Source organism: Geotrypetes seraphini, chromosome 2 (genome assembly GCF_902459505.1).
Source record: "Geotrypetes seraphini chromosome 2, aGeoSer1.1, whole genome shotgun sequence".
NCBI classification, from domain to species: Eukaryota; Metazoa; Chordata; class Amphibia; order Gymnophiona; family Dermophiidae; genus Geotrypetes; species Geotrypetes seraphini.
Window position 1 is genome coordinate 293,996,405 of NC_047085.1, and position 72,089 is coordinate 294,068,493.

Here is a 72,089-nt window from a genome sequence, read left to right on the forward strand (position 1 = left end):
GAACCACCATGTTACAGAACCCTGGGGAGGGGAAGATGAGTGGGAGAACAGCCTGGAGCAGCAGGAGGTGCCTTACAAAAAAGGACAGCCTAAGAGGCAGGCTCAAAGCTCAGGTAATTCACAGCTGCTGGGTCTAATTAAAGCTCAAAGGAAAACCCAGCAGAAGCAACAAGCTGCCCTTCCCCCTTTCAGGTCAGGGCGTGGTCAGCTGAACGCTTTAGAAGCTGAACTGAGAAAGGCTAAGGCAGTCTACCCTGGGCCAGCCCAGGAAGGAGGCTCGTGGGACTGCGTTCCTGAGTCTACACAAAGCCAGGACGTTGAAATGTTGGATGTAGCTCCTGCCCCTGAAGCCAGCCAAACAGCTAGCCCGGATGCCACAGAGTTTATGGACACTGCCATGGAACCGGAAGAAATATTCATGGATGAAAGCTAAGTGAAATTGCTTGACCTTTTTGTATGCTTTGAATCTTTAAGTTTTTTGGGGGGGACTGTCTGGAAGCACAAGTCTGGGGCCAAGTGAGCCGTGCTAGGCTCCCCGCTGCAGGGGTGCCTGATTTTGGGACATTGAATGTAGTGTGGTTTTTTTCTTGGCATTTTTACTTTTTTGCTGTTTGCTTGGGGACTTGGTTGCTGAAGGTGTGAAGGGATAGTGGTGGGGAGAATCCACACAAGATCCTCGGGTTGGGATTGTGGGGCCAATTGTGGCAAGTTTAGTTAAAGTGGATTCAGCTACTCCCTTCCCCCACCAGCTTGTTAGGTTGGTTGGGCAAGACCTGTTACAAGCCAGGCCTGGACAACCCATTCTACAAGTGTTTAAGCAGCACTTGAATGACTCTGATAAAGCTGGCAAGTTTTGGTAGCCTTATTTTTGCTCTCCTTGGACTGTGGGACTGATAGGGCAGTGCTACTATGAACTATTTGATGACTTACCTGCAAGGAAGGTTTGGGCTAGGTGTTAGAAGCCCGGATTTTTATGTTCATGTTTTCTTTTTGGAGTTCAAAGACTTAACTCTGGCAAATTGCTACTTAGGCAATAAAGTGAGACTCAAATGTGGTAAAACTTTATTGTTTCTGACAACTTGTTTTTGTTTCTTTATTATACTGATAAAAACCAGCAGGACCTCCAACTTCTTCTGGAGGCATGTCGAGGTCGGTCGTTGCTGAGCGTTGACCGGGGGCCAGCGTTAAACCCGACACCGGCACGCTCACACAAAGGAGAAATTATTAAAAATCAACTAGTGCTGTTACACAGAAGTGTAAATGCTGGGTCCTTTTACATACATCCTTTTCTCAGGGTGAAATAACTTTATTTTGAAACCGTTTTGATAAATCTAAGTTCAGCAGACCTGAGAGGGCCCAAGATTTCAAGGCTAAAGGGGAAGAATATACAAACGCTGATGAGGATAAATCAGAATTGCTTAAATATTTTTGTTATCTGTTCACAGCAAAAAGATCAGGAGCAAATTATAAAAAATAAACACTAACAAGAATGAGAGTGAGGTCAACCTTGAGCCATTTTTCAGAAGTCTGATTCATTTAGCTAGGGAATTGCAATTCCCCAGCTAAATGAATCAGAATCTCTTTTAATATATCTAGAAGAGGAAAAAAACAATCTGACTGCTCATGGTATACCGAGGACCTCATAACACATTATCTTTGCAAGAACTCAAAAAAGATATAGTGGAATTAGTAAAGGTACAGAGAAGGACGACAAAAATGATAAAGGGATGGGATGAGTGTTAGGAATTATCAGGAAAGGAATGAAAAACAAAGATGAAAATGTTATAATGCCTTTATATTGCTCTGTACTAGTATGGCTGAACCTCAAATACTGTATGTAATTCTGGTCACTGTATCTCAAAAAAGATGTAGCGTAATTAGAAAAGGTATAGAGAAGGGTGATGAAAATGATAAAAGTGATAGGAAGACTCCCTATGAGGAAAAGCTAAAGCAGCTAAGGTTCTTCAGCTTGGAGAAGAGATAGCTCAGAGGAGATATGATAGAAGTCTGTAAAATACTTGTTTACCCTTTCCAAAAATACTAGGACTAGGGAGTATGTGTTGAAGCTATTATTTAGTAGATTTAAAACAAACTGGAAAAAATATTTCTTTACTCAACCTGTAATTAAACTCTGGAATTTGTTGCTGGAGAATGTGGTGAAATCAGTTAGCATAGCAGGGTTTAAAAAAAAGGTTTGAATAATTTCCTAAAAGAGAAGTCCATAAACCATTATTGAGATGGCTTGGGGAAATCCATGGCTTATTCCTAGGATAAGCAGCATAAAATCTGTTTTAGTCCTTGGGACCTTGCCAATGATTGTGACCTGGGTTGGCCACTGTTGGAAATAGGATACTAGGCTTGATGGACCTTTGGTCTGTCCCAGTATGGCAATTCTTATGCTCTTATGCAATTGATACTGAATTACCCTAGGATAGTAATCATGGGAGGTTTCAGTCTATACATCAAAACCCCAGGTACTACCTCAGCTGTCTTCCCGGACACAATGACAGCAGTAGGATTCACACAGGTGATCAGTTCTCTAGCTCACGAAAAGGGTCACCTACTATACTTGATATTCTACAAAGGGGTTGACATCACAGAATACTGAGATAACAATATTGAAAGAACACCCCTACCGTGGAAAGACCATTATCTAAAGAAGTTTTCTCTAAGTGACCATATGCTAGCTTCTCCAGAGAATCCCAGACAGATAAACTCATTAAATCTGTAGTCAGTATTATTACCAGGCTGTACTCTGTGGTTTCTTGAACAAGTTTCTTTAATATCAGACTAAAACAAATTTACAGTTCATTTGTTCTTAAGGATTTCTTCTTCCACAGACTCTACACTCAACCAGCACCTCCTATACTAGAGCAAGCTGGGAATGTATATCACACACTTTATGACGTAGTAATACTGTGCTGAAGCTTCTCTCACTATGCTGTGTTTAGCCTAGCAGATATGCCTAATAATTGCAATGTTAGCAGATTCAAAGGTGTATCTAGATAGGAACAGTGCTTTACATATGCCCCTTTGCTAGCTAAGATAGAGTCTGCTAACAGATTACACAAGAGAACAAGCAAGAAGGGGGACTTCGCCCACCCGGTGAACAGCATAGCATTCTGAGAACTTATCTTAAAGAAATGCACTCTGTTTACATATTTTATTTACTTATTTTAGTATGTATATACCACTTAAGTACCGTATTTTCACACAGATAACGCGCACCCGTGTAAAACGCGCACACAGGTATAGCGCGCAGAAAGCACAATTTTATGTACTAAAACTTTTGTATACCGCGCTCACGGGTATACCGCGCATGCAGCCCGACTGTCCTTTCGCCCGCCCCGACTCTCCTCTGGCCACCCCGACTCTCCTTTCGCCCTCCCCGACTCTCCGTGTGCTGTCCCGACTCTCCGTTCACCCTCCCTGACTTTCCGTGCACTGCCCCGACGTCCGATACATCCCCCCCCCGGCAGGACCACTCGCACCCCCACCCCGAAGGACCGCCGACTCCCCGACAATATCGGGCCAGAAGGGAGCCCAAACCCTCCTGGCCACGGCGACCCCCTACCCCCACCCCGCACTACATTACGGGCAGGAGGGATCCCAGGCCTTCCTGCCCTCGACGCAAACCCCCCTCCCTCCAATGACCGCCCCCCCCCAAGAACCTCCGACCGCCCCACCAGCCGACCCGCGACCCCCCTGGCCGACCCCCACGACACCCCCACCCCCCTTCCCCGTACCTTTGGTAGTTGGCCGGACAGACGGGAGCCAAACTCGCCTGTCCGGCAGGCAGCCAACGACGGAATGAGGCCGGATTGGCCCATCCGTCCCAAAGCTCCGCCTACTGGTGGGGCCTAAGGCGCGTGGGCCAATCAGAATAGGCCCTGGAGCCTTAGGTCCCACCTGGGGGCGCGGCCTGAGGCACATGGTCGGGTTGGGCCCATGTGCCTCAGGCCGCGCCCCCAGGTGGGACCTAAGGCTCCAGGGCCTATTCTGATTGGCCCACGCGCCTTAGGCCCCACCAGTAGGCAGAGCTTTGGGACGGATGGGCCAATCCGGCCTCATTCCGTCGTTGGCTGCCTGCCGGACAGGCGGGTTTGGCTCCCGTCTGTCCGGCCAACTACCAAAGGTACAGGGAAGGGGGGTGGGGGTGTCGTGGGGGTCGGCCAGGGGGGTCGCGGGTCGGCTAGGGGGGCGGTCGGAGGTGCTTGGGGGGGGCGGTCATTGGAGGGAGGGGGGGTTGCGTCGAGGGCAGGAGGGCCTGGGATCCCTCCTGCCCGTAATGTAGTGCGGGGTGGGGGTAGGGGGTCGCCGTGGCCAGGAGGGTTTGGGCTCCCTCCTGGCCCTATATTGTCGGGGAGTTGGGGAGTCGGCCGGGCAAGAGGGTTTGGGCTCCCTCTTGTTCCGATCGTGGATGCGGGTGCGGGTGGGAGCGCGTGCGAGCGGTCGTTCGGGGTGGGGGTGCGAGCGGTCCTGCTGGGGGGGTGAATCGGGCGTCGGGCGGGGTGGGAACTATGTAAAAAAATTTTTGTATAACGCGCTCACGCGTATAACGCGCGAGGGGTATGCGCGGTAGGTAAAAACGCGTATAACGCGCGCGTTATATGCGTGAAAATACGGTACTCTATTCTCATGAATATTAGGACAGAACAGACCCCCTGAAACAAATGGCACCTCCTAGACTAGAGCATGGAAGATCAGAGACAAGAAAAATTTAACTGCTGAGAATTTCCTAGAGGCCTTGAACTAAATACATGTGGATGAAAAGACAACTACAATGTCAAAGCATGTTGATATTTGGAATTCACACTTCGCTAAGACCTTATAGAAAATGACACCACTAAACAAGGTCTTATGCCCTACTCACACACACTCCCATTATTGTTCTCCAGGATTTCAGACCCTTATGCCTAAAGATGGTATAATTCTTGCCTGGATGCGAATAGGCTAAACTAGGAAATACATGACAGAGTACTGCCAAATCTTAATAGCAGCCAAAAACAGGCTGCAAATTCAACCAAGTAGCCTACTTCAACCCCCACAATATAACCAGCCTGCCCAGTCACAACTGAATTGCAATGATTTTGCTGCATATTTTGCCCATAAAATTAAAAGTTTCCTTCAGGATTCACAAGCAGTCCTACTCAGGGTCCAATTAAGCTATCCAGGAATGCAAAAACTTGCCCTCTCCTGAAACAAATATTGGGGGAGGGCTGACTGAGACATAGCCAGCTAGGTCCTAGTGGCCAAAGTTAGACCTTCTTTTTAGGTGGGTCTATCTTGCTGCTGAACTTAGTTGGTGAGCCAATGGATATTGGCAGTGACCAACATAGCCATTCACTGGCCAATCTGCCAACCAGGATATTCAGTGAGAGATACTGTAAATGTCAATGTACTATTAGGCCAGCCAGAAGCTGATGCACAATCTTGATATCATTATGATGTCATCAATATGCACCTAGATGGCAGATTGTCACTAAAAAAAATAGGAATATGTAGTGAGGTTCCTTACCATACTAAGAATTTGAACTCACCATAAGCACATAAGCACATAAGCATGGCCTCTGCCGAGTCAGACCATAGGTCCATCATGCCCAGCAGTCTGCTCCCGCGGCGGCCCCCCAGGTCAATGACCTGTAGTGATCTATTACTCAAGAGCATTTTGTCTTGTATAGTAACCCTCTAATTGTACCCCTGGATTCCCTTACCCCTCAGGAATTCGTCCAATCCCTTTTTGAAACCCAAAACCGTACTCTGCTCAACCACCCCGTCTGGAAGCGCATTCCAGGTGTCCACCACCCTCTGGGTAAAGAAGAACTTCCTAGCATTTGTTCTAAAACTATCTCCCTTCAATATTTTTGAGTGTCCTCTAGTTCTTGTTGCCCCCGCCAGTCTGAAAAATCTGTCTCTCTCTACCTTCACTATACCCTTCATGATCTTATGTTTCTATCATATCCCCTCTAAGTCTCCTCTTTTCTAGGGAAAAGAGCCCCAACTTCTCCATCCTCTCAGCATACGAGAGGTTTTCCATGCCCTTTATCATCTTTGTCGCTCTTCTCTGGACCCTCTCGAGTATCGCCATATCTTTCTTTAGGTACGGCGACCAGTACTGGACGCAGTACTCCAGATGCGGTCGCACCATTGCCCTGTACAGCGGGAGGATAACTTCCTTGGTTCTGGTAGTGATACCTTTTTTGATAATGCCCAACATTCTGTTCGCCTTTTTTGAGGCCGCTGCGCATTATGCTGCCGGTTTCATTGTTTTATCCACCAAAACCCCCAAGTCCTTTTCTAGGTTGCCTTTTCCCAATGTCATCCCCCCCATCATGTAGTTGTACATCAGGTTCCCTTTCCCTATGTGCATAACTTTACATTTCTCCACATTAAAACTCATCTGCCATTTATCTGCCCACTCACTCAGTTTGTCCAGATCCCTTTGGAGTTTTTTACATTCCTCTACAGATCTAACCTTACCGGAGAGTTTTGTGTCATCCGCAAATTTTATAACTTCACACTTTGTCCCTGTTTCCAAGTCATTAATAAATATATTGAATAGCAGCGGTCCCAGCACTGACCCTTGTGGGACGCCACTTGTGACCCCTTTCCAGTCAGAATAGTGTCCCTTTACTCCTACCCTCTGTTTCCTGTTTGCCAACCAGTTTTTGATCCATCTGTGTATGTCCCCTTCCACCCCGTGGTTCCACAGTTTCCTTAGAAGGCGCTCATGAGGTACCTTGTCGAAGGCTTCCTGGAAGTCTAGGTATACTATATCTATGGGGTCACCTTTGTCCAAATGTCCGCTTATCCCCTCGAAGAAGTGCAGTAGGTTTGTTTGGCAGGATCTTCCAGTACAGAAACCATGCTGGCTTGTTCTCATCAGCTTATTTTTTTCTATGTGCTCACTGATACTGTTCTTGATCAATGATTCGGCCATCTTCCCCGGAACTGAGGTCAAGCTGACCGGTCTATAATTCCCCGGGTCGCCTCTGGTTCCTTTCTTGAAGATAGGTGTAACATTTGCTATCCTCCAGTCTTCCGGTATTACCCCTGTTTTCAGGGATAGGTTACAAATCTGTTGCAGTAACTCCGCTATTTCGTTTCTAAGTTCTCTTAGTATTCTTGGGTGAATTCCATCCGGGCCTGGCGATTTGTCAGTTTTTAGCCTATCTATCTGTTTGAGTACGTCTTCGAGGCTTACCTCCATGCACGATAATTTTTCCTCTTGGTCCCCCTTGAAGAATTTTTCCGGTTCCGGAACATTGGATGTGTCCTCTTTTGTGAAGACCGACGAGAAGAACGTGTTTAGTCTGTCCGCCACTTCCTTTTCCTCCTTTACCACTCCTTTCCTATCCCCCTCATCCAGGGGTCCCACTTCCTCCCTCGCCGGCTGTTTCCCTTTCACATATCGAAAGAAAGGTTTAAAGTTCCGTGCCTCCTTTGCAAGTTTCTCTTCATATTCTCTCTTTGCTGTTCTGACTACGCGGTGGCATTCTTTTTGGTGCTTCCTGTGCTTTTTCCAATTTTCCTCAGTTTTATCCTTTTTCCATGTCCTGAAGGATTTTTTCTTATCTCCTACCACCTTCTTAACTTCTCTTGTTAACCATGCTGGGTCCTTTGCTTGATTCTTTCTGCCCCCTTTTCTAAATCTGGGTATATATCGGCTTTGCGTCTCGTTCACTGTGTCCTTAAAAAGGGTCCAGGCTTGGTCCACCGTCAGTGCCTTTCTGGTGCTGTTCTTGAGTTTTCTCTTTACCATGTGTCTCATGGCATCATAGTTCCCTTTCTTGAAGTTGAACGTTGTTACAGTGGTTCTCTTCCCCTTTGGCATACTTAGTTCCACTTTGAATTGGATCGTGTTGTGGTCACTGTTCCCTAAAGGTCCCGCTACTTCCACTTCTTGGGCAGGTCCTCTCAGCCCATTAAGGATTAAATCCAGAATAGCTGCCTCTCTCGTTGGTTCTTTGACGAGCTGTTCCAAGTAACAGTCCCCTACAGCCTCTAGGAACTCCAATTCCTTTGAACAATTGGAAACTCCATGGCTCCAGTCTATCCCTGGGTAGTTGAAATCTCCCATAACTATGGTGTTAGCGTTTTTACATTCTCGCCTCAACTCAGCTTTCAGTTCTTCATCTATTGCTTCTGTTTGTCCGGGCGGGCGGTAGTACAGCCCCATCTTTATCTCGGTTCCCTTTCTTCCTGGTATTTTAACCCATATTGATTCCAGTTGTTCATTAATTGTTGGTGTGTCCACTCTGATCGATTGAATTGTATCCGTTACATAAAGTGCTATTCCTCCTCCTTTCTGATGTGTCCTGTCTCTTCGGTAGAGCTTGTACCCTGGTAGTGCTGTGTCCCATTTGTTGTCCTCGTTCCACCATGTTTCCGTGATTGCTATGATGTTGAGAAGATGGAAGAAGTGCCCATAACCACTGAGCTACAGGAGGTTTCTTTTAGGCAGGGGTTCCTGCCATGTGAGATGATGCCTTAGTAGATCATAGCCATCTCAGGCAAAAATAAGTTTCCCTCTGGATCTTGAAAACGACAGAGTGCAAATGTAAATGGCAACGTCCACAACCCATACTCTCTTATAAGACAAAAAAGAAATTATTAAGGTACTGGGGGGGGGGGGGGAATTTGAACGCATGACTTGTAGAAGATAGAAAAAGTGCCTTTAACCACAGAACTACAGGAAATTTCATTTAGGCAGGGGTTCCTATTATTTTTTAGTGACATTCTTCCATCTAGGTTTATATTGATGATGTCACAATGATATCAAGATTGTGAATCACACATGTCCACTTGCTCTGAACTACAGCCGTTGTGAGTAGGGATTCTCTTCTTATTTTCTTATCTTTATGGGAATGAGGTTTAGTATACTATATATATATTTAATGTGCTTTGCTTGAGTAATGCATTATTAAACATCTTTTTCTATTATTATCAATGAAGAATCCTCTTTACCCTCCAAAACAGAAGGTTTACTATGCAATATATATATTTTTTTCATGTGCTTTGCTTAAGTAATTAATTATTAAACATCCTTTGACCTTAATATCAAACTGGAATCCTCTATACCCCCAAAATAGAAGCCCTGTTCACCTATATGCAGATGCCTCCAGCATGTCTAAGTCGCTTCCACCTAACTCGCGCCTACCTAGCACCCAACTCGTGCTCAAAGAGGAGACCTGCTTTTTCAATGCCTACATTTTAGGCGTTAGTTAGATGTGTTAGGACACTGAGTGGCATGCGATTCTGTAAATGGACATCTATATAGAAGCCAAGCCCACGCCATCCCATTAGGCACAGAGTTTTCCAATTGGCATCCATGAAATTGTGGACACCTATTTTGTTAATCACGCACAGCCTGTGGTCATCTAACTTTCAATTATTACTTGTTACAGTCGTTAATTGGGCTTATTATTCACTTTATTTGGACGCCTAAGCTTATAGATATCCACATAGTGGATGCCTAAAGTAAGATGTATGTCCTTTACAGAATCTGCCCCTTTATTCCTACTAGGGGATTTACTTTGGTAGTACTTCCAGGTTTCTCAGCAGCTTTTGATACTGTGGATCATGATATCACGCTAGCACAAATGGCAGATATCAATGGAAAAGTACTTGCCTAGTTCAGACAGGCAACAGTCCCTATTCTGCAGTACCTAATTGCTACCAAGGGTATCACAAGGATTGAGTGTGTCACCTATCCTGTTTAATATCTACCTCGTCACTAGCTGAGGTGGATATTGCTTGTGTCGATGGGCATTCAGTTCTACCTCTGTGCAGATGACGTATAGCTAAACATGCCTATTGAACCTTACTCACAATCCTGAATAAACTGTCTACCTGTCTAACATCAATTCAAGAATGGGCTAAAAACAGTAAACTTTGCCTGAATACAAAATTTTCCTTAACTCATGTGGGCATATATAAGAACATAAGAATTGCCATTCTGGGACAGGCTGAAGGTCCATCAAGCCCAGTATCATGTTTCCAACAGTGGCCAACCCAGGTCCCAAGTACCTATATAGATCCCAAGTAGTAAAACATATATTATGTTGCTTATCCTAGGAATAAGCAGTGGAATTCCCAGGCCATCTCAATAATGACATATGGTCTTCTCTTTTAGGAAATTAGCCAAGCCTTTTTTAAACCCCGCTAAGCTAACTGATTTCACCACATTCTCCAGCAACGAATTCCAGAGCTTAATTACACGTTGTGTGAAAAAATATTTTCTCTGGTTTGTTTTAAATCTGTAGCTTCATCGCATGCCCCCCTAGTCCTAGTATTTTTGGAAAGAGTGAAGAAGTGATTCACATCTACCCTTTCCACTCCACTCAGTATTTTATAGACCTCTATCATATCACCCGTGAGCCAACTCTTCTCCAAGCTGAAGAGCACTAGCCACTTTAGCCTTTTCTCATGGGGAAGTTGTTCCAAACCTTTTATCATTTTCGTTGCCCTTCTCTGTACCTTTAGCAATTCCGCTATAAATAATATCCAAATCTCTTTTGGGAAATATGCACTCCTCCTCAAATCAAAAGTCAGGAAACGTGGAATACAGCTAGAGTCAACACTTATTCTGATCTCCCAAATCCAAGTTTCCAAGTTTTCACCATTCACTGGCATCAATGTTGTTGGAGGACACCCACACAGCTGAGAAGCAACAATTCTCACCTCTAAGGTAAGTAAATTAATGGAAATGTGCCTTAAACAGAGGATAGCATGGTTACTTGAACCAACAGATTATATCATCTGAGGAAGTATAGTTTTACTATTAATTTACAAAATTAATTTGATTAAATTTTTTAAAAAGTGACCAGAGACTTGGATAAAAAACAACATACTACCTACTATATCTATAGTACGTATAGGACACACTTGGCTTGAAGGCCATTGTAGTGGAGTACATTTAGTTCCAGTACAGGTTTTTTTCTGTTCCTGGAGGGCTCACAATACAAAATAAAAAAGTTAAGGTAGGATTTGTAACTGGGTGTATTTTTTTTTTTTTTTTTAATCCACTGCCTCTCTACTCTGCTGGGACTTCTGTTTGGCATTTTAGTACAAATGTTACCAGAAAGATGTGGTCTCTGATTTTTATTTTGTTCATAAGTTTGACATTTCATTTTGGAAAATGATTATTCACTTTGAGTGTTCTCAGTGCAAACGTGTCCTCACAGGAAATTTTGATGCATTTCATATTCAAAAAAAGGTATGAGATGGACTTTTTTTTTTTTTTTTTTTTTACGAACCAAGCTGGACTTTTTTTTTGTTTTATCTTGGACATCCTTTCAAAAATGCCCCTCCACATGACCTAATAATCTCCATGTCTAAAAGCTAGTCTAAAAATGTGAGATTCAAAATTTTCTTCAATTTTTTTCAATGAAGTTTCCTTCCTCAACTCTTCTGGAAGCCTATTCCAAGACAAATATACTCTATACAGTGTTCCCCTGCGAATTTGCAGTTCGCGAATCGCAGAATCGCTCATTCGTGGTCTGCTCTGAGCACCTCATCCTCTAGTAAAGTCGGGCTACACCAATCAGGAGCTGCATATCAAAGCAGCTTCTGATTGGTGTAGTCCGACTTTACTACAGGAAGAAGAGATCAGAGCAGACCGCGAGTGATTTTCATCACCTGCCGGTGCTCCAGCTGCCCTCTCCTGCCTCCCCTGCCTTTTGACAGGTGAAAAACTGCATTTGCGTTTTTTCAAAATTTGTGGGGGTTCCTGGAACGGATTTTGGCAATCTCCAAAAACGGATTTTGTCTCCGCTTTTCCAGGGAAAAGAGCCCCAGCTTCTCTATCCTTTCAGCATATGAAAGGTTTTCCATGCCTTTTATTATCCTTGTTGCTCTTCTCTGGACCCTCTCGAGTATCGCCATATCTTTCTTAAGGTACGGCAACCAGTATTGAACGCAGTACTCCAGATGCAGGCGCACCATCGCCCGATACAGTGGCAGGATAACTTCCTTCTTTCTGGTAGTGATACCTTTTTTGATAATGTACTTTTTTGATAATGTACTTCTAAACAACAGCATTTCATCTTTAGTAAAACCATCTTTCTTAAGGAGAACTAAGTATTAAAAATACATACATCCCCAACTTTAGAGGTACTGTAGGTCAGGCCATATTAGTTTATAGTCAGTCACATGCAAGACATCAGTGCGCTGACAATAGAGGGCAGACAATTCAGCGCAAGACACCAGCGCGCTGTGGGAAAACTTAGTTTTAAAGAGCTCCAAAGCGGGGTGTGAGTGGGGACCCCCCCCCCCACTTTACTGCATAGTGTTTGTGCTGCTGTAGGGGGGGGGGTTGGGGGGTTGGAACCCTCCATTATAGAGAAAATGGAACTTTTTCCAATTTTTTTCAGGAAAAGTTCCGTTTTCTCTATAATGTGGGGGTTGCACACCCCACACCCCCCAACAGCAGCGTGAACAGTATGCAGTAAAGTGGGGGTTCCCCTCACACCTCCCATCAGAGCTCTTTAAAACTAAGTTTTCCCGCGGCGCACTTGTGTCTTGTCACCGCTCGATTGTCGGCGCACTCGTGTCTGGTGCGCGATTGTCCCTTCATCGGCCATATTCATCCTAGAGAATGACACAAGAACAAATTTGTCCCCGTCCCCACAGGAACTCAATTTCCCCGTCCTGTCCCCACGAGTTTTGTCACTGTCCCTGTCCCTGCCCCATTCCTGTGAGCTCTGCCTTAACCGCACAAACCTCAAACACTTATGATTATAAAGTGTTTGAGGTTTGTGCAGATGAGGACGGAGCTTGCAGAAATGGGGCAGGGACAGGAAAAGAACTTGCGGGGACAGAATGGGAAAATGAGTTCCCGTGGGGCTGGGGAAAAAATTGTCCCTGTGTCATTCTCTAATTCACCCCTCAAACCTCTGCCGATCAATGCTGAAATCCAGGCTTATAACTGAAAGCAGAACTATTTCTAATACACTTTAGGATTTGTTAGACAGGACTAACACAAAACTTTAATAAAAATTAACAGAAGTAAAATCAAATACATAGAAGTCCCCCGGGAAGAGGAGAGAGGAGCAACCTCCTACCAGAGCAGAAACAGTATGGAGCACCATCAGGCATCATAAGAACACAAGAGCATAAGAACATAAGCATGGCCTCTGTCGAGTCAGACCATGGATCCATCACGCCCAGCAGTCCGCTCCCATGGTGGCCCCCCAGGTTCACGACCTGTAAGTGATCTTATACCTAAAACATTCTATTCCCTAATCATTTAATATCATGTAGGTAACCCTCTAACTATACCGTTCAATCCCCTTTTCCTTCAGGAAATCATCCAATCCCATTTTGAAACCCAAAATCGTACTCTGCCCTACCACCTCCTCTGGAAGCGCATTCCAGGTGTCCACCACGCTCTGAGTGAAGAAGAACTTCCTAGCATTTGTTTTGAATCTGTCTCCTTTCAATTTTTGCAAATGCCCTCTTGTTTTTGTTTCCCCTACTAGTCTGAAGAATCTGTCCCTCTCTACCTTCTCCATACCCTTCATGATCTTATAAGTTTCTATCATGTCTCCGCTTTTCCAGGGAAAAGAGCCCCAGCTTCTCTATCCTTTCAGCATATGAAAGGTTTTCCATGCCTTTTATCATCCTTGTTGCTCTTCTCTGGACCCTCTCGAGTATCGCCATATCTTTCTTAAGGTACGGCGACCAGTACTGAACGCAGTACTCCAGATGCAGGCGCACCATCGCCCGATACAGTGGCAGGATAACTTCCTTCTTTCTGGTAGTGATACCTTTTTTGATAATGCCCAGCATTCTATTCACCTTCTCTGAGGCCGCTGTGCATTGTGCCGCTGCCTTCATTGTGTTATCCACTAAAAACCCCAAGTCCTTTTCCAATTTGCCTTCTCCCAGCACCATACCCCCCATCGTGTAGTTATATATCGGGTTTCCTTTCCCTATGTGCAAGACTTTACATTTCTCTACATTGAAGCTCATCTGCCATTTGTTTGCCCACTCACTCAGTTTGTTCAGGTCCCTTTGTAGTTCTTTGCATTCCTCCACCGTTTTAACCCTACTGGAGAGTTTCGTGTTGTCCGCGAATTTTATAACTTCACACTTCGTCCCTGACTCCAGGTCATTTATGAATATACTAGCTGATGCCCCGGCGTTGCACGGGTATTTAATTATAGCAATAACACTGTAAATGGATTCAAATAAAGATACTTTATAGTGGTGAATGAAATTATTTTTTTACAGCTTAATAAAAAGTACAATATTCAAATTATAATGTAAAATATTTGACAAAATGAATACAATACAACTAACGCAAAACGTGATTATAAACAACAATTTTAGTTTCACCTCCTGGAGCAAGAACATATAAATTATTGGGTGAACCCACCCTTGAGCAAGCAACATAGAGTTGTGGGCCGCGAGACCCCCAGAACATATCACCCCAGGTAGTGAGGGATCTGCATACCAAGTTTCGTTCAAATTGGTCAAGCCGTTTTTGAATTACAGTGAGAATGGCAGCTTTTTACATTTTTTCCATTGACATGAATGGGTGAAATCTGATTTTCTGTTTGTAGCTCCGCCCATGTGTGCAGGTGGGCCGTGAGACCCCCAGAACATATCACCCCAGGTAGTGAGGGATCTGCATACCAATTTTCGTTCAAATCGGTCAAGCCGTTTTTGAATTACAGTGAGAATGGCAGCTTTTTACATTTTTTCCATTGACATGAATGGGTGAAATCTGATTTTCTGTTTGTAGCTCCGCCCACGTGTGCAGGTGGACCGCGAGACCCCCAGAACATATCATCCCAGGTAGTGAGGGATCTGCATACCAAGTTTCGTTCAAATCGGTCAAGCCGTTTTTGCGTGATCGCGGCACATACACACATACATACACACATACATACCTCCGATTTTATATATATAGATTGAACAGCAGTGGTCCCAGTACTGACCCCTGCGGGACGCCACTCGTGACCCCTTTCCAGCTGGATTAGTGTCCCTTTACTCATACCCTCTGCTTCCTGTCTGCCAGCCAATTTTTGATCCATCTGTGCACTTCCCCTTCCACCCCGTGTTTCCACAGTTTCCTTAGTAGGCGCTCATGGGGTACCTTGTCGAAGGCTTTCTGGAAGTCCAGATATATGATGTCTATGGGGTCACCTTCGTCTAATTGTTCGCTTACCCCCTCAAAGAAGTGCAGTAGGCTCGTTTAGCATGATCTTCCTTTACAGAAACCATGCTGGCTTGTTCTCATCAGATTATTTCTTTCTATATGTTCACTTACTGTCTTTGATCAATGATTCGGCCATCTTCCCCGGAACTGAGGTTAAGCTCACTGGTCTGTAGTTCCCCGGGTTGCCTCTTGATCCTTTTTTAAAGATAGGTGTAACATTCGCTATCCTCCAGTCCTCCGGAATTACCCCTGTTTTCAAGAATAGGTTGCAAATCTGCTGCATCAACTCCGCCGTTTCGTCTCTGAGCTCTTTCAGTATTCTCAGGTGGATTCCGTCTGGGCCCGGAGATTTGTCAATTTTTAATTTATCTATCTGTTTGGGTACATCATCAAGGCTTGCCTCCATGCATGATAATTTTTCCCTCCTGATCCCCCTTGAAGATTTTTTCCGGTTCTGGCACGTTAGATGGGTCCTCCTTTGTGAAGACCGACGAAAAGAACATGTTTAGGTGGTCTGCCACCTCTTCTTCCTCCTTCACCACTCCCTTCCTGTCTCCCTCATCCAGCGGTCCCACCTCTCCCTCGCCGGCTGTTTTCCTTTCACATATCGGAAGAATGGTTTAAAATGCCGTGCTTCCCTGGCAAGTCTCTCTTAATCAGAACCAGCTTTAAACAGAAATGAGGATCAAAAAGAATATCAGCAACCAAAAACCTGTCAAACACCAAAAAGATCCCAAAACTCTCAGAGTGGAGGAAATGAAAGTCCTTCACGTGAAGGAGCCAAGATTCAGCAGCGCTATCATAAACCACTAGGCCCCCCTCCCCCATTGCAGGCCGGCCCAGAAGCCACAGCCTCTATCTTGTTCTTGACCTCAGCCAAAAGAGCATAAAACAGTCTCTTGTTGGAGTGAATCATGATCTGGGCAGGGAAGCAATGCCAGAATAGCAGCCACTTCTTCTTGAACCCTGCATATTCCATATCTGCACTGAAGTGCTCTCCCCCAGTGCTCCAGAAAGGTCTAGTCCATTCTGAAAATGGCTACTGTGTCAGCGTCGGTGTGTGAGTACTACTGCTGGCTGTGTATGCCCCTGAAACAGGAAGTTACATCAGAGCTTGATGTTACTTCCTGTTTCTGGGTCAGACACAGCCAGCAGTAGTACTCACATGCCACACTGACACAGCCACTTTCAGAATGAAGAAGCAGTAGCATCTAACACATAATCAGATGATCACATTAAGCACAAATAATTTTTTTCAAGCATTTTAAATTTTTAGCACATTAATTAACATTACTAGCACACTAAATATGCAGCCCTAATATAAACATAGAAAAATGAAGGCAGACAAGGACCATAGGGCCTATCCAGTCTGCCCTTTCATGCCATCTACTAGCTCTTCTTCTCCTTTAGTGATCCTATGTACAAGACCCGTTTGGCTGAACATAAGTCCAATATAAGAAGACAACAAATCAAAGAACCACTTGTTCAGCATTGTATAGAAGAAACCCACACTTTTGAACATCTTAAAGCATTTGTCATAGAGGTCATCAAAAAAAGCAATAGAGGAGGTGACAGAACAGCACATTTAAAACGTCGAGAAACATTTTGGATTTTCACACTTCAAACTCTTTACCCTAAAGGGCTCAATGACAAGATCGATTGGTCCTGTTATTATTAAAACATTTACCTTGATCCTTTTCAAAAAAATCTTTGTGTTTTGTTTTGTTCTGTTCCATAGTTCTTTGGCCAATTTTAGGCTGAAGACAAAAATTTTTTTTTGGTTTTCCTGATCACATGCTTTCGTTCAAGCATGATGTCAGATACGTCTCGGCACGCTCCAATGCAAGCACAGGGATTGGTGCTGGATTGATTTAAAAATTCAGAGCGTTCCGCCGGCCCGCCGCCATTTTCAAACTTTCAAATCCACGGAGGATATGTAAGAATTTGGTCCCGTAAGTTGCTCTTTAAATTTCAATGCAATTCTTAATCAAATTTTGTTTAAATGTTGAAGAATTCTATTAAGTCATGCTGTAGTCAATCTGTAATGAAAACAATTTTACATTTCAGGCACTGCTAATTTTTTCCCCTGAGGAAGCCACATCGGGTGAAACGGTGGCCCCGTTGGGAACCAGTGCAGACTACTGAAAGATAAGTGCCTTTAAAATTGTGCACTGTCTTCTTAAAGAAATGCCTATATTTATTTCTTAAAATAAGAAAATACAAAAAAACTTTAAAAAATTGTTTAAAATCAAGCCATTTGCCAATGAATGAGAACTGTGGCTGATGAGATGCAACACATAAAAGTGTGCTAGATGATTCAGTCTCTGAGGCATGGCCAGGTTTATTTAGAAATTGTTAGGAAGTAATTTTGCACTCCTGTATTTACTAGATACTTCCTCAGTATTTGCAATTTCATCCTATGTACTTGTCCCAAGCTTGCTTGAATTCAGATGCAGTCTTTGTCTCCATCTCCTCCACTGGGAGACCATTCCACAAATTTATCACCCTTTCTGTGAAGAAGTATTTCCTCAGATTACTACTCAGGCTCCAATTAGAGAAGAGGCATAATTAAAGTTACCATTTATTTTTTTCATCAAAACGGGACATCTACTGATTTTCAGTCCCGCCCCTAATCCTGCCCTAGCCCCGCTCCCAATTTCTTCCATCCATTTTTCATGTACACACAATATCTTATTAATTCATAATGGTAACCATAAATTTTTTTTAAAAAACACACTGTATGCAGAAAAAATGTTAATTATCATTTAAGTAAACTCGGGGTTTTTTTCAAAGAGGTCAAGACAGATGACTTTAAAATATGCAATATCACCTCAGTAACAACTATAGAAAAATAGACAAATATAGTGCAAAATATAGACAGCAGATATAAATTCTCAAAACTTACACATTTCGATCACTAAAATGAAAATAAAATCATTTTTCTATCTTTGTTGTCTGGTGAGTCTCTGGTTGCACTTCCTTATTACTGTGCATCCTTTCTTTCTTTCTCCCTGCCCCCCTTTCTTTCTTTCTCTCTCCCTGCCCCTCCCCCCCATTTCTTTCTCTTTCATTTGTGATTGATGCTGTCATTCGATATCCAGTAGAAGTTATTTCATACCAGCCAGGTTTCTGGGAGATGATTAAGGGCTCCTTTTATGAAGCTGTGCTAGCGTTTTTAGCACACGCAAGCCGAAAAACTACCCCCTGCTCAAGAGGAGGCGGTAGCGGTTAGCGCGTGTGGTATTTTAGTGTATACTATTTCATGCATTAAGGCCCTAACGCGCCTTCATAAAAAGAGCCCCAAGTTTGCCTGGATTCAATATGTCAGCATTCTACTTGTTTTCCTCTGGGTGTTTGAAAGAATAAAAATCTTTGTTTCAAAAGCATTCTGGAAACAATATATGACTGAGGCTAGAGAATGGCAATGAGACAAGAAAATTAGAACCCACTGCATTTTCCCTAAAACCACAATAACAGAACCCCTTATTAAAATTTAAACACACAGTCAATAAGGCATCTTCTTTTAGTATCAGTCACTACTAAATCTTTGTAAGCTTGTTTAACACTGGTGCTGTTTGTACAAAGGCATTAGTGGAACTGGTAATACTGGCATTGGATTTCCTCCTGCCCTGATGGTTGTCGAGGGGAGGGGAGGGAAGGGTGGATCACGGCAGGGGAGGTGAGCCATCTCTCCTGCTGCAATCATTGCTCTAGGGGGTAGGCAGGTTGCTGGTGCCACTGAGATGATCGCAGCAGCCACGATCAGCTCAGCGGCCCCTTTTCGGCACTTATACCTGTATTGACTTGGTCTAAGTCAAAACGTATAAGTGCTGACTAGGCAACCTGCCTAAAGTTTTGGTTATACCTGCTGCATGCCAAGGTCTAGGTTGGCCCACCTCCCGCCCTTTTCCCTCTTCTAAAAACGCCTCTTTTCTCTCTGTGCGTTTAGAGGCAGGGGAAAGGCCTAAGCTGGTTTTAGATACGTCTAAATCCAGCTTTGATTATGGGTACTTGGACGATCAGGCTTTTTGATCGTCCAAGTACCCATTTAGGCCACTTTTTTGACTTTTTTTTTTTTTTTTATTATGAGCCCCTTAGGCTATAAGTGATATATAAATACTTAAATTTAAAAAAAATCTGCTTATAAAAATGAATTTGTTTCTATTTTACTTCTATTTGAATTTATAATCTTCAAAAGGGAAGCATAAAGAAACAGATTATGGGTATACTGAAGCACAGAACATGAGAAGTCTTGGACAAAAGAAATTGAATTAATAAAAGCACTTGAAGAAAAATAGATTAATTTAGTAGTAATTAGAGTGATTAAAGAAAAACTCAAAGTAGGAGATTATATAATATTATACAGCAACATGAATCAAAATAAAATCATAAGATCCTAATTAGAGACATGCTGGGTATGACAATTGGTCTATCAAGCCCTAAATCTTGTTTCTCACAGTACCACATTCTGCTTCTAGAAACATCCAGTAGATTCTGAAAGGGGAGAACATGTGGTGGAGAAGCTGTCTTAGTAGAAAAGAAATGAACTTTAGAATACAATGTTATGTTTCTATAAACCATGGAATTGTTATAAGAATAAAAATCACTAGATGCCATTTCTTTGTAATTGGAATATATGTTCTAGGAAAAGATTAAAAAACTGAAAAGTTTTAGGAAGCATTACAGGAGCATTACAGTGAATAAATATAATAAAAACTATTAATTGTTACTGGAGATCTTCATGCTAGGATTGGTGTAATACGTAGGAAATACTAGTGAAGATATGAATAAAGAGATTAGGTTCTTATATTGCTAATATCTTTACTAGTAGATACGTGTGTCATTCTGGACAGTAGGGCATTCTCCCCATTCTTGCAAGCCATGCAGAAGGAATCCATTCCAGGTTTTCAACTACACCTCTTTCTCCAGAGGGCTCTGCAGTCCCCTTCGGTTTGTACCAAAGTAGGCGATAGCTCTATATAGTAACACATAAGGAGGGGTATGGTGAGACTCCCCCAAACTACAAATCTGTTCTGCTTTGAAAGTATAACAAACATGTTAAACATTGTAATTGAACAAGCAAAACATCAAAATAACTATACCAATTAGAAATATTTATGAAGCTCAAACATTCTCACAATGTGTTATAGCAATAGATTATTCTTCATACCCTTAAGGTCTGACTGACATCAAAACTCAGTTTTGATTCAAACTTACTGATTGAGACAGTAGGCAGGCAGACTACATACTGACAGGGCAGGGTTCCAGAATGATACAGTAGACTCTCTGTTAACCGGAACTCAAGCAACCAGAACTCTCAAGAATCCAGAAAAAAATTAATTTCTGGTGGAAATTTAAGTGCAAACTTGGCACGTCACACCTGAGTACACTCACACTTTGCCTACCACATCTCAGTAGTTTGGATCAGTTTATGGTATGGCATATTATGGAGCATAGTAATAGGCCTATTTTTAATAGTAACTATCAAGCAACCAGAAACTATATTTATCCAGCATCTATCAATCTCCACTGTACTAGAAAAGATATTAGCAAGGTAAGAATCTAATCTCGTTTTCTAGTGCAATAGTTGTATCATTCTGGACAGTGGAGACGTATAAAAGCAGTCCCAGAAATCTCAGGTAGGTCCTCTGTGCCTGCTTGTAATGCTGAGGACCTAAAGATGATGTCCTCCTGTGCTGTCATATCCACTTTATAGAATTTGGAAAACGTATGTAGAGTGGACCAAGTCTACCTTACAAATCTCTCCAGGTGAAATCACCTGAGCTTTCTCCTATAAAGAAGCCATGCTTCTTGCGGAATGTGTTTTCAAGGAGACTGGCGATTACTTGCCACTGGCAATATACTGTATGCTGACAAGGTGGCCATCCATATTCGTCTAGCCCAGGGGTGGGCAACTCCGGTCCTCGAGGGCCAGAATCCAGTTGGGTTTTCAGGATTTCCCCAATGAATATGCATGAGATCTATTTGCATGCACTGCTTTCAATGCATCTTTATTGTGGAAATCCTGAAAACCTGACTGGATTCCGGCCCTCGAGGACCGGAGTTGCCCACCCCTGGTCTAACCTGATGGGTGAGCACAAATAGATGATCCAACATCAGGACTCATTGGTGGCCTCTAGATAATATAGGAGGACTCTCCTCACATCCAGCTTCCTCGGAATCTAGTAATTTTCTTTGACCCTGCGGTCTGGAACGCTGATAATCTTACCTCTTGATTGACGCCAAAACGACCTTCATCAATAAGGATGAGACCAAGTGCAAGGAAACTCCCATGATCCTTGATCTCGAGGAAGGGCTCCCTGCATGATAAGGTCTGTAGCTCCAAGACTCATCTTGCTTTCTTAATGGCCATGAGGAAAACAATCTTGACAGTAAAATCCAACAAGGACACCTCCTGAATATGCTCATACAAAGCCTGACTGAAGCTTTGCAAAACCATGTTAAGGTACAATGACAGAAGGATCTGGAGAACTTTAGAAAAAAAATTGGAAAATCCAAGATGGCCACCGTGGCAGAATTTGGGCACAAAAATGGCTCAAAAATTACTTTACTAAAAGTAAAAACTCAGAAAACAGGATTTTAGAGGTGGAGACCCTATAGAATGTGGCAAAAACCTTCATAAAATTTTTTAAAGACAATCCCCCTCCCAATTTTGCCCATAGGCTATAATAGCCTTTCTTATTGTGTGATATGTGCTCTGAAAGTACTGCAGTCTGCCTCAGCTCTAAGCAGTAGCTAGATCTGGGAGAAGAATCCCTGACTTAATCAGCTAGTCTCCAAATGCTGAGATTGTAGGGCCCCAGTTGGACCGAAGTCTGACTGATCCTCAACCCCTGCAAAACCATACACGTGAAAGGATAAGGCAAAATTGCAGCCAGCACCCTGAAGAGCCCTGCTGAGCCCCCTGTGGATGCCTAACAGCCTATGTTCAAGCTCCTGCGATTTAGTAAGCAAACTAAGCTAGTAGGGATATGGTCCCGAGCTCCACAAAGCTTTCTGCAGGCTGGCCAAACAGGAAGAGCTTTCCTCCACACTGGAATAGTGGTATGTTCAATTGCTCAACGTTACTTCTATTAAAGTCGTGAAATGTATTTTGCCTTTACTTTTTGATTTACTCTCGTACAATGTAATCTAATCTTGAGTATATGCCATGGGCTCTGCAGAGGTGTGTATAGTTTCTTTCACCAAAGTGGAGGGAGTACAAGGTGTACACTAAGTTCAAAGTGGTTACAAAGGCTTATAAACCCCCCACTCCCACCCTACTCTCTTTACTATGGGACACGGATCTATCAAGCAGTTTATTCATGACCATGTTCAAGTCCCCTACTACTACCAAATTCTGAGATATGTAGGCATGACATATACATATTAATTTCCTGTAAAAAGCCAGATCACCCTGTACCATACCAGACATAACTAGTAATAAATATCAGCTCTCTCCCCTGCAACCAAAGTCAGTCCTCAGTACTCTGTCATTCAGGGATTTTCTAATTAACACCACCACACCTCCCCACCTACCATCTGAAGATGCATAATGTACTGCTCCTACTCACTGTGTTTGCGATTTCTGGTGTTTTACATTATATACCGGTAATATGTCCACTCTTATCAGCACTAACTCTATACACTGAAATCTTATTCTATCTCTTTATGTAAAACTATGTAATGCTCTCTCATTGACAGCGGCTCCACATATGTAAATAAGATATTTTCCTTAAATATATTTTTTTGTATGAACCTTCAGAATGTAGCTAGGCATTTCATACTACTAGCTACAAAAAGTCTTCATCAGTCCAATCTTTCATTAATTTTCATTAAAAAAAAAGCTCTTGGCTTCACTATTTCTTGCTTCATTATGGATTTCATTTCAGCTGACAGCCCCCTCAACCGTTTTCCCTCGACCCTGAAGAAAAGTTTCTCTTGAAACATGCATGTTTGGAGAGGTGAAGGAAAGTCGAGGGATAATCCACTATAAGTTAAGTGGCTCTCTTCTTGTTAAAGTACAAGTTAAATTACAACATTGAAGAAAATAGAAATGAATATATAAAAAAATCAATAAAAATTGGACCGATGAAAATGATAGTAGCCGGAAGCCAGTAGTATCCGGTCTCACTCCGAAGGTCTAGACAAAAATTTGGTTTCATTAACTATGTATATTCTACCTATCTCTAAAAATAGGTGTTTATGAATGGATCTCAGGACTCCAGAGCTGGATTAAATCATTGGAATTACGATGATAACCAATTGTATACTAATGGAAACATTAGTTTATGGCCATTAAATTGGAAAATGGTAAATTGACCAAAAGTGATCTTAGCATGCTAATGGCCTCTTTATGCCACAGCTTTATGAAAGGACCCCTAAATATTTTAAATAATGTCAGATTGTTTAAGATATGTTTAAATATGTTAGTAAGGTTAGGGGATGAGGAGTTGGATGTGGATTGTTAATGGTGAAAAGGGTTGGGGTGAGTGTTTTATGATTTGCCATTATCAGCTCTGTATAGTTATTTTTAACTGAAAGCTGCAAACTATAAGACTACTGTATATGTTAACCTGCATTAAATTAAATTAACTTGATTTTAATCAGGTCTTTGCAGTTCTCTTTGTTTCTCATCAACCCCTATCTTCCGATATGATTATATAAACTGAATACTCAGGAGATTGGCTCATACAATGACTGGCTTTGCCTGGAAAGGAAAAATAAGGAATTAATTTAGATCAATTGTTGTTCATCTATGTAAACAGACCACTTAAGTAAATTTCATGGAGAGCTTAATAATATCTTATTAGATATTTGAATCAATTTATTTGTAATTGTTCCTGTCTTTGTTGTATCCTAGGTAACATAATTCTGCACAGCAACGTCACTAGACTACATTCATCATGGATCATTTTATAGTCTGAAAGAATATATTAAGATAAACAACCTCATTCTTCTTAATATCATGTGAGCAAGCACACAGGACTACTCTTGGAGGCACATTTGTGATAGGTAACCTGTCCCAAAAATATATTTTTACCATCATTTTAGAAATGTATATGTGCAGGTATAGCTCCCATCAAACTGACATATATCTACCCCAGGAATATTTGTATAGGTTAGGTGCTGTACTTGTATGTTAAAGTGCTGGCTTTGTGTAAGGGAAAATTAATTTTACAGACTTAAATGCAAGAAAAATACATGAGAAAGCACTAAGTCTTATATATGTGTGTGTGTACCACCACTTATACATGTAGAATGTAAAATAGCAGCCTATACCTAGATGTGACTGTAATGGTATGGACATGGAAGGCAGCCATTTTGTAAACCTACATGCATATCTCCCATGAACACATAGCTATTTCAATCGTCTCCTATCAGAACTCTCTTGCTGGCATGAAATTCCTCCTCAATCGAAACCCTCCTTTGCATCAGACCCCCTCTGATAAGAACCACACTACTGGAACAGACCCCTTACCAATCAAAATCCCCTAGAATATATCCCTCTAATCCACCCCCTGCCCTGGGACTTTTCCCTCAATCTAATTCTCCTCTTGAAACAGAACATCCCATTTCCTCTTGAAGCCCATCTAAATTGTATGCTCCTCCTAGCAGTCATGAACCACCTCCCACTGCATGGGCAGCCCCAAATCCCCTAACCAGAACCAGGGCCTACTCAGAGGAAGTCCTAGTAGTCTGGGGACAGAGGTTAGGATGGGCCCCCTCCACTTCTGTCCCATCTATCTCCAGAAACAAAAATAGCACCCACAACTACTTGTGGTAGTCTTGTCATACTACCACTAGGGGTAAACCTTCAACAAAGTAAAGAACCCTTATATGGTAGGTTGGCCATCTAACAGTAGGCTGTTTGGAAAGGAGGATATTGATATACTAATGAACTAAGAGGCAATTTTACTAAAGCTTAGTGCATACTAATATTCATTAGTATACCATAGGTTTTAGTACGAGAAGTGCCCCTACATGATTTGGGAGTAGGAGATTTTTGTATGAACCAATTGGAATAGAGAGAAGGAAAGGGACAGAGACTGGCATAATCATGGGAATTCATCTGCATACCTCAATTGCATTTCTAAGCAGGAGCTCAATCATTCTATTTTTTTTAAAGCTCTCTCTCAACAACTAAAGTGGCATGTTGAACAAGGAGACAGTTATGCTTGTGGGCAAGGTCTCTTGTCCTTTTGATAAGACCTTAGCTACTGATCCACTCAGTGTGAAATACGTATAAAACAATGAAGTAAGAGTAAACAAGGACCACCAGAGAATCTAAACAAAGTTTTACATATATCCCTCTCATTCCAGGTAGAATGGAGTCTTTTCCTGGATCATCTAAGGGACATTATCCAGTGTATATCCTAGCTAGAGGCAGCAGAAGTGGGTGGGCCATAGAGGCCATGGACACTCCCTCTAAACTGAGCCTAAGTCCTCAAACTGCATTGCTGCTAATAGAAGGTAGAGCTTCAACATTGTGCTTTTAATCTCTAGGGACAGGCAGGTTCCCTGGAGTCCTGTAGAATGTGTCTGTTCTTCACTACTATGTCCTTCACTACTAAAATAGTTGATAGTGAAACAGTGCCATACACTGGTGGGACTGTAGCTGGAGGACTCCCGCTCAACTTCAAGGGAAGAGTGGTCATGGATCCATCAATATTTTGCCCAACATATCATCAAGTTTCAAGTTTATTTAAAAATTTGATTTGATTACAAAATCATAATCCAATGTGATTTACAAATAACGATAAAATCGGGTTAAAAAAGAAAAACATATTGATTAAACCAGACAGTTAATACAACTTTTGACCAACCAAGCACAACAGGGAAAAAAAAAAAAGGATTAAACACAATTTGTAAACAAAATAAAAAGGGCATAGGTAATGAAACAATAGGATGGGAAAAGGTTACCCACTCAATTTTCACTTAGCATTATTAATCCGCTAAAGAGTATCCTAATTAATATAGAATTCAAATAACTCAGTTAAAGGTGCCCTTAAAAAGCCAGCTTTTCAGGAGACCTTTGAACTTACTAAGTAATTTTTCTTCCCTTATATTGATTGGGAGTGAATTCCAAATTTGAGGGGCCGTGACAGAAAAAATCGTGCCCCTCCTTGAATAAATGTGTCTTAGGGCCTGTTTTTACAAAGCTACGCTAGCGGCTGCAGCGCGGTAATGGCCACAAAGCTCATAGAGATTTAAAGGGCTTCGGGGTTGTTGCTTCGTGGCTTTGTAAAACAGGCCCTTAGTGAAGGGACTAAGAGGAGAGATTTTTCTTCAGATCTTAAAGATTTTGTGGGATAAGGGATTAAAAGCTTTTCTGAGAATGTAAGAGCTTTGTTCGTTAAAGTTTTGTGTGTAAGTAATGCTATTTTATATGTAATTCTATGATTTACAGTTAACCAATGCTTTTCCTGTAGGAGTGGAGTCACATGATCAAATTTTTTCCTTTTCGTAATTATTTTTATTGCAGTGTTTTGAAGGATTTGCAATCTACATATTTCTTTTAAGGTTATTCCCTTGTACAAAGCATTGCAGTAGTAAATTTTTGATATGACTAACGAGTATTAAAATATTTAGTGATGATTCGTCCAAAAATGTGGATAATGATCTAATCAACCTTAAATTATAGAAACAGTTTCTAACATATGAACTTGTTTGATCATGATAATTCAATTTCTGGTCCAAAATGACTCCGAGTATCTTTACCTTGGTGACATCTTTAAGCATAATTTTATTTATGTTTATGCAGGCTCCTAACTTCTGTCCCTCCCTGCATGGGAATAGCATAACCTCTATTTTAGATGTAAGAGCCAGCTTATTATCATGTAACCATTTGGATATTTTCAACAATTTCGCATTGACTGCTGAAATTTCTTTGGCTGAGCTTGGATCTAAGGGATACAAAAGTTGGACGTCATCAGCATAGGCAAATGGTGTGAACCCAATTGATTGACTAAGAGTTAACAGAGGAACCAAAAATACATTAAACAATAAGGGAGATAACATTGATCCTTGAGGGATCCCAAAACTAGTTGCAATTGTATTCGAGGATGAATTATTAAATGTTACATTTGATGATCGCTCAACAAGAGAGTTTTTGGACGGGGCTAGAGATTGGTTTGTATGGACCCTCCAAACAAAAAGATCTTCCACTGTTCCTGAATTGAACTATACCCTGACTAAAAGTCACTTAGTGACAGGGAGACGAGCCCTCTTGCCCCGGGCACCCACGGCACCCCCGACAACATCGGGGCAAGAGGGAGCCCAATCCCTCTTGCCCTGGGCACACGCGGCAACATCGGGGCAAGAGGGAGCCCAAGCCCTCTTGCCCCACCTATCATGCCCCCCCCGACTCGATCGGGCCAGGAGGGAGCCCAAGCCCTCCTGGCCCAGGCGACCCCCTACCCCCACCCCCCACTACATTACGGGCAGGAGGGATCCTAGGCCCTCCTGCCCTTGATGAACCCCCCTCCCCCCAATGTCTGCCCCCACAGAATCCCCGATCGGCCCCCCATCTGACCTGCAACCCCCCGCAGACCCCACGACACCCCCATCCCTCTTCCCCATACCTTTTTAACGTTGGCCGGACAGACGGGTGCCAAACCCGTCCGTCTGGCAGGCAGCCCACAGCAGAATGGGGCCGGATTGGCCCAGCCGTCCCAAAGCCCCGCCTATTCTGATTGGCCCAGGCACCTTAGGCCCCACCAGTAGGCAGGGCTTTGGGACGGCTGGGTCAATCCGGCCCCATTCTGCTGTGGGCTGCCTGCCGGACGGACAGGTTTGGCATCCGTCTGTCTGGCCAACGTTAAAAAGGTATGGGGAAGGGGGGGGTCGTGGGGTCAGCCGGGGGGTTGCGGGTTGGCTGGGGGGGGGGCTGATCGGGGGTTCTGTGGGGGGGCAGACATTGGGGGGAGGGGGGTTCATCAAGGGCAGGAGGGTCTGGGATCCCTCCTGCCCGTAATGTAATGGGGGGTGGGGGTAGAGGGGTCACCTGGGCCAGGAGGGCTTGGGCTCCCTCCTGGCCCGATCGAGTTGGGGGGGTAGGGGGTCACCTGGGCCAGGAGGGTTTGGGCTCCCTCCTGGCCCGATCGAGTCAGGGGGGGCACGAACGGCGGGGCAAGAGGGCTTGGGATCCCTCTTGCCCCGATGTTGTCGGGGGTGCTGTGGGTGCCCGGGGCAAGAGGGCTTGGGATCCCTCTTGCCCCGATGTTGTCGGGGGTGCTGTGGGTGCCCGGTGCAAGAGAGCTTGGGCTCCCTCTTGCCCCGAGGTTGTCGGGGGGGGGGGGGGTCGTGGTTGCCGCGGGGCAAGAGGGCTTGGGCTCCCTCTTGCCCCGATGTTGTCAGGGGGGTTGGTGGTTTGACATAAGAACATAAGAACATAAGAACTGCCATCTCCGGATCAGACCTTCGGTCCATCAAGTCCGGCGATCCGCACACGCGGAGGCCCCGCCAGGTGTACACCTGGCGTAATTTATAGTCCACCATATCTTTATATGCCTCTCTTAAGGAGATATGCATCTAGTTTGCTCTTGAAGCCTAGGACGGTCGATTCCGCAATAATCTCCTCTGGGAGGGCATTCCAGGTGTCAACCACTCTCTGAGTGAAGCAGAACTTCCTGACATTAGTCCTGAACCTGTCCCCCCTTAGCTTCATTCCATGTCCTCTAGTCCGTGTCAAATTGGACAGTGTAAATAATCTTCTCTGCTCTATTTTGTCGATTCCTTTCAGTATTTTGAAGGTCTCGATCATATCCCCACGCATTCTCCTTTTCTCAAGGGAGAACAATCCTAGTGTTATAAGTCTATCCTCATATTCCAGTCTCTCCATACCCTTCACCAGTTTTGTTGCTCGTCTCTGCACCCTCTCCAGCAGTTTTATATCCTTCTTTAGGTAGGGAGACCAATGTTGGACGCAAGGGAAGGTCGTGCCTCACGAACTTGCTGTACTTCTTTGAGGGAATAAACAGTCAGATGGATAAGGGTGAATCCATAGACATCATTTACCTTGACTTCCAAAAAGCCTTCGACAAGGTACCTCACGAACGGCTACTTAAAAAACTGTGGAACCACGGGGTGCAAGGGGATATCTACCGATGGATCAAACACTGGCTAGCGGGCAGGAAACAGAGGGTTGGAGTCAAGGGCCAATACTCAGATTGGCAATGGGTCACGAGCGGAGTTCCGCAGGGGTCGGTGCTGGGACCTCTACTATTCAATATATTTATTAACGATCTGGAGACGGGGACAAAATGTGAGGTTATCAAATTTGCTGATGACACCAAACTCTGCAGCAGGGTTAGAAACACGGAAGACTGCGAAGACCTACAAAGGGACCTAACGAGACTGGAAGACTGGGCAAAAAAGTGGCAAATGAGTTTTAACGTAGAGAAATGCAAGGTCATGCATGTAGGGAAAAAGAACCCGATGTTCAACTACAAAATGGGGGGAACACTGCTAGGGGTGAGTAACCTGGAAAGGGACCTGGGGGTGATGGTCGACTCATCACTGAAACCATCGGTGCAATGTGCGACAGCCTCAAAGAAAGCAAACAGAATGCTGGGCATCATCAAGAAGGGTATCACGACCCGGACGAAGGAAGTCATCATGCCGCTGTATCGCGCAATGGTGCGCCCGCACCTGGAGTACTGTGTTCAATACTGGTCGCCGTACCTCAAGAAGGACATGGCGGTACTCTAGGGAGTGCAGAGGAGGGCGACTAAGCTGATAAAAGGTATGGAAAATTTTCCATACGCTGACAGGTTAAAAATGCTGGGGATGTTCTCCCTGGAGAAGAGGAGACTTAGAGGGGACATGATAGAAACCTTCAAAATCCTTAGGGGCATAGAGAGAGTAAATAAGGACAGATTCTTCAAACTGAGAGGAGCCACAAGCACTAGGGGTCACTCGGAGAAAATGAAAGGGGACAGGTTTAGATCAAATGCTAGAAAATTCTTTTTTACACAGAGGGTGGTAGACACATGGAACGCGCTTCCGGAGGAAGTGATAGGCCAGAACTCTGTACAAGGATTCAAGAAGGGTTTGGATAGGTTCCTGGAGGATAAGGGGATAGAGGGGTACAGATAGAACTTGAGGTAGGTTATAGAAGTGGTCAGAAACCACTTCACAGGTCGCAGACCTGATGGGCCGCCGCGGGAGTGGACCGCTGGGCGAGATGGACCTCGGTCTGACCCAGTGGAGGCAACTTCTTATGTTCTTATGGTCTGACCATTGCCCTATAAAGCGGCATTATAACTTTCTCCGATCTACTCGAGATTCCTTTCTTTATCATGCCCAACATTCTATTTGCCTTCTTTGCCGCTGCCGCACATTGTGCCGACGGCTTCAGGGTCCTATCTATCAGTACACCCAGGTCCCTTTCTTGTTCACTCTTCCCCAGAGTTGCACCTGACATTGTATACTCGTATTCCTTATTTTTATTGCCTAAATGCATTACCTTGCATTTCTCCACATTGAACTTCATCTGCCATTTCTCCGCCCATGTTTCTAACCGACACAAGTCGCTCTGGAGTTTCTCTCTATCCTCCTGCGATCTGATTGCCCGGCATAGTTTTGTATCGTCTGCAAACTTGATGATCTCACTGGATGTTCCTTCCTCCAGGTCATTGATATAAATATTAAAAAGGATCGGCCCAAGTACCGAGCCCTGGGGTACACCACTAGTCACTTTCTCCCAGTCGGAGAACTTCCCATTTATGCCCACTCTCTGCTTTCGGTTTTCCAGCCATTTGCCTATCCATCTTTGTATATCTCCCTCTATGCCATGGCTTTGTAGTTTCCTGAGAAGTCTTTCGTGTGGAACTTTGTCGAACGCTTTCTGGAAGTCCAAGTATATTATGTCCACAGGCTTCCCACTATCAATTTGCTCGTTTACGGTCTCAAAAAATTGGAGTAAATTCGTCAAACATGATTTCCCTTTCCTGAATCCATGTTGACTGGGTTTCATCAAGTCGTGTGCGTCCAAGTGCCGGACTATGCTATCCTTGATCAGTGCTTCAACCATCTTGCCGGGGACCGACGTAAGACTCACAGGCCTATAGTTGCCCGGTTCCCCTCTCGATCCTTTTTTGAAAATTGGCGTGACGTTCGCTATCCTCCAGTCGTCCGGTATCTGTCCAGTTCTGATTGTCAGGTTTGCAAGTTTGTGCAATAACTCTCCGATTTCAACCTTCAATTCCTTTAAGACTCTTGGGTGAATTCCATCCGGTCCAGGGGATTTGTCACTTTTAAGTTTGTCGATCTGATAGTATATCTGGTCTAAGTCCACTTCAACTGTGGTGAGGCTGTCCTCTATTTCTCCTGGAAACACTTTCTCTGCTTCAGGTATTGTTGAGGTGTCTTCCTTCGTAAAGACAGACGCAAAGAAGGAATTTAGTTTGTCTGCGATTTGTTTATCTTCCTTGATGTACCCTTTTCTTCCCTTGTCGTCCAGGGGTCCCACTGCCTCTTTTGCAGGTTTTTTCCCTTTCACGTATCTAAAGAAGGGCTTGAAGTTTTTGGCCTCCTGGGCTATTTTTTCCTCATAATCCTGTTTGGCATCCCTCACCGCCTTGTGACATTTCTTCTGATCATCTTTATGTTTGTTCCAGGCTTCGGTTGTCTTTATGCATTTCCATTTTTTGAAAGAGTCTTTCTTTTCTTTTATGGCTTCCTTCACCTGTATGGTAAGCCATGCCGGTTCTCTTTTGCTCTTTGTTCTCCGATCTTTGGAAATCCTCGGAATGTAGAGATCTTGTGCTTCTGTGATAGTATTTTTCAGTAGGGACCATGCCTGATCTACCGTTTCAAGTTTGTCCACCATCTTCTCTAGTCGTTTTTCTACCATGGCCCTCATGCGATCGTATTTACCCTTTTTAAAGTTTAAGGTGGTGGTTAAGGTTTTGGCATGTTTCCCTTTCCCGATGTCAAGTTTAAAGTTGATTACATTGTGATCACTCGTTCCCAGTGGAACCACGACTTCCACTTCTGTTATCGGTCCCGTGAGGCCATTTAGGACCAAGTCCAAGGTGGCGTTGCCTCTTGTCGGCTCTTTTACCATTTGTTCCAGGAAGCAATCCCCTAGCACCTCCAGGAACTTGGCCTCCTTGCCGCAGTTGGAGGTTGCTAGTTTCCAGTCTATCCCTGGGAAATTGAAGTCTCCCAATATAATTACATTGCCCGTCTTGCATTCTTGTTTGATTTCCTCCATCATTTCTGAGTCAGTTTCCTCCGCCTTTCCTGGGGGACGATAGTAAAGGCCAATTTTCATATCTGCACCATATTGACCAGGAATTTTGATCCAGAGTGACTCAAGCTTCTCTTTCATTTCTGTTGTAACCATTTCAACAGAATCTATTCCCTCCTTAACATATAGAGCAATACCTCCACCTTTCTGCCCTACTCGATCTCTTCTATACAGTTTGTATCCCTGTAGTACTGTGTCCCATTTGTTTTCTTCATTCCACCATGTTTCTGTTATGCCAATGATATCCAATATGTCATGTCTCGCTATTGTCTCTAGTTCCCCCATTTTGTTACCTAGACTTCTAGCATTCGTATACATACATCTAAATTCCCTTTGTGTTACCTTTTTGGACCTTCTACTCTTGGCCGTCCCTATAGTTTCAAACATGGCAAGAGGGCTTGGGCACCCTCCTGCCTGGATCGTTGTGGGAGGGGATTTTGTAACCGGTGTTGTTTTTGACAGACACCGGTTACAGAATCCAGCTTTTAGGCGAAGGACTGGCTCCTCCTTTGCCTAAAAGCCCTTCTGTTGGACGTTTGGGGCTTAGGCATTTTTTTGTTTCATTATGGCTAAAAAGTGTACACATGGTGTGGATGCACTTTTAGACGTAGTGGAGATTGGGTGTTTAGGCAGAGGAAGGCCATAATCAAAACATGGACGTTTGTTTTGGTTATGGACACTTTCCCTGCTTCTGGGTTGAACGTTTAGGGACTTAGGCCAAAAGGGGACTTAGACACTTTTTTTGATTATGCCCCTCCACATGTTTAAAACAATGTTGGCCACCGCTGGCTGAATATCGACCAGATATTCAGATGTTTCTTGCCTCAAATTAAAGAATTATCCACAATTAGGATAACTAATGAACTGCCTAGGGGAGAACTAAAATCCATCAAATCTCACAGTATTTCCCCACCCCCCATCCCACCCCTCTTACTATGCCACTGCCTTGATGATAACCTGAAGGAAAGGGGCAGTTTATTTGTTACTCTGAGTAGCAAATCAGATGGAAAAGATTTTCAGTAGTTGCTGTTGCAGTTCACCAAGGACTGTGAAAGAGTGGATGGTATAAGGCTGGGTTTCCTTAAGGACACTTCCTCACTGAGACTAATACTGAGCTACTTGAAGGGAGGGAGAGCTAGCCTGCTGAGTCAGGAGAGCAGGGCTCAAGCAGAGAGGAAATTAAAAGCCTTATGGGAGAACAGAACAGGAGGCCCCGAGCAAAGAAACTTCTAAGGGAGTTGGCACATGGTGTTGGACTGTAGTACCTGAGGAGAATTCCAGAAAAGGAAGAGAGGCCTTCCAACATGTTCTGGATGGGCTGCAGTACCTGAGGGGAGTCCATTGAAGAGACGTTACCTTAGCTCAGTTGTTTTCCTCATGATGAGAAATAGTCTTCAAGTCTCTACCTCCATGCGTTATACATATCAGTACCAAGGAAATTGTCAAGGTAGGAAGTTTCCTTGACATATATCTTGGAGAAACTGATTCTGTGTGTGCCCAGATGGGAGTCAAGGCTGTGTTAGTTATTGGGTTACCATATGACTCCAGAAAAAGAGAGCCTTCATTGGCGCAATATTATGCCTATGAAGCAACAGGTTTCTGTACATCTGATAGCACAAATAAACCAATTTTGTTTAATTTGCAAACCCATGTGTACCCATTCTTTTGAGGCCCTGCAGTCAGCCACCACCCACGCTATCACAAGGACTTACATGGCAGCTGTGAGAACTTGTGATGAGCTACAAGAAAATGTGAAACTACCCTTTAGCTATGAGAGACACATAATTAAGCAGGTTGAAAAGAGGAATTGTTTTTAATGAAATCTTACAGATGTACTGTATATGTCATTATGAAAACTTTGCTGGGTGAAAACAAATATTTTAATGGCCTAATAAGTCTATTACTATAGATATATATAAAATAATTATACTCAGAATAATATCTGATCCACAATCAGCTCCAGGGCCCATTCTGGGCTGGGATGTCTTTCCCTTCTCCCTATCCCGTTCCAAAGCCCCTTCACCTTTTAAAATGCAAGGAGAACATAAGAATAGCCTTACTGGGTCAGACCAATGGTTCATTTAGCCCACATGTGGCCCGCCAGGTACTATTTTGAGGCCCTCAGTATGTTTATCATAATCACAAAAGTAAAATAAAAGTTTCTTGATCATATGTCTCTTTAGTTATAAATTACAATATTATTATTAGCCAAAAGGAAAGATTTATAAACTATAAAGAGTTTTACCTCATGCAAAATTGTCATTTCTTTAATAAGACATTAACTATTTTTTTCTGAGGCCCTCCAAGTACCTACAAATCCAAAATGTGACCCTACAAAGGGTTTGAGTTTATTTATTTTTTTTTATAAATTCTTTATTCATTTTCAATATTTTCAATAAGTGCAATACAAATTAAATACATTTTATATTTAAGACATCACTTAATATTCTTTTAAGAAACAAATCAGTCTATATCCCTCCCTATAACCCTATCCCATAACTATTATAAATTTTTTATTTAATAATCAAATCTTCAAAAAGCTCATTATGATATACATTTCATATCCATAAGAGATAATAAGCACTAATAAATAATCCAGTACATTAATTTTACAAGAATTCAGAGAATCATTTAAAAATAAATCCACCCTCCCTCTCCCTGGATGTGCACATAATATATCAGTAAAAATCAAATCTACAATAGATCAACAAAATACGTCAATGGACCCCATATTAGCTTGAAAATTTTTATATTCCCTAACGATTCTGCAATCATTTTTTCATATCTGTATATCAAGCATAAATTTGCCCACCAGAATGTAAAGTTAAGACGGTCCCAATTTTTCCAGTTATTCATGACAGCAGTACCTGTCATAATTAGGAACAGTCGACCTTTAAAACCGCTAACATCAGGAAAAGTTTTTTACAGTTACAACCTCAATTGAAACAATTGGGGGCTAAATATGGACTTTTTTTTATCCCTCTGTTATGAAGATAACATATCAAAATAAAGGGTTTGAGTTTGAGACCACTGATTTAGCCCAAAAGCCCACCTTCATGGTGGCCAATCCAAGTCACCAGTACCTGGCAACCCCCCCAAAAGTAGCAATGTTCCATGCTGCCAATCCAGGGCAAGCAGTGGCTTCCCCCTTGTCTGTTTCAATAACAGGAAATTGTCCAAACCTTTCTTAAAGCCAGCTGGGTTAACCACTCTTACCACAACCTCTGGCAATGCATTCCAGAGCTTAACTATTCTCTAAATGAAAAAATATTTCCTCCTATTGGTTTTAAAAGTATTTCCTTGTAAACTGATGTCAGTATGGCCGTGATTCTCTAGTGCTGCTCGTGGCTCCCCTGGTGCTGTTTCTCTGCTGCAGTCTGGCCAAGCGAAAACAGGAATTTGCATCAGAGGGGACAGACCATGGCACATGAGCAGCAGCTGATTTTTAAATGAAAAGAGGTATGCTGGATGGGAGTGCAGTGGTAGATCCAGAGGTGGTTGTAGGAGGGGAGGAAGGGATAGGTGCTAGATAGGAGGGCATTTGGTGGATGGGGATATCAGGGGAGGGTACAGGGAGAAGAGGAATTGGGGGGTCTCCTCCTTAATTTGTGCCCTGGGTCCCAGCATGTCTAACACCAATCCTATCTACAAAGATAAAGATAATAGGTGAGCCAATGAGAAACCAGGCAGGCTGGTTTAAAATAACAATTCAGGGAACAGTAAACTATCCACCTAGAACCAGACAAGGGAACAAATATGAATCAACAAATCACCTATCAAAAAATAAGCCAATCAAAATTTGCAAAATGGCCAGAAGGAAAAACCACACAATGATACACCTCTAAAGGCTGCTTCTTTGGCAACATGCCTAAACATAGGTAAAAAAGAATTCACCAGGCAAGGTCAAAGGCTGGATAATGTTTCCACAAGGAAGACTTTTGAAGGCCTGTTTTCAGAAATAGTGATAATTCTGTCATTGGATAAACACCCTCTAAACATCCTAAATATCTACTGGCTAGAGTCATTGGCGAAACCACTACCCACTGTATCAAGGAAGAAGTTCTCTGATCCTCACATAGAAAATGAATTAAGACCAAAGACATCTGTTAGATGCCCTGAGAAGGCAAAGCACTATAAAAAATGCTGAGTGGCCACCATGGTTTTGTATTGTAGTTAGACCAGGGAAGATATGATAAAGATTTAAGTACCTAAAAAGAACTTAGATATGGTTGAATATTCAGCTGGGATTTTCAAACATTTCCACTGTCTCCATGTGACTATAGTTTGTAGTTAGTGGGATTACAGGTCTGGTTGTTTTCATGTTTCTTATAGGGCAACCATCGTGGCCTGCTTCCTTGTTTTTGATGCCCTCCTATTTTATTGGACAATGTAGTGCATAGTGGGTATGATGGGAGAGAACGTAGAGTTAGAATAAAGAGATGTGAATTCTGCATAGATGATAAAGATCTGTATGGTCCATCCACTCTGCCCAAAAAAGATAAACTCAAAGCAGAAGGTATGATGCGATACTACTAAACTAAACTAAACTAAACTAAACCTTGGGTTTATATACCGCACCATCTCCACGAATGTGGAGCTTGGCACGGTTTACAGGAAGAAAGATGAGAGAGGAACTACAGTGGAGAGATTAAAGAGTTAGGTGTAAAGGGGGAAGGTGAGAGGCCTAAGAGGGGGGAAGTGTTACAGTTTTGAGAATAGCCAGGTTTTTAGGTGTTTGAGGAAGAATTGGAGGGAGCTTGAGGTTCGGAGAGGGGAGGTGAGGTTATTCCAGATCTCAGTGATTCTAAAGGGGAGGGATGACCCAAGTTTGCCTACATGGGAAATACCTTTTATGGAAGGGAAGGATAGTTTAAAAATTTGGGAGGATCTGGAGGAAGTAGGGGTTGGGGAGTTCCAGGATAGAGGGATAACGGCAGGAAGGATGCCATGTAGGATCTTGTAGGCCAGACACGCACATTTGAAGTGGATCCTGGGATTACTGGGAGCCAATGGAGCTTAGACAGGAGTGGTGAGACGTGATCAAATTTGCTTTTCGCGAAAACAAGCTTAGCTGCGGCGTTCTGAATCCGCTGAAGTCTGTGGAGGCTTTTCTTGGTTAGGCTGAGGTAGATAGAATTGCATGTGCCATTTTCAGGGAACACACATGAGGGCGAGCCAGCACGGCTTCTGCAAGGGAAGGTCGTGCCTCACGAACTTACTGTACTTCTTTGAGGGAATAAACAGCCAGATGGATAAAGGGGAATCCATAGACATCATTTACCTTGACTTTCAGAAAGCCTTCGACAAGGTACCCCACGAACGGCTGCTTAAGAAGCTGTGGAACCACGGGGTGCAAGGGGATGTCCACCGATGGATCAAACACTGGCTGGCAGGCAGGAAACAGAGAGTTGGAGTAAAGGGCCATTACTCAGACTGGCAATGGGTCACTGTCAGTTTTGTTATTGGCCCCCCCCAATGTATGGTGGTAGGGGTTAAGTGAAAGGCGTACTGACAAACGCTGGTCCCAGGTTCAGTTCCCTCACTGACGTTTCACCAGGGAGTAGAATCAAATAATAGGCACAGCCAGAGGTGATTGCATAAAGAATATATTATAGAAATAGGCTTACAGAAAAGCAATATTTATAAGCATTACAATTAAGCAGAGAGCAAAGCAGTTTCCCTGCCTTACATAGTCCAGAAACAAAGAGAGACATAGAAGCTTGCAGTTCTAGGAAGAGCCAGAGAGAGAGAAAAGGGGGATGGTAATGTAATGTAATGTAATTTATTTCTTATATACCGCTACATCCGTTAGGTTCTAAGCGGTTTGAAGAAAATATACATTAAGATTATAAATGAGAAGTAAGAAGGTACTTAAAAAAATTCCCTTACTGTCCCGAAGGCTCACAATCTATCTAAAGTACCTGGAAATTAATAAAGAAGAGAAAATAAAGATGGTTGAAAAAAGAAAAATTCTATGTGAACTTATAGGATGGAAATTAAACTGACAGTGAAGAACTGTATGAAAAATACATATGGAATGCAGTTAGAGAGGGTAGGTTACAATCTATTTATGGTATTTGTTTAATTGGAAGGTGTTAGGGTGGGTAATTTGGGGGAAGGTTATCTGAAGGTAGGTGAATCTTCTGGAGGTAAAAGAGGAGGGGTTAAGATATTTGGATGAATTTTTTGAAAAGCAGGGTTTTGATTTCTTTTCTGAATGTTTTGAAGTTGTCTGATATTGTTATAAGATTGGAGATGGAATGGTTGATTTTTGCTGCTTGTGTTGCCAGAAGGTTGTCAAACATTTTCTTGCGTTGTGTGCCTTTGAGTGGGGGGAAGGCGAAAGGGTTCGAGGTCTAAGCTTCGTGTTCCATAGATAAAGGGAAGGATAGACAGAGAGAGGGAGAGAGCTCAAGAGAGAACCAGAGTGCCAAGCCAAGAGCCAAGAGATAGCTAGATAGAAAGAGATAGAAGTGTGTTGCAGAGAGGAGGCTTTTATACCTTGGAATCTTATTCTGAATAGAAAACTATTGAGCTTCAATAGAAGTTAAATCTTCCCCTCCTTAGTAAACAGCCGAAGAATAGGCTATGGGCATATATGTATTTCCAGTCTGTCTCTGACAATAGTTTCTGATTAAGTTATCTGTGCACCTGGACCCATTGTCCTAAGCACCCTCTTAATCAGACATTAACACCTTTTAGCTAGTCATGATTCAATCAGGGCTACTTAAAACAGTTTCCCTGCTCTCAGGGTCTATCTGCATTCCCATGCCAGAGTCAGATTGATATAATTTCCCATAGGCCTTCGCTGACATAAGTAATGCCAACTGAAAATGCTGAATGGTAGCGATAGCTAGGCTGACAGTCACGAGCGGAGTTCCACAGGGGTCGGTGCTGGGACCGCTCCTGTTCAATATATTTATTAACGACCTGGAGGTGGGAACAAAATGTGAGGTTATTAAATTTGTGGATGACACCAAACTCTGCAGCAGGGTTAGAACCGCGGAAGACTGCGAAGACCTGCAAAGGGACCTAACGAGGCTGGAAGAGTGGGCAAAAAAGTGGCAAATGAGCTTTAACATAGAGAAATGCAAGGTCATGCATGTAGGGAAAAAGAACCCGATGTTCAGCTACAAAATGGGGGGATCATTGCTAGGGGTAAGCAACCTTGAAAGAGACCTGGGGGTGATGGTGGACACAACATTGAAAGCATCAGCACAGTGTGCGACAGCCTCAAAGAAAGCGAACAGAATGTTGGGTATCATTAAAAAGGGTATCACGACCAGGACGAAGGAAGTCATCATGCCGCTGTATCGTGCAATGGTGCGCCCACATCTGGAGTACTGTGTCCAGTACTGGTCGCCGTACCTCAAGAACGACATGGCAGTACTTGAGGGAGTTCAGAGAAGAGCGACTAAACTGATAAAAGGTATGGAAAACTTTTCATACACTGACAGGTTGGAAATACTGGGGCTATTCTCCCTGGAAAAGCGGAGACTTAGAGGAGACATGATAGAAACCTTCAAAATCCTGAAGGGCATAGAGAAGGTAGACAGGGACAGATTCTTCAGACTGTGGGGAACCACAAGTACAAGGGGGCACTCAGAGAAATTGAAAGGGGACAGGTTTAGAACAAACGCTAGGAAGTTCTTTTTTACCCAGAGGGTGGTGGACACATGGAACGCGCTTCCGGAGGTTGTGATAGGCCAGAGCATGCTACAGGGGTTCAAGGAAGGTTTAGATGGGTTCCTATAGGATAAGAGGATTGAGGGGTACAGATAGAAGTAGAGGTAGGTTATAGGAATAGTCAGGGACCACTTCACAGGTCATAGGCCTGATGGGCCGCCGTGGGAGTGGACCGCTGGGCGCAATGGACCTCTGGTCTGACCCATTGTAGGCAACTTCTTATGTTCTTATGATTTGGTGATATAACAAACTTTTAATAAACTTGAAATCTTCCCTGATCTAGCCTGGTTCACCATCTACTAAAGCTATCATCGAAGCCCCACTCCAGCGCTTACAAATCTCTCCAGTCAAAGGGCAATATAAGCGTGAAGTTTATATAATTTACTCTTCCAATATATATATATTTTTTAAATGAATGCTGTCATCTTCTTGGGAGTTGGGGGGTGGGGGATAGAGGTAAGAGAAAGAGGTTGCACTGATCATTTTGAAACAGTTTCTGCAAAGAGGGCTCTTTGACTATTGTTATTTTTGTTCAAAAGATGAGAAAACTGTTACATATATTAAATCATTCCTATATCAAGTAATGGAAGCTATATGCTAGTGGCAGGACTAATGCATGAGCTTATGACAATAACTGTCATAGACACAGATAGTGGGATGGGATTGCCCACTGGGGCCATAACCTGCTTGATATTTTGTCCAACACATCATCAGCAACTAGACAGCTTGAGGGCAGGGCCAGAGACTAGTTTCTTTGGCTTCTTCAGTTAAGTGTTCCACTGCCCTAGTCATAGATAGTCTGGTCAGAGATTTCCTAACAGAGGATAAAGTTATTGTGTGCATTCCGTAGCATACTATGGGGGATGGGGGGGTGAGGGGGGGAGGGGTGAGGACCGCCCCAGGTGCAGGGAGTTCAGAGGTGCTGACATCAACTTCATGTTCCAGGGCGGGGAACCAGCAGAGTCGACGGCTGCATGAAGGCAGCCTGCAACCCTACAACTGATTCATGTACATTCTCACTACCTGCAGGAAGGGGTGCTCCTCTCAGTGTTCCCACCCTGCCAGGTATGCTGCTGTGTGCACTTGGATAAATAAATGTTTATGAAACTCTATGGACTCTGTGTATGATACGAGTTGTAATGTTTCACTTAGTTGCCTTGAATACCTTTTCTCAGATCATGAGGAATATTTTCATTTTAATTATGAACTGGTCAATATTAGCCGGCAGTAGTTAGTAATGTATTTTTGAAAACTCACTGACAGCTGCGGGCAGGTTTAACCCTGGATACTACTACTACTTATTATTTATATAGTGCTACCGGATACACACGGCAATGTACATTAAACATGCAAGAGATGATCCCTACTCGAAAGAGTTTACAATTTAAATATCTGGTGCCCAATATAATACAACTGGGTAATTGAATAAATTGAATATTGTTCCAAAGGAAATGTAGCACAAACAGCAAACAAGGAACAATAATAGTTATTAATACAGTTTTAAAAATGGCGTTTAGAATCCAAAAGTAGAGTAAAATAACTCAGCATAGGGAAAAACCCTTTTATAAACTTTCATAGAATCAATCATTGCACCATCTTGTTAGAATAAATGATTTTTAAATAACTTCATAGATTCATAAGTAATTCTTAAATCTCCATAATGTGAAAATAAAGTCCAAAGTTTGGACTTTGGACTTTATTTTCACATTATGGAGATTTAAGAATTACTTATGAATCTATGAAGTTATTTAAAAATCATTTATTCTAACAAGATGGTGCAATGATTGATTCTATGAAAGTTTATAAAAGGGTTTTTCCCTATGCTGAGTTATTTTACTCTACTTTTGGATTCTAAACGCCATTTTTAAAACTGTATTAATAACTATTATTGTTCCTTGTTTGCTGTTTGTGCTACAATTTAAATATGACAAATAGGACAAAAAGGGTGAATTTATACACACTGCTCAGGTAGGGAAATTGTAGAAAAAGATGAGGTGGATAGGGTAAAGACTATAGAGGGGATGACAAACAGATATGGATGCTTTACAAGTGGGTTGGGTTAGGACTTAATTGCAGTTTCAAAAAAGTGGGCTTTCAGCATGGATTTGAATATCACTAGAGAAAAAGCCTGACATACCAAGTAAGGTAGCTCATTCCAGGCATAAAGTGCAGCAAAGTAGAAGGAACAGAATCAGGAGTTGGCAGTAGAGGAGAAGGGTACAGATTAGAGAATAATACGGGGACAAATTTTTCCCTATCTTCGCGGGAACTCATGTTTCCATCCCATCCCAGTAAGTTCTTTTCCTGTCCCTGCCCTGTTCCTCATCTTCACACAGGGCAGGATTAATTCTTCGAGGGTCCCTAGTCACACAAGTACACTGGCCACCCAGGCCCTGCGATGCCCCGCTCCTCTGCCCCACTATGCCTCACCCCCATTTATCTGTTTTCTTTTTTTTTTTAATTCAAATTTTACATTTTAATCAAGCACTTCAACTTGAATATTGATTAGAATTACAATATAATAAACCATGGATGGTAACCCCCACCCAAAGAAAAATTAATAGGAAAATAATATTCATTATTTTGTTCACAATGATCCAAGACCTAAGAAAATTCAACAAAGAAATACAATAAATCATTAATCATTACATAATAAAAGTACTTCCGGCAGCCGGTTCACTAAACTGTAGGAGTCACCATTGAACATGAACTTAGACTATGAGAACAAGGTGAAAAAATACAGCAACATGATGACCAGATGAACTCACTTAAATCACTAGAATTGGGAACTATTAAAGAGCGATCCTTTATTTATAGAAAATTAGAATTTATAGAAAATAAACAGAGGAGGATTAATTTGAGGTTTTTGAATTTTCCCAAGTCTTCAGTGATTTCTGGTCTGGAAATGGCCCGGAAATACTTAAAAGAAGTTCTTTTAATACCAGAAGAAAGCTTACCGCCTATTGTCAGAGTGCAATATATTACCTTGGAGAAGAAACGGGAAAGCTCTACTCCTACAGACCCAGCAGTACCAGAAGCAAGTGGATTGAACTTAACAAATTTCCTGGAAAGTTCCCTTGAAGTAATAACTGAAAGAACTACTCTCATTGTTTCATTCGCTATAGAGTTTGACAGGGATTTGATTTTTTGAACATATTTTTGGCATATGAATAATACTTTTTTGGGCTCAACAATTCATATATTTCCTGATATATCTCGTGAGACGCAGAAGAGAAGAAAGACTTTTTGGTTCACAGACCTAGAGTTATAGCTTTGGGTGGTTCCTTTGTTTTAAAATTTCCTGCTAAATGCTGTATCTCATTGGAAGGAAAATATTTTCTTTTTTTTAACCCAAACAGTTATTACAATTTGTTGTGGCCAAGGAGGGAGGGAGTAACCATTGGATCAATGGTGATTCCATTTATCTGTTTTCTTATTTACTTATTTCCACTTGTAATATTTTTTTTTTTAATTCAAAACAAAGTTAGCATACGAGTGCACAGTTTTTCTTCTATGCAACCCCCAAACATCTCTGAATAAATCCCCCTTCCTTCCCTTCCCACCTACTTACTCAGGACTTTAACTCTGAATCCTTTCCATACGTATTGTGACAGAGAAGCTCCTATCACAGTTAAAAAGACTGCTAGCCCAGTCAAAAGTACTGCCCTTAAACCTGCAATCCCTAAAATAAATCCTGCTAAAACCACTAGTTCAATATAGCCAGAGAGATGGAATAAAAGGCAGGTGATGTCAGAGCCAGGAATTCAGGCAGGGAGGGCACAGAAAACAAAGCCTATCCCCTATTACTCCTTTCCCAGAGCTAGTGAGAAACATGAGATCAACCCAGAAAGGGGTGGATCAGCCACCGTGGTCTGCAGGCTCCTAAGCCTCAAGTAGCAAGACTGGAGAGATATCAGGGGGACACAGCTGATCTCAATTGGGAAAGCAGAGCACCACACTGGGAGAGCAGTTGCCAAACCTCTCCCATCCACCAGAAATGAGGGTTTTCACGAGGCCAGCCAGCAAGGAAAGAAAGTCTAACTCCAGGAAGGTACAGTAATTTTCCAACTAAGCCTTGGAGTGAAGGGCTGGAAGTTTATGATGATGATGATGAAGAAAACTGTTCAGAAAAGCTCCCAAGCACTCAGAGAGGGGGATGGGAGGTAAAGCAGGAAGTGGAGAACTTAATGGAAACCTCCAGTCCCAGGGATACAAAATGGGACATGTACAGTGAAGCTGACCCAGAAGAAAGTGTGTTGGAGGAGGACAAGGACATATGATTGAGTGGTGTGTGGATGTTTTCTTCCTCCCAGTAATGAGACAAGTTCAACCAAAGAAACCTGAGCTAGAGTAAGGCTGCAGGTAGTGGTAAGGCAGCAGTTCCTAATTAAGACAGTGGTTCTTTAAACCTTATTTCACCAAGTCTCCAAGGGACTAAAGCTAAAGGACGATAGGGGGCATATCAGGTGGGTCTTAAGACCTTGGTAAAGGGAGGCTTGAACCACACAGCCTGCAAGGCAGGGCTGTGAGCATCCTTAAAAGGGGACAAAGGGTTAGAGAGGGAAACAGAGGCAGAGAAAACGTTTTGGTTTTTTTTTCTCTGACTGGAAAGACATTTGAAAGGATGGCTGGCACTTGCAGTGCTCAGCCGTGCTGTCAAGAACTGTGGCTAATAGAAGCCAGCTACCCTGAGAAGGGAGAATATTGGACATTGAAAGGACTGAAAAGCATATTTGATTTTGATTTATCCTTTTTGTGGACAAGGACTGTCCAGTCCCTGAACTGAGGCACAGAGAAAGTGTACTGGACTTAATTGAGAAGGAACTGCATAATCAATGCCTAGGAGAAGCAATTGTTTATTTTGGGACTTTTTTCTTTTGCCTTAATAAACCCGGTTAAGTTTTGGTTAAGAAATCCAGTGCACAAATAAATTTTACCTGCGGTCCGAGCCGGGACTGCCCACTCACCTGGGGCCTGGCCCGGCCACAGTATATAAAAGTGTTCAAATACAGTGGAACCTCAGTTTGCGAGTAACCCGATTTGCAAGTGTTTTGCAAGTCGAGCAAAACACTCAGCAAACTTTTGACTCACAAACCGAGCACTGCCCTGATAAACGAGCACTTACAGTCCAGGAAGCGCCGCTTCGGGGGATTCCTCTTCCGTCTTCCAGCCAGCCTTCCACGTCGGGTGCCTTTCGCAGGTTGGAGGACCTCTGTCTGGGTCTGTGCGGCTGGGTGCCATCCCGCCTGCGCGTTGCGTGTGATGCGCACAGCATCAATCATCGGCGTTGTGCGCGGCATGCGGGTGGGGTGGTGCTCAGCTGCATGGGCTCAGGTGGGTGCTCTCCAGCATGCAAGGGGCATCCGAAGTGGAGGGCTGGCCGGTGGATGGAGGAGGCATTCCTCTGAAGCGGCACTGCGGGGTTCTCCGGCGGCTGGCGGACATTAGAGGCATCCCCCGAAGCGGCACTGTGGGGTTCTTCTTTGGATGACGGATGGAGGAGAAGGTGCTGCAGCACCCGGCACCCGACAGGTACAGACCCCGGGTTCTGGAACGAATCGTTGCTGTTGCCACTATTTTCTATGGGGAACTTTGCTTTGATAAACGAGCATTTTGGATTACGAGCATGCTCCTGGACAGATTATGCTCATAATCCAAGGTACCACTGTATATTGTAAAGCAGTACATAATACTATCTGAAATATAAGTCTATATTAATAACCAAGTTTACAATGCCTCTCAACTGCCTCACTCTGTCGACCAACTGTAACCCATATATATGTATAAACAACTAAAACTGTAACTCCTCTAGTAAATTCCACTCCATGTATGTTAACTTGTAATGAAGCAACAAGGCAAGCAGTCCACCAAAGAATCCAACATGAAACAAAAGAAGATCGGCAGACAATAAGGAGATTCAAATCAGGTTTATTCAAGGTTTTTCCCAAGAACCTTGCCCGATGCATTTTGCCAAACAAGGCTAGTCAACGCTAACAGAAAACCATTTCTTTCATACACACAGAACACAGATACACCCTCACCCAGTATGGAATAAGTAATCACAAACTAAAAATAGAAATATGTAGATAAAGGTTAAACTGAATCGCCAAGAAGCCAAACCAGTGAAACACCACAAAAACAATGACATATAGCCCCCTAATACTCTGCAAAATATAAATATAGCAGATGTAAATTTGAAGAAACTGTCAAACAATCACCACTTTACAAATGAATAAATAGAAATAAAACAAAAATTGAAAATAGGAATATACCATTTTATTGAACTAATCCATTTTTCAATTAACTTTCAGAGGCCATAGCCTCCTTCTTCAGATAAATATAGTATACTGCTATGACATTATACTGTCCTGAGGTGAGAAAGGGGGTTTTGGTCTCTAAAAGTTAGTAAAAAATGTATTAAAATTAGTCCAATAAAAAGATTACCTTATTTTCTGTTTATAAAAGTTTTATCAGTACAACTACAATACTACCATGTTTTCCCGAAAATAAGCCCTAGAATGATTTTCGGGGTAGGTTTTAATATAAGCCCTACCCCCCAAATAAGCCCTAGTCTGTACAGAAGCGGCGGTGCTGTTGCCTTGGTCTTCCAAGCCAGCCGGGGAGCAAGACTGTGTGCAGCCCTTTGTTGTTCTTTGCCCAGATTGGTTCCCTGTGTTCCGGACAGCATCTATATAACATCCCCCCAGCAGGGACAGCAAGAGGAGGCGGTGGGGGAAGGGTTGGAAGCTTGCACTCATTGCCTCGGAGCTCCAGCCTGATGCGCACGCTTTTTCCTTCCCACGAGAGTTAAAGAAGAAACAAGATGGCTAGTGACAAGCAATGAGGAGGACTGCCAGCGTTCTTCCCCTTTAAGAATCAGAGGTGACCGGTAATCGCCAGTTCTAGTCAGGCTCGGAGTGAGGCTGACCGATGGGCAGCTGACACCCCCCAGTGTCCCCCCCCAGCAGGAGGAGAGCGCAGGATTGACCCGGCCCCCCTCCCTCATCCACAAATTCCCCCCTCCCAGTCTTTGTCTTCCATGCAGTATCAGCCCCTTCCATCCACTGTCTGCCCTCTCTCTCTCTCTGCTCCTTCCATCCACTGTCCGCCCTCTCCCCATTCCATATGGCATCTTCCCTCTTTCTATGCTCCTTCCATAAACTTCTCTCCTTTGTACATGATTGATTTCAACTCTGCCACCTCTCCATTTTTCTCTTTTCCCTATGCTCTGGCATCTCTCTCTTCTTTCTTTCCTTCCCACCCCACAGTCTGCCATCTCTGTCTCCTTCCCTTCCCTGATTCCCTTGCATCTCTCTCTTTTCCTTCCATCTCTCCTTCCCCCTCCGTGCTCTGACATCTCCTCCTTCCTTTCCCCCTTTCTTTTCCCTTGGTCTGGCATACCTTCCTCCTTCCCTCCATGCCCTGGCATCTCTTCCTCCCTCCCTTCTCTTCATGCCCTGGCATCTCCTCCTTCCTTTCCCCTTGGTCTGGCATACCTTTCTCCTTCCCTCCATGCCCTGGCATCTCCTCCTTCCTTTCCCCCTTCCTTTTCCAATGGTCTGGCATACCTTCCTCCCTCCCTTCCCTCCATGCCATGGCCAGGGCAGGATTAATTCATTGAGGGCCCCTAGGCACACAAGTACTCTGGGCCCCTGCCCCGCCTCACCCCACCAGGCGCCCAGACGGAAACAGGAAGCTGAGTTAGAGGGAAGCTTTGGGCAAGCAGCACCACTTGCACAATTACAGTTCCCGTTGCCTTTCTTACCCACATTGCTTGCTTGTCTTAGTTTCCGATCGATGCTGGAGGAGCCCATCGCTGTTTGGAAAAAACAATGTTGATGCCTTCCTTCATTGGGCCCCCCTGACCATTTCGGGCCCTAGGCCCTACTTGGCCTATTGGTTAATCCTGCCCTTGTCATGGCATCTCCTTTCATTCCTTTCTTTCCTTCCCTGTTTAGACCAGTCAGGGGATCCATCAATAAATGTAGATCACAAATAAGTCCAGCTTTCTCAAATAATGGAATAAGTTCATCCTCAAAAAGATTTATTGGAATCATGCCCACAAAAATCTCAGTAGCAACTGAAGGCTGATGTCCTGAATATGGTGGACTATAAATTACGCCAGGTGTACACCTGGCGGGGCCTCCGCGTGTGCGGATCGCCGGACTTGATGGACCGAAGGTCTGATCCGGAGATGGCAGTTCTTATGTTCTTATGTTCTTATGAATGTACAATATCTGGAGGCGGTCCACCATACTTTCTTTGTCCAGTGGTCACATCTAGTGTGTATCCTGTCCTTTCCAAGAGAGCCTTTATTTTTTACTCATCTGGCCCTTTGCTGGAATCTGCCACTTTGGTCCCTTGTTTCTCAATTTGCCTCCACATAAAAAGGCACTTTTGTTCTGAACATGCGAGAGATCGCTGTCCTTAAATTGTTGCAGCACTGTTAAAGCACCATTTTCATAAAATTACTTTACAGCTTCAATAGCTCTTTCATCCAGGTCACTATGTGCAACTAACCCAGGATATGTAAATTTTGTCTAGTTTTTCAGCTACTTTCTGTGGTAAGCCAAGCAATGTCTGGAAATGCTCCAAATGTGTAACTGGAGCAGAAGTATCCATCGGCTCTTCAGTCCCATTCACGTGTTCAGTAGCCATGTTTCCTTATATCCTCCAACATGGGCCATGAAGGACCTCCAAACTGATTTGCTCTCTCTTCTCTTCCCTCCAGATGAGCGCATCTTGCGTTCAGCAGCTGCCCCTGCTCCTGCTCCCTGACAGGCGAGAATGGCTGTTCTAAGATGGCAGGCGAGCTCACGCCGACTGTAACAACCCAGGCTTTGCAGCACCCATGGCAGACCACTTCTCCCCCCCTCGCAGCCAAAATTTTCCTTTTCAGAGGGGCCCCGACACAACAGCCATTCTCACAAGCTGCCAGCAGCTTCCCTGAAGTTTTCCCTCTGCCGCAACTTCCTGTTTCCGACATGGCAGATCGCTGCAGAGAGGGAAAGCTTCAGGGCAGCCGCCAGCAGTTTGTGATAAAGGCTGCCATGTTGGGGCCCCTCTGAAAAGGAAAATTTAGCTTTTTAGTAAAACAGTTCAGACCACAGGGCCCCCTGGTTCTGTGGGACCCAGGGCAGATGCCCTGTCTGCTCTGTATAACAACAGCCTTGGGGCCCCCATGACAATGCCGGGCTCTAGGCACGTGCCTCATGGGTCTACTCTTTAATCCAGCCCTGTCTGCACAATCCTCAAACACTTTAAAATCATAAGTGTTTGAGACTTGTGCGGTTAAGGTAGAGCTTACAGGAATTGGGCAAGGGCAGGGACAGCACCAAAACTTACAGGGATAGGAAAAAATTTGTCCCTGTTTCATTCTCTAGTACAGACAAGAGAGACTTACCTGACAAATGGAGTTCTTGGGATGGAGTAAAGAGAAAAATAAGAGGAGGAGTGATTAACATGAGGAATGATCAAGCTAAGTTTGAAGAATGGTCTGAAATTTGATAGCTAAGCAATGTAAGGTCATGTATTTGGTCTTAAAAAAACTGAGGGAAAGGTACAGTTTAGGGGGTGAAGAACTTTTGCGTATGAAAGAGGAGCGGGATTTGGGTGTGATAGTATGTGATGATCTTAAGGTGGCCAACAGGTTGAAAGGTGATGGAAAAGCTAGAAGGATACTTATGGCCAATAGGAAAAAGGAAGTATTGCTGCCCCTGTGTAAGACTTTGTTGAGACCTCATTTAGAATATTGTATACAATTCTGGAGACTACATCTTCAAAAAGATATAAAAAGGATGGAGTCGGTCCAGAGGAAGGTTATTAAAATGGTGTGTGGTCTTCATCATCATCATCATCATAATAATAATAATAATAATAACTTTATTCTTATATACCGCCAACAATCTTGCGACTTCTAGGCGGTTTACAATAAAGAGAAACTGTACAGACAGCTACTTACAGAGTATGGCAGTGTTCATCTGGTAGTAACAGCATTAGCAATAATAACAAAAGGTTGTATACTGCAGGACCATGAAGTACCATGCGGTTTACAATGAATTAGAAAAATTCCATAAATTGAATGAAGCATTCATTGTTAGTGATTAGGGGTTAGCAGTTTACAAGATCAGATTTGGGTGGGATTGCGAAGGGGGCTATTGTTCTTGTTCGTTACCTAGGTATTTCGAGAACAGGAATGTTTTTAGGTGTTTCCTAAATTCTCCATAATTGTTTGTGAGTGTGATTAGTTTTTCTAAGTCTTTGCCCCATAAGGCTGCTTGATACGATAGAAGTTGTTGATGGTATCTCTTATATTTGCATCCTCTAGCCGGTGGGGAGACGAATTTCAGGTGTGCATAAGGCATATGGGGACAGACATAAAGATCTCAACATACTGTATATACTTTAGAGGAAAGGCAGGAAAGGGGATATATGATAAGAGACCTCTAAATACCTACGTGGCATAAATGCACGAGTCGAGTCTCTTTCATTTGAAAGAAAGCTCTGGAATGAGAGGGCATAGGATGAAGTTAAGAGGTGATGGGCTCAGGAGTAATCTAAGGAAATACTTTTTTACAGAAAGGGTGATAGATGCATGGAACAGTCTCCTGGAAGAGGTGGTAGAGACAGAGACTGTCTGAATTCAAGAAAGTGTGGGAAAGGCTTGTAGGATCTCATAAAGAAAGGAAGAGATACTGGTTACTGCAGATGAGTAGACTGAATGGGCTATTTGGCCTTTATCTGCCATCATTTCTATGTTTCTAGGAGAGATACTGAGGAGCAGCAGAGTGAATACTCTTGTAGGTCAATACAGTGGCGTACCTAGGGTATGTGGCACCCGGGGCCCATCATTTTTTGACACCCCCCATGTAAAAAAATATTTTTTTGTAATGACCATGAAACGGAATAAATGGTCAGAATAGAAACAGGCAGTGAAAATTTTCTTATATTCCAACATAACATAACATAAATTATGTCTGAATTGTCATGACATCAGAAGTACATATGGAGTAGTTGCAGGTGATGCTTGGGACAGTTCTGATTGTGTTAGTTCGGTTTTATGTGTTTTTTGAATAGAAGGGTTTTTATTTCTTTTTGAAGGTTTTGCAGTCTGTGGTCGATGTCAATTGGTTGTAGAGTTGGGGGTCGAGTGTTGCAGCTCGAATGGCTAGGAGGTTGTCGAACAGTTTTTTTCTTTTGACGTTTTTGGTTGGAGGTTGTGTGAATGGTGCGTGAGTTCTCCTATGTCTGGTTGAGGTGGATTGAATTATTTAGCTGAAGAAATTAGTTACCCCCTCATCCCACACACATTAATTCTCTTCCATTTTTGTTCCCATTATAAAAAACACTGATAAGTTCCCAGAAAAAAAATACATTAAGAAGTGAAAACAAAGGCCCCTACAGATGAGAACATAACATAAGAATAGCCTAACTGGGTCAGACCAATGGTCCATCATGCCCAGTAGCCCATTCTCATGGTAGCCAATCCAGGATACTAATACCTGGTCAAAACCCAAAGAGTAGCAACATTCCATGCTACCGATCCAGGGCAAGCAGACACTTCCCCCATGTCTTAATAACAGATTATGGACTTTTCCTCCAGGAATTTGTCCAAATCTTTCTTAAAACCAGCTACACTATCTGCTTTTACCATAACTTCTGGCCACTTCATTTTTAAGTTTAGATCTTTCCTTTCAAACAGAGACCTTGCTAGATGTCAAATACAGCACAAGGTAACTTCACATGGACTTAGCTGTGCAGGAAATGTGAATCTTCTCATACACCCACCATATAATGCAAAAATGTGCAAAGGTCTGTTTTTTTCTTTCGATCACTACATAGCCTAATGCCACACAAGCAGCGCTGTTACAAACATATTCTGTAGGTCAATGCTAAGGATAACAAAGTTTCCTTCCTTGGACCAGAAGGAGATACTGATAAACCATTGGAAGAGATCCCAAAACAACACCCAAAGACCCACTCAGTGATGATGGACCATGGGATTTAGGGAGGGAAGGAACAGAAAGGGAGAGAAATTGGACACAAGGGATGGTGTGGAGGAGGGATAGAGATACTGGATAGGAGTGTAATTGGGAAAAGAAAGGGAGAGATGGTGGACTCGGGTGGTGGGGAAGGAGGAAGAGATGCCGGATGAAAGGGTAGTTAAGAAAAGGTGGATCTGTGGAGGGAGATGAAAAAAAGGAAAGATACCAGACTTCCTGGGGAGGGAAGGGAAATGGAAAGGGAGGACAGAGTTGGTAGATGGATGGTTAGCATGCAGAAAGAAGGAGACCCCAAGTTATCAGAAGAAAACCAGAGCCTTGGACCAACAAGATTTGAAATATAACCAGACAACAAAAGGTAGAAAAATTAATTTTATTTTCTGTTTTGTGATTATAATATGTCAGATTTGAAATGTATATCCTGCCAGAGCTGGTGTTGGACTGCAAACGTGAGCTAGGATTTAACAGAGAGAGGAAAAATCCTTTTTGTTTCTTTATTTTATTTACACCACAGCGCCAGTTTGATTAGGAGAAGCCAAAGGGGGTGAAAAAGCTATAATGTTATAAGAAGCGTGTTTTATAAAGTTTATAGCATAGCTGGCCTATCCAGTGAGGTGTTCCTAGTGGTGGTGGTGGCAGCGTGTCAATGTGTTGAGAGGAAGAGGTGGTCTGGGAAATTCTGCTGAGCAAACTCCGGGCCCATTTCCACCCCCCAGTTAGTCTACTAACTGGGGGGTGGAAATGGGCCCGGAGTTTGCTCAGCAGAATTTCCCAGACCACCTCTTCCTCTCAACACATTGATACGCTGCCACCACCACCACTAGGAACACCTCACTGGGTAGGCCAGCTATGCTATAAACTTTATAAAACACATTATTATATTTTCTTATAAAGCACATATTTTAACTGAACTCTCTGACATCCTCAGCCTTTCCATTCACAAAAATAGAAGGAAGAAAAGTTCCCATTTCCTGCTGTCTCATGTCCCCGGCCTATACAATATTTTTTTTCTGCAGACCCTTCAAAAGTCTGACCAAATCCTCGTTTCACTTGCATTATAAAGTACTGAGGATGCCATCTCTCCCCAATCCCAGGTCCTAAAGTCTAAGACAGTAGCGCAAACTAATGCTGCCAGATTCAGGAAAAAAAATTTTGATTCGATTCAGCCTATTGAATTGGTTTTTCAATTCGATTTTCCTGCCCAGTTGGGTGATTTTTTTCAAAACTCCTGGGGTTTTACAGCTTTTTCACCCCCTTTGGCTTCTCCTAATCAAACTGGCGCTGTGGTGTAAATAAAATAAAGAAACAAAAAGGACTTTTCCTCTCTCTGTTAAATCCTAGCTCACGTTTGCAGTCCAACACCAGCTCTGGCAGGATACACATTTCAAATCTGACATATTATAATCACAAAACAGAAAATAAAATTAATTTTTCTACCTTTTGTTGTCTGGTTATATTTCAAATCTTGTTGGTCCAAGGCTCTGGTTTTCTTCTGATAACTTGGGGTCTCCTTCTTTCTGCATGCTAACCATCCATCTGCCAACTCTTTCCTCCCTTTCCATTTCCCTTCCCTCCCCAGGAAGTCTGGTATCTTTCCTTTTTTTCATCTCCCTCCACAGATCCACCTTTTCTTAACTACCCTTTCATACGGCATCTCTCCCTCCTTCCCCACCACCCGAGTCCACCATCTCTCCCTTTCTTTTCCCAATTACACTTCTATCCAGTATCTCTATCCCTCCTCCACACCATCCCTTGTGTCCAATTTCTCCCCCTTTCTGTTCCTTCCCTCCCTAAATCCCATGGTCCATCATCTCTCTCCCTCTCCTCTATTTTCAGACCCATTATTTCTTCCTCCCCCCCAAAGTTTGGCATATGCACGTCTCTTTGAACACCCCCTTCCCTCCGTGTACTTCTAAACCAGGGTCCCCCCCAAAGGCCTGTCCCCCCTTAAAGGTCTGCCTGTCCCCCCTTGAAGGCCTGCATCCCCCTTGTAGGCCTGTCCCCCCCTTGAAGGCCTGCCTGCCTGTCCCCCCCTTGAAGGCCTGTCCCCCCTTGAAGGTCTGCACCCCCCCGAAGGCCTGCACCCCCCGAAGGCCTGTCCTCCCCCCTTGTAGGCCTGTCCCCCCCTTGTAGGCCTGCCTTCCTGTCCCCCCTTGAAGGCCTGTCCCCCCCCTTGAAGGTCTGCACCCCCACCCGAAGGCCTGCATCTCCCTGAAGGCCTGTCCCCCCTTGAAGGTCTGTACCCCCCGAAGGCCTGAACCCCCCCAAAGGCCTGCACCCCCCTTGAAGGCCTGTCCCACCCCCTTGTAGGCCTGTCCCCCCTTTGAAGGCCTGTCCCCCCCTTGAAGGCCTGCACCCCCCCCCGAAGGCCTGCACTCCCCCAAGGCCTGTTCCCCCCTTGAAGTCCTGTCCCACCCCCTTGTAGGCCTGTCCCACCCCCTTGTAGACCTGTCCCCCCCTTGAAGGCCTGCCTGCCCCCCCTTGAAGGCCTGTCCCTCCCCCTTGAAGGTCTGCACACACCCCCAAAGGCCTGTCCCCCCCCTTGAAGGCCTGCCTGCCCCCCCCTTGAAGGCCTTCCTGCCTGTCTGTCACCCCCCTCCTCCTTGAAAGCCTGCCTGCCTGACCGCCCGCCCCATCCCGAAGGACCGCTCGCCCCACTGACCTTCCTGCACCACCTATGAAGCAGCCGCAGCAGGATCCCGACGTCAGCGATCTCTGCGCTGCTTAGGCGCTGCTTCCTGTGCCACGTTCCCGCCCCTCCTCTGACAGGTGGTGCAGGAAGGTCAGTGGGGCGAGCGGTCCTTCGGGGGTGGTGGGGGGGGAATGAACTGCAAGGCCGGGAACACCCCTTCATGGCTGGCACCCGGGGCGGACCACCCCTCCCGCCCCCCCCCCTTAGTACGCCACTGGGTCAATAAAAGGAGTCTGAACTAGAGAATGACATGAAGACAAATTTGTCCCCATCCCTACAGATACAATTTCCCCATCCATGCGAGTTTTGTCCCTGTCCCTGCCCCATTCCTGTAAGCTCTGCCTTAACCGCAAAAGACTCGAACACTTATGATTTTAAAGTGTTTGAGACTTGTGCAGATGAGGATGGAGCTTGCAGGAACGGGGAAGTGGCAGGAAAAGAACTCACGGGGATGGGATGGAAAAATGAGTTCCCGTGGCACAGGGAAAAATTTGTCCCCGAGTCATTTTCTAGTCAGAACTGTATGCAGAAATGAACAGAGAGCCAATGAAGTGATTTGAGGAGAGGGGTAATGTTTTTCTAGGCTGTTTGTTCCCTGTTCATCGAAATTCCAATAGGACGTGTTGAAGGCTTGTTTTGGGCGGGCTTAGGACTTGGATATTTTACAGCAATAATTAAATCAAACATTTAACAAAACATCAGTTTAGATGTTTGGGGCTAGACCTGTTTTAAGAACAAATAAGGGCAAAAAGGTGGCCAAACTGACTGGATCACCATTGAAGTTATTAAGGCATGACCCCCCCCTTACTCCCCCAGTGATCACTGACCCCCCTCTTATCACCCAAAGATGTGAAAAAAACAGTACATTCCCGCCTGTATGATAGCCACACAGACATCTGAGCAGAGGTACCATTATGAATGATTTTTAACACAGGAAAAGAGCAGATAGCCTAACTGGTTTTAAGAAAGGTTTGGACAATTTCCTGGAGGAAAAGTCCATAGTCTGTTATTGAGAAAGACATGGGGAAAGCCACTGCTTGCCCTGGATCAATAGCATGGAATGTTGCTACTCCTTAGGTTTTGGCCAGGTACTAGTGACCTGGATTGGCCACCTTGAGAACAGGATACTGGGCTTGATGGATCTTTGGTTTAACCCAGTAATGCTATTATGTTCTTACTGTAGTGAAATCACATTAGAAGGTCCCAGGTACACATCTCACCATAACCTGCTTATATTGTACTGTGTAGTGAACATTCCAAAACCCACCCAAAATCTACTGTACCTACATGGTATACATGCTATTATTGTGGTGTACAGGTGGGTAGAGTAAGTTCTGGGCTCATTTCATTTAGCCGCGGTGTGCCGTGACCTGCTCCTGGTCAGCTGGGAAGGTCGGCGGGGAAGGTGGCTCACCGCCCGTACAGCAGCACATGTTAGAGCCCCCCCTCCCCGACAACAGCTTCGCCATTATTATGACCAGAAGTGGCAACCTGTTGAATTTAAGCATATTACTATGCGGAGGAAAAGAAAGTAACCAGGATTCCTTAGTAACGGGGAGTGAAGAGGGAAGAGCCCAGGCGCCAAATCCCCACCTGTTGTAGCGAGCGCGGGAAATGTGGCATACGGAAGACCGCCTCCCCAGCGCCGCATGGGGGCCTGAGTTCTTCTGATTGAGGCCCAGCCCACGGACGGAGTGAGACTGGTAGCGGCCCCTGGCATGCCAGGCCTGGGTCTTCTCGGAGTAGGGTTGTTAGGGAATGCAGCCCAAAGTGGGTGGTAAATTCCATCTATGGCTAAATACCGGCACGAGACCAATAGTGGACAAGTACCATATGGGAAGGTTGAAAAATGCATAATGTGTCCATCTAGCCTAGTATCCTGTTTCCATAAGTGGTCAAACCAGAAACCCAAATAGTAGCAATATTCCATTCCATACTGGGCACCAAGATTCCATTCTAGAATACTAGCATAAATCCGCATATATAAACTTACAATTAGGAACACCCATTTGCGCTATGTCAGAAGCAGGAGTAAATGCATATATCTATACTCAGCACTTCAGTGCATAACTTACTGTATTCTGTAAATTACATGTGTATGTTGGAGCCCCACCCATGTGCACCCCTTGCATATACAGTATACTCTAAACAAAGTGTATGCCTAAATTCTAGAATAGTACTGAGGGGAAAATATTAATAAATTGGCTTCAATAATGAGCTCTAACAATCTCATAATTGGAAAAATCTAAAATGTAATTTGGAGATAGGCGCCTGTCTTTTTAGGCACAATTCTACAAAGACAGGCACCTATTGCATGGTGCCTACTGTGACTAACACCAAAGTAGGCATGTTTAGGGGTGGAAAAAGAGTTAGACGCTGCTAGGACTTAAGCACTTATAATGTACATCGCTGGACCGCAAGAACGCACAGCAGCCATTCAGAAAGGCTCCGCGTGAGGCAGGAATGTGGAAAGCTTGCTCCTGCCCAGTATACCGCTGGACCACCAGGGATTCAAAAAGGTATGCAGGGAGGAGGCGGGAGATAGGTAAAAAATTGTCAGAGTTGGCCGGGAAAGGAGACGGGAGGGACCCTCCTGTCCAGGCCCACCAGGTCATACGGCAGGCTGGTGGAGGCCTGCAACAAGTCCGGGAGGGGGGTGGGTGGGTACTGACCCGAATATAAGATGAGACCCCCATTTTGGGGCCATTTTTGAGTTTTGATGCAATCTGACTAAAATCAGCAGAGTACTAACAATGCAAGGCATCATTCCAAGGCGCCATTCTTTTTTTATTTTTTTTAATGCCTTGGATTGTTAGTACCCTGCAGAATTCAGATGGATTGCATCAAAACCCTGATGCAGCCAAGGAGTGAAACAGGGATCATGCTTAACTTGTCCTGCTGTTAGTGATCTGTAACCTGTCCCTAAAATCATCTCCAGTACCTGAAGATTGAAGGGTGGCCAATGTTACGCCGATTTTTTAAAAGGGTTCCAGGGGAGATCCGAGAAAATACAGTAAGCCTGACTTTAGTGCTGGGCAAAATGGTGGAAACAATTATAAAAAATGTAGACAAATATGATTTAATGAGACAGAGTCAGCATGGGTTCAGCTGAGGGAGATCTTGCCTCACCAATTTGCTTGACTTCTTTGAAGGTGTGAATAAACATGTGGATAAAGGTGAGCCAGTTGATGTAGTGTATTTAGATTTTCAGAAAGCTTTTGATAAAGTTCCTCATGAGAGGCTCCTGCGAAAATTAAAGAGTCATGGGATAGGTGGCAAAGTGCATTAGGAAATGGTTATGGGATAGAAAACAGAGGGTAGGGTTAAATGGTCATTTTTCTCAATGGAGGGGAATAATCAGTGGAGTGCCACAGAGATGTGTACTGGGACTGGTGCTATTTAACTTATTTATAATTGATCTGGAAATTGTAACAACAATGTGTGAGGTGATTAAATTTGCAGATAACACTAAACTGTTCAAAGTTGTTAAAACGCATGCAGATTGTGAAAAATTGCAGGCAGACCTTAGGAAATTGGAAGACTGGGTGTCCAAGTGGCAGATTAAATTTAATGTGGCCAAATGCAAAGTGATGCACATTGGAAAGAATAACCCAAATCACAGTTACCGGATGCTAGTGTTCACCTTGGGAGTTAGCGCCCAAGAAAATGATCTGGGTGTCATCGTAGGCAATATGTTGAAACTTTCCACCTGATGTGCGGCAGTGGCCAAAAAAGTAAACAGGATTCTAGGAATTATTAAAAAAGGATGGTTAGCAAGACTAAGAATCCTATAAAGCCCTGTATCACTCCATGGTGCAACCTCATCTGGAGTATTGTGTTCAATTCTGGTCTCCTTATCTGAAGACAGATATAGCGACACTAGAAAAGGTTCAAAGAAGAGTGACCAAGATGATAAAGGGGATGGTAAAGACTAAAAAGATGATAAAGACTAAAAATATTAGGGCTCTTCAGCTTGGAAAAGAGATTGAAGTCTACAAAATCCTGAGTGGAGTAGAACGGGTACAAGTGGATCTCTCCATCAAAATTACAAAAACTAGGGGACACTAGATGAAGTTACACGGAAATACTTTTAAAACCAATAGGAGGGCGGATAGCGTAGCTGGTTTTAAGAAAGTTTTGACAATTTCCTGGAGGAAAAGTCCATAGCCTGTTATTGAGAAAGACATAGGGGAAGCCACTGCTTGCCCTGGATCAGTAGCATGGAATGTTGCTACTCCATGGGTTTTGGCCAGGTATTAGGGACCTGGATTGGCCATCGTGAGAACGGGCTACTGGGCTTGATGGACCATTGGTCTGACCCAATAAGGCTGTTCTTATGTTTACAATATATGAACCGTTTTTTATTTCCTTTTTTGGTGGACAGTTTTTCTACTTCCTTCTGTGCCTCTCCTACTTTTCCCTTCCTCTAGTCTATTTATTCTATGTATATTATGCAGCAGTGTTTCTATTTATGTTTTACCCTGATGATGTTCACAGAATAAAAATATCAAATTACTTTCTCTATTTTTATAAATAATTTTGTTAGAAATTAGTTTTCAGACTTCCTACATTCTTCCAAATGTTATATAATGCGAAATACTGGCAAAAAATAGATAATCAGCTGTATTGTATAAGAAAGTTGATAAATATGTGAGGAGAGATAGAGTTCAGCATGCATGGAAATAATTTGGGATATTTCTTCTGATAGAAAGGATGTCTCTTATGGATCAGAGAGTAATTAATAAAATATATATTTATTTCCTGCTAACTAAGCACCCATGCTAAGCAAATCACTAAACTGAAGACTTTCTGAAATTCAATTGATGCCCACTAAAGTGTGATTCTGTGACAAAACTGTATCACACAATCTGTTGATGCCTAAAATATGTGTGATAGGATCCAAAAACTAATGAACTATGAAATGGCTTTAGCAGAGATGGCGATACTATTGGAAATCCACCAATGAGGAACGTTGCATTCCATTAACTTTGGAAATTCTTTCAGTATAGAAACAAGTATGGAAGCCACTCTTCTGAAAACATTTATGCCAAAAGGCATGTATTTAAAAATTGCATCTTCTTCTGTTTCATAGGATGTGTTTTATTGATTTTCAATGGCTCATTAGAATATTAGCCCCAAGCATCAACAGCATTGTCATCAATGCAGACAACTGGGCCCTGGTTGTTATGGCAGTAATTTCATAAAGTGTTTTCTGTATGTGATGCTTGTTTTATGTAGATACACCAAAAAGACAGTGTCCTTTTTATTTTTTTACATGATCTGTTCATTGGCGTTCCTAGATAAGTAGTTGGGTGGAATTGAGACAGAGTACACATAGATTGCAAGCAGAAATTTACACCTGTCTCAGAGCTTATATAAATTTGTGTGAGGGAAGTTGTGCAATGCTGGAATAGTGTTGAGAGTCTATTTTGAAAGGCACTTAGGCCCAGATTCTCTAACAGGCACTGTTGTTGGCGGCCACCTTATAAATGGCCACCGATCGCCTGTCAATCACGCGCCAGCGCCAGTTACAGAATCATGCCTCTGGCAAAAGTAGGCACCGGAAATTTAGGACAGGATTTTCCAGGCCTACATTTCTGGTACCAACCTTGGATGTGAATCACAACTCCATAAGCACTTTAGGCCGCCTAATGCCACTTCCCGCATTAGCTACGCTCACCATGGCATTAGGTGGCCTAAAGCACCTACGGAGGTGCGATTACAGTGCCAATTTTTTAGGCACTGGTAGGCACCTTGAAACTCAGTTAAAGATATTGCTTAAATTTTGCTTTTTTACTGCGCTTTGGCGGATACCGGTGCCTAAAATAATGGCGTTGTTTAGAGAATCTGGCTCATAGTTGCTGATACTGACTATGCAAGATAAATTATGTCCAAAGTGGAATACAAAATTAAGACTATATATTCAGTTCTTGAAGAAAGATAATTTCTTCTAAATTGGTTGCCTTATACTTTTAATATTGAGTCACCACTTCTTTTCAAAGAGGAAGGTGAAAAGACCTTAGACAGGTTTTTTGTTCCATACAAATCAGCTGAAACAGCTGTTCAGCTGAATAAAACCATATTATAATCATTGGTCTTCCTCCTCCTCCTCCTATACTTTTCTAATGTGCAAAATACATCAATCCCTAAAATTACTTTATTAAATATATTCAATATGTCTAAGACACGTTATCTTATAAATTTAAAACTGATCCTGATGGGCCCATTTCGCCCACACGCTTCTTCTGAGAATCGGTTCCAAAAGTCAAGGCTGGAAACATCACAGCCTGCTATATACAATACTGTACAGTCGTAAGTGCAAGTAAATGGGGCACCAGCTTAAAGGTCTCATAAAGCATCAGTACTCACACGACCGCCACTGCCATACCATTAAAAATGGCGTTAAAAAGGCCATCATGACAACATCCAGCAAACTGATGGGTTCTTTTACTAAGCTGTGCTAAAAAGTGGCCTGCACTGTCATTGGTGCATGGGCTTCCCGTTCACTGAGGCCACTTTTAGCATGACTATCAAATGGCTGCATTTTCCATTTTTTGAATTAAAAGTTACATGCTAATTTCCAAATTAACACATGGCTATTAGCACATGAGCCACCACCACCACCACCACCTGTTTATTAAGTAGTAAGGTCTTCCATGTTAAGCCACATGCTAATCAATTAGTGTGCCGCATTATAACTGCACTAAATGATTAGTGCAGGACATGCCTAGTCTTTGCCCTTAATCATGCCCCCATGCTAAAAAATGAAATCTGTTTTTTAGCATGTGGGAAGTGCTTGCCGATCTCAAGGCTACCGCAGGATGCCTGAATATGTCTCATTAGTGCTTACCACAGCTTAGTAAAGGAATCCCTGAGAGAAGAATATAAACCAAAAAACTCATAAGAACAAAAGAATTGCTTTACTGGGACAGACCGAAGGTCCATCAAGCCCAGTATCCAGTTTCCAACAGTGGCCAACCCCATGCCTTAAATGATGGATCATCAAAACGGAAAGGCAGTTTCAGTGAAGTGATGTCCATAAATTTCATAATTGATCTTATTTATCAATACAGTAGAATGCCGACTATCCGGACTAACCTCAGCAGAGAACAGTTCGGAAAATCGAAAATCCGGATGATTGGCAATTTTTTTTCCTTTTGTTTTTAATAATTGTAAAAAAAATACCATCAGTGCACCCCCCCCCAACAAGAAAAGGTAGCATTCCCTTTCCCTCCTGAGACACCACCAACCCCATCCCAGACCCAGAGGAAATACCCCAAGCATATCTTGTTTCCCTGGTGGTCTAGTGGAACGCTGGGGCAGGAACGATTCCCACTCGCTCCTGCCCATGCTCTTTCAGTGACAAAAATAACTGCTGAGACTTCCAGGGGCAATCTCGTGAGGCTATGAATAACCCTAGTTTTAACCCCCAATAGTAATTAGTATACCTCATACTAGTGCTTAACACAACTTGTAAAAAGCCCCCCCCCCCCAAAAAAAAAAAAAAGTGTTTTTGAATGCTTTAAAATACATGCATCAAAGTCTTGATGTTATTTAATGGTGAGTCAATAATGTCTGTTTTATGAATGAATTTGGAATCATCGCTTTCATGCCTGTCAGTAAAAGCCGGAAATGGGAGACCAGCCTGGTCTGGTGAACAAACACATTGTCCTTGTTCTCTTTTCTGCTATTACCTCCTCTCTGCTAATTCTTCAACGACTTTTCTTTTTTAAAGTTAGTGGTACTATTTTTCACCTGTGTGTGACAGAGACGAAAAATCAGATTTACTAATGTGTAAGTGATAATAAATTACTTTGTAGTAAACAGTGATTAGCTTTGGCATGGATGACCACTCTCAGGTAATCTATTTTAGGTTCTACCTGTCACAGCTTTTTGTTTGTGTGTTGCATTTTTTTACCGCTATTATCAGTGCTGTTACAGTGTCAAGGTCATTTCACTTGAGCATGGAATAAAAAAAACACCTTGCACTTGACAGTCCAACAGTAAAATCAACACATTTTTGTTATGATGCATTTAAAATGATCAGTTTGACTATAAGACAACCATAGTTGTGTGTCACAGGGAGATACGTACATCTACAAGGGGCTGCTGAAAAGCTCTCAGCCCAACCAACAAAGTTGGAGCAGGCTCCATTGAGGGCTATACACGTGGAAGGGCATAATCGAAAGGAACGTCTAAGTCCATTTTCGTCTAAGCCGCAAATTGTCCAAAATAAAAAATAGCCTAGAACACATTTTTGAAAAATATGTCCAAAATTTTTTGTTTTGAAAATCGTCTAATTATACGTAAGAACATAAGAACATAAGAACTGCCATCTCCGGATCAGACCTTCGGTCCATCAAGTCCGGCGATCCGCACACGCGGAGGCCCTGCCAGGTGTACACCTGGCGTAATTTATAGTCCACCATATCTTTATATGCCTCTCTTAAGGAGATATGCATCTAGTTTGCTCTTGAAGCCTAGGACGGTCGATTCCGCAATAATCTCCTCTGGGAGGGCATTCCAGGTGTCAACCACTCTCTGAGTGAAGCAGAACTTCCTGACATTAGTCCTGAACCTGTCCCCCCTTAGCTTCATTACATGTCCTCTAGTCCGTGTCAAATTGGACAATGTAAATAATCTTCTCTGCTCTATTTTGTCGATTCCTTTCAGTATTTTGAAGGTCTCGATCATATCCCCACGCAGTCTCCTTTTCTCAAGGGAGAACAATCCTAGTGTTATAAGTCTGTCCTCGTATTCCAGTTTCTCCATACCCTTCACCAGTTTTGTTGCTCGTCTCTGCACCCTCTCCAGCAGTTTTATATCCTTCTTTAGGTAGGGAGACCAATGTTGGACGCAGTATTCCAAGTGTGGTCTGACCATTGCCCTATAAAGCGGCATTATAACTTTCTCCGATCTACTCGAGATTCCTTTCTTTATCATGCCCAACATTCTATTTGCCTTCTTTGCCGCTGCCGCGCATTGTGCCGACGGCTTCAGGGTCCTATCTATCAGTACACCCAGGTCCTTTTCTTGTTCACTCTTCCCCAGAGTTGCACCTGACATTGTATACTCGTATTCCTTATTCTTATTGCCTAAATGCATTACCTTGCATTTCTCCACATTGAACTTCATCTGCCATTTCTCCGCCCATGTTTCTAACCGACACAAGTCGCTCTGGAGTTTCTCTCTATCCTCCTGCGATCTGATCGCCCGGCATAGTTTTGTATCGTCTGCAAACTTGATGATCTCACTGGATGTTCCTTCCTCCAGGTCATTGATATAAATATTAAAAAGGATCGGCCCAAGTACCGAGCCCTGGGGTACACCACTAGTCACTTTCTCCCAGTCGGAGAACTTCCCATTTATGCCCACTCTCTGCTTTCGGTTTTCCAGCCATTTGCCTATCCATCTTTGTATATCTCCCTCTATGCCATGGCTTTGTAGTTTCCTGAGAAGTCTTTCGTGTGGAACTTTGTCGAACGCTTTCTGGAAGTCCAAGTATATTATGTCCACCGGCTTCCCACTATCAATTTGCTCGTTCACGGTCTCAAAAAATTGGAGTAAATTCGTCAAACATGATTTCCCTTTCCTGAATCCATGTTGACTGGGTTTCATCAAGTCATGTGCGTCCAAGTGCCGGACTATGCTATCCTTGATCAGTGCTTCAACCATCTTGCCAGGGACAGACGTAAGACTCACAGGTCTATAGTTGCCCGGTTCCCCTCTCGATCCTTTTTTGAAAATTGGGGTGACGTTCGCTATCCTCCAGTCGTCCGGTATCTGTCCAGTTCTGATTGTCAGGTTTGCAAGTTTTTGCAATAACTCTCCGATTTCAACCTTCAATTCCTTTAAGACTCTCGGGTGAATTCCATCCGGTCCAGGGGATTTGTCACTTTTAAGTTTGTCGATCTGATAGTATATCTGGTCTAAGTCCACTTCAACTGTGGTGAGGCTGTCTTCTATTTCTCCTGCAAACACTTTCTCCACTTCAGGTATTGTTGAGGTGTCCTCCTTCGTAAAGACGGACGCAAAGAAGGAATTTAGTTTGTCTGTGATTTGTTTATCTTCCTTGATGTACCCTTTTCTTCCCTGGTCGTCCAGGGGTCCCACTGCCTCTTTTGCAGGTTTTTTCCCTTTCACGTATCTAAAGAAGGGCTTGAAGTTTTTGGCCTCCTGGGCTATTTTTTCCTCATATTCCTGTTTGGCATCCCTCACCGCCTTGTGACATTTCTTCTGATCATCTTTATGTTTGTTCCAAGCTTTGGTTGTCTTTATGCATTTCCATTTTTTGAAAGAGTCCTTCTTTTCTTTTATGGCTTCCTTCACCTGTATGGTAAGCCATGCCGGTTCTCTTTTGCTCTTTGTTCTCCGATCTTTGGAAATCCTCGGAATGTAGAGATCTTGTGCTTCTGTGATAGTATTTTTCAGTAGGGAGCATGCCTGATCTACCGTTTCAAGTTTGTCCACCATCTTCTCGAGTCGTTTTTCTACCATGGCTCTCATGCGATCGTATTTACCCTTTTTAAAGTTTAAGGTGGTGGTTAAGGTTTTGGCATGTTTCCCTTTCCCGATGTCAAGTTTAAAGTTGATTACATTGTGATCACTCGTTCCCAGTGGAACCATGACTTCCACTTCTGTTATCGGTCCCGTGAGGCCATTTAGGACCAAGTCCAGGGTGGCGTTGCCTCTTGTCGGCTCTTTTACCATTTGTTCCAGGAAGCAATCCCCTAGCACCTCCAGGAACTTGGCCTCCTTGCCGCAGTTGGAGGTTGCTAGTTTCCAGTCTATCCCTGGGAAATTGAAGTCTCCCAATATAATTACATTGCCTGCAGATCTGCAGATAATTACGTCCTGCAGATCTGATCGTCCAAGCCACTAAATCGTCTATCTTTATACCACATTTTCGTCTAACTTTTTGTCCAAGTCAAAAATGCCTAGAACAAACCCTGTTGGACGTGGGAGGGGTCTGCAAAGTGATGGACGGAACACCCAGACATGGCACCTAAATAGTGGGGTACCTTACAGGGCACTTCTGTGAACTTCACAAAACGGGTGCCATGTCTTCTCCTCACTACAGCTCCCTTATAGTCTACTACCCTAATAGCCCATATGGCTGCAGGAGCCACTTATATGCCAGTAAAAAAGGATTTTGGGGGTGTATAGAGAAGTGCACATGTTTAAGTATCAATGCATTGATTACAGGGGCTTATGGACAGGGGTCTTCCTCTCTATGAGTCCCTAACCCACCCCCAAGATGGCTTAAGCCGCATCTGTGCTGGACGACTAGGCTTTCTTATGCCAGGCTGCCAGGTGATGATGGTCTGGAGGCTGAATTTTAAAGGTGTGATTATGATTTTTATGGGGTTGGGGGAGTCGGAGATCACTGGAGTAGTATGTGTGTGGGTCTCTATTATGTGTCTGCAGTGCTTATCTGGTGAATTTAGGTGGGTTTTTGTGACATAGACCATGTTTTAAATGGTCTAAGTCACACTGTCCAAGTTCCATCTAGGCTCTGTTGTAAAACTTTTGGTTATATATTCTGTACGACTAAGTCTAAGTGGGCCCACATCCTGCCCAAATCCCGCCCTCGACACTTCTCCTGAAATGCCCCGTTTAGCTATGGTCATTCAGTGGTACTATGAATGCCTAGGTCATTTAGAAATACGAGTGCACCGGATTGCGAGTGTTTTGCAAGACGAGCAAAACATTTGCAAAATCGGTGCCTCGGAAAATGAGCATGGCTCAATTTACGAGCACCCACCCCCCGCAATCCGGCACCCCACCTGCCTCGAACCGGCACCCCCCCCGCCACGATCTGACCCCCCCGCCACGATTGGGCACCCCCCCGCCACGATTGGGCACCCCCCCGCCACGATCCGAACCCCCCGCCACGATTGGGCACCCCCCCCGACATGATCCGACCCCCTCCGACACAATTGGGCACCCCCTCGCCGCTTCTTACCCTCATCTGGGCACTCTTGAAGATCGGCCCTCGTCTGCTGGGCCTTGAGCATCTGAGCATGCTCAAGGCCTGCGAGTTCACGTTCTGAACGTGAACATGAACTCGCAGGCCTTGAGCATGCTCAGATGCTCAAGGCCCAGCAGACGAGGAGTCCGATATTCTAGAGTGTCCAGATGAGGGTAAGAAGCAGCGGGGGGATGCCCAATTGTGTCGGGGGGGGGATGTCGGATCGTGTCGGGGGGGTGCCCAATCGTGTCGGGGGGGTCGGATCGTGTCGGGGGGGTGCCCAATCGCAGGGGGGGGGCCTTCGAGGGGAGCAATGCCGGTTCTCGGGGGGGGGGGGAACGCATCAAAGCAAGTTTCCATTATTTCCTATGGGGAAACTCGCTTTGATAAACGAGCATTTTGGATTACGAGCATGCTCCTGGAACGGATTATACTCGTAATCCAAGGTACTACTGTACGTCCAAACCCCAATTTGATTATCGGCACTTGGACGTCTTTCGTTTATGATCGTCCAAGTGCCGACTTAGGCCGGTTTTTGGATGTTTTTCTCTTTCGATTATGAGCCCCCTAGGCTCGGATTCTGTATAGGACTCCTGGTCTCAGAAGCTGACGGGCGTCCTATATAGAATCTGGCCTAAGGCTGTCGGCTGCCGGTTAGACAATTGGATTATTGTAGATGCAGTCACTACACTTATCGTGGCAAGGGATCTCCCTGCCGCGATAACTATAGTGGCCACGGCTGCAGCCACCAGTCCCCCCCCTGAATGAACGCGGCAGGAGAGATGCCTAATCCTTCCTGCCCAGAAAACCACCCACTCACCCTGAACGAACGTGGCAGGAGGGATGCCTAATCCCTCCTACCCGGAACACCCCCACTCTCCTGAAGATCGCCTGCAGGAGGGATGCTCAATCCCTCCTTCCAGAACACCTCCAATCCCAAAGATTGCTGGCAGTAGGGATGCCCAATCCTTCCTTCCGGACCCCCCCCCTAAAGATCACCAGCAGGAGGGTGCCCAATCCTTCCTGTCGGAACACCCTCCACACCCCTGAAGATCGCTGTCAGGAGGGTGCTAATCCCTCCTGATGGAACTCCCCAACTTTCCCGGAACCCCCCCCAATGGTGACTCCAAGATTCTCATTAGAATCTTGGAGAGAGCAGGAACCAGAAGGCTTTGAGCATGCGCAGATGCTCAAGGCCCAGCAGAAACAGCAGCAAGTGACAGGCGGCAGGCTCTTTGGTCACCGGTATGTCCTGTGGGTTGGTGCTGCGTGCCGGTGCCCCATCGCGGTAAGGGTTTGGGCGGGGGGGCAATGGTGGTTCACGGGGGGTTGATGCCAATTCGCGGGGGGTGATGCCATTTCTAGGGGGTGTGGGGGCTCACAAATCGAGTCAACGCTCAGTTTGCGAGGCAAGATATGCTAGAGTATTTTGCTTGTTTTGCAAAACACTCGCAAACTGCCTTATTTGCAAACTGAGGTTTGATTGTAATTAAATTGTAATGTAATTATATCACATCACCACTAGGGGCTTTTACATTTTAGTAAAGTCTTGCATTACAAACCTCCATTTAAATCTACTCTCTGTTTTCTGTCTTTCAACCAGTTCTTAATCCATTAAGTCCAGATTTTAACACACATTAGTTAAAGGACCCTGTGATAATGGGAGCAAGGGTTAAGGGTGGGCCTTCAAATTATACAGCCAGGCAATATTGCAAAGGTAAAACAAAAATATTAATTCATGACTGAGGCTTGTTACTTCACAGGCACTGAGGAAGTGAGGTGTAAGTCTGTTGAGATTCAGAGAAAAGTTTTGTATATGTCTGTTGTGGACTGGCCAAAAAGCATAGTTTATACAGTCTCTCTCTTGAGTTGTATAAATGCTGGACTGGCTTCAAGAACAGGATTCCCACACATAATCATAAGATTTGGCTTACTTCAGCCAGGTTAGTGTAGCTGCACATAAGTAGTAAAGGCATATGATGTGAATCCACTTCTTCCTTCCCTGGACCCCTTTAATCCAACTCTGGTCCCTCCTTTTATATTTCCTGGCAGCTGTCCCCCTGGTTCCACACCTCTCATGTCAGTTCCTCTTTGGGCATGGCTATGAAGCTTAAGGTGGTCCTGACTCTGTAAGGGAGTATTCTTAAGGGTAAGGTGCAGTGTTCTATAGACTCCCTTAGAGGCCCCTATATTTCATATGTTTCTTATTTACTAGAATTATGCTAATACTATATAACAGTATATTTTTAACAGGCAACGGGAAGTCAGAAACATGAAGTTATTTTAAGTAGTGAAGTAAAGCAGAACTATGTACTTTCATTCTTTTGTAACAAAAGAAAATAAGCTTTTAAATTTTAAGTGGTGAAATCAGGGTAAAATATTTTTTTCTTTAGAATGAATGGAGGATCTTCTACTTTTCATTTAACTTTTCACAATTATTCAATATATTACGAGATTCAGAGCAAAGTCCTTGCAATGAAATTGTTGATTTCGTGACAGTATTCAATTGTTGAACTCCCTTTATAACATTTAATTCCTTCATTTGGGGGTTTAATGGTGACAGTAGTGGTTGCCCTGGGAGACTGACGAATTGTCTGTATTAACTTGAAGTTATAATAAAGAGTTATAACAAATACTCGTGCGTGTTAGGTATTCGGATGCATTTTTTTCAGTTACTATGTTAGCATTCCTCCACCTTGAAAGTGCATTGAAAATATTCCACCTGTTCAATGCAGTTATACAAAATCCATTTAATAGGTGAAATCTGGACAGACTTGCAAGGATAAAATATATAGGAAAATAAAAATACAAGCCAAAAGAACTTTAGCTTTACACAATCATAAGGCCAAAAACAATGGGCTTGATATTCAGCCAGTGTTGAGCAACCAGCACTAAAGAGCAGATGTTCAAAAGCATACCATTTGAATGGAGAGAACGAGAGGGCACTCTCTAAAGTTAAAAGGAGATAGATTCCATACAAACGTAAGGAAGTTCTTCTTCACCCAGAAAGTGGTGGAAAACTAGAACGCTCTTTCAGAGGCAGTTATAGGGGGGAAACACCCTCCAGGATTCAAGATAAAGGTAGACTACTTCCTGCTGAACCAGAACGTACGCAGGTAAAGCTAGTCTCAGTTAGGGCACTAGTCTTTGACCTAAGGGCCGCTGTGTCAGCGGACTGCTGGGCACGATGGACCACTGGTCTGACTTAGCAGCGGCAATTCTTATGTTCTTATGTTTCTACTGGTTGTAGCCAGTCTAGCTTTTGAGTTACTTTAGTCTCTAATGCACAGAAGAATTCTCTGTAGCTTTTATAAGCAATAGCAGCCACTGAGAATCAGATGCAAATACATTACAAGGAACTCATTAGTATTGAAATGAGCACTCTGTGTAGTGCACAGCAAGGAACACCCACCTTTTGCCATGCAAACTTTTAAGAACTTAAGAATTGCCATACTGGGACACACCAAAGGTCCATTAAGCCCAATATCCTGTTTCCAACAGTGTCCAACCCAGGTCCCAAGTACCTAGCTAGATCCCAAGTAGTAAAAAAGTTTTTATGCTGCTTATCCTAGGAATAAGCAGTGGATGTCCCCAAGCCATCTCAATAACTTATAATCAATCAGTATCTATACAAAAGATAAAAATTCCCTCCCCCATTCATCATTACCATCGGGAATAATACCAAAACAAAAGATATACTCCCCCCCGGATGTGTGGGTGAAAAACAACAGAAAATAAAGATAAAGGACAACTATAGCAAATCTACAAAAGATGTCAATGGACCCCAAACTAATTTGAATATCTTATTATGCCCAAGCATGTCAGCATTCATTTTCTCATATTTATAAGTTAAACATAAACTCGCTCACCAAAAAGGAAAACTAAGGTGATCCCAATTCTTCAAATTGCGAGTAATCATTTGCATGGCTATCCCGGTCATAATAAGGAAAAGCTGTCCATGGGGGGGTTTAATATGCAATAACATTCCGCATATAACTACCTCATATGTCCATGGAATTGATGCCTCCAGTATGGTATAAATCTGTCCCCATATTGACTTCCAAAAGTTAAGTATCAAAGGACAATAGAACAGCAGATGATCCAGTGTCCCTACATCAAGATGACAGTGCCAGCATCTATTCAATTTAGAACTATCTAATTTTTGTAAACAAACAGGGGTCCAGAAACTTCTATGTAAAAAAAAACCCAACATGTTTGTCTCGTAGATGCTGATGCTGTACATCTCATCCTCCAAGTCCAAATTCATAGCCATTGAGATGCAGAAATATGCTGCTTTATCTTTATGCTCAAAATGTCCCTAAGACTAGTTTTAGGCTTTTTATTCAGGAATTCAGATATTATTTTATACCAACGGGCGGCCTGATGTCAGAGCAAATCTGTCTGGAAGCACAGGACCTGCATGCTATAATGATTTTTTACATTTCGCCAGTCAGGGAACCCTTTCTGAATGGCTTACTTCAACTGCAACCACTTATAAATTTGAGACTTTGAAATACCAAAAGATTGTTGCAGTCGTGAAAAATCAAGCATTTTCCCATTTGATATAACATCTTCTAGTGTACGTATGCCTGCCTGCCAATTTGAATCTTGCAGTTTAACCATAAGGACTGACACATGGATTTCTCTACTGGAATTTCTGTTAAATTGTTAATGAATTTCAAGGTTTTCCAAGTGTCAAATATGAATGCTGAATATGAATATGAATGCTGAAATACTATTGTCCTTTCCCCTCCTCTAAAAACGCCTCTTTTCGCTCTATGCATTTAGAGGCAGGGGAAAGGCCTGGGTACTTGGATGATCAGGCTTTTTGATCATCCAAGTACCCATTTAGGCCACTTTTTAGACTTTTTTTAAAATAATTATGAGCCCCTATATGTTTAGCGGAAGAACCTCCGATTTACTCCAATTTATTTTATATCCTGAAAATTTTCCAAATTGGTAAATCAGATCCAGTAAATGTGGAATGGTAGATTCAGGATTCCTCAAATGAAGCAAAATATCATCTGCATAAGCAGAGACCTTTTTTTTTTAATTAATCTTTATTGGTTTTAAAACTTTGATAGTGCCATACAATTAATTTATATGTAAACATTACAGAAAAGGCACATTTAAATACAGAAAACAATCATTTCCCCCCTCCTACCCATAACTTGTTGTATTAATTAATCTTTATTTATTTTTAAAGCTCCCAGTAAGTGTAACATATAATACAATCATTTATACTTAAATCACACTTAATATAACATCAAATTCTAAACTATATCGAATAATCCCTCTTCCTTGTATCCTATATT

The 72,089-nt window shown here is 43.4% G+C and overlaps 1 pseudogene; it reads right to left on the reverse strand.

Moving 5' to 3' along the window:
* Positions 1–23,855: 23,855 nt before the first annotated feature.
* Positions 23,856–48,767, reverse strand: LOC117354874 (annotated as a pseudogene).
* Positions 48,768–72,089: the final 23,322 nt, after the last annotated feature.